Here is a 72,089-nt window from a genome sequence, read left to right as displayed (position 1 = left end):
ATCTGAAGGGGGCCTGCAAAAAGCTGGGGAGGGACTTTTCAGGATATCAGGGAGTGACAGGACTAGGGGGAATGGAGTGAAGATGGAGATGGGTAGGTTCAGACCGGACATGAGGAGGAAGTTGTTGAGCGTGAGAGTGGTGAGAGCCTGGAATGGGTTGCCCAGGAAGATGGTTGAGACCCCATCCCTGGATTTGTTTCAGGCCAGGCTGGATGAGGCTGTGGCCAGCCTGATCTAGGGTAGGGTGTCCCTGGCCATGGCAAGGGGGTTGGAACTAGATGATCCTTGTTGTGGTCCCTTCCAACCCTGACTGATTCTATGATTCAACTTGCCAAACATCCCTCATCAGTACACTTTAACATGTTTTGAATTCCACTTAGGGATTGCTTTTAGTCTTCAACCATGTAAAATTGAATTCAAGCAAAAGCAGAGGTCAGTTCAGAATCTCCAAACAATGAGAAAGAAAAATTAAAGAGAGTGACAGTCTTGGTGACTTGGAGTCTTAAACAGAAGGCTCTGCAGAGTGTATTAAGTGCAGCAGACAAAGTATCTGCCTGTCCCTCACCACTTTATTTCCTATGGTAGTAAAATTTATTTCTTGAAAACAGCTCACTCTTAGCAATGCTAAGGATGGCTCATCCAGAACACATGAACACAAAGGGTAGAAGAGTCTTCACTACTTGAATCACAGTTGTTTACAGAATTCTGTAAACTCTCATATTTAATTGATGACAAAATATGATTTGTGAAGTTAGAATACTATGATACTCCTAAATAATTAAGAAAAAGGTGAAGACAAATAAAGTATGCTCTGATATTAGAAGGCTTTTATCTGAAAATATCAGCATCAAGTGTTCTCACCTGCTCCCAACAAAGTGCTCACTGTTTCTCTTCAAAGTCACTGACTGGCATAAAGGTGCTCCATTCAACAGAAGGAGGGGTTACTGGGGAAATGACTATGGCAAATCTTAATCTTGCATGATCTCAGTTGGGTGGCTTCCTTGTACTTCTTGGCCAATAAGGGATGCCACAATACTATCAAGAATGTATATTTCCTAAAGCAAAAACTTTTCACATAATCTCAGGACTAGTATCATCAAAGTAATTTATACTGACTACAGAAATACAAATAAGGATTTTTGTCTTTGGGGTTATGAAATGCATGAAAGAGTAGAACAACTTCAGATATGATTTAGATCTGAATTTCAGCATAATAGTGCTAAATCTTTTCAATCTCTATATGAATGTTTATAAGAAAATTGAAATAGAATAATTATATAAGAAAGAGTAGTAATACAACATCCAGGAGAATCCACCTTTTGCATTTGGTCTGCTATTGAGACACAGATCAGAGACCCTGAGCTTTTACATCATGTCAGGGAAGCTGCACCTTCCTTCTGAAATTTCACTATGACCATAAGATATACTTATGAAATTGTTCCATATTCACATTAGACAGAAAACTTCCACTCCATTTTCAAAGAACTTTTGTCTGATTTGAGTTATCCTGAAAGAAAAGCTAGATGGAGCTAGAGCATATTAATACACTGCTGCAAATTTACTGCTGCTTGACTACTTGGACTACATCCACTTGGTCAAACCAGTAATCAATAGAATTTCTAAAGCCTGTTTTGGGTTTGATTTTCTAATTTCAATATCCTGTTTTCATTTTGACTAGAGTAAAATTTCCACTTGTATTATGCTCAGTAAACATTTGCACAATGACGAATATAGTTTTAATGGATTCTTACATGTATATGTATACATTTCAATGTATACAAGGAGTAAAGACAGCATTTGATACTCTAATTCAGCATCTTACCAAATTCCTATTACATTATAATCTTATTTTTACTATGCATAATGAAAACTTACAAAATATTACAGTGTTTACTGCAACAGATGTTCTAGTTTTTTTATTTTCTCTGAATATCACAGATTTTTTTACTTCTAGGGCTTGTTTGCTGCAGGATTCAATTCAGGTGTAGTGCTGGTTAGGGAGGAGACACGAACACTGGACAAGCACAGTAGATGGCCTTTCATGTGGCACAGAATACACATCACACAATGTTAATGGAGACAGAGCATGCCATGGTTGAGCCTCTCTCCTCACCTATCAGTAACTGCATCCCTCATTCATGGCATATATTCAGGGCTGTTCAAGGCAAGATTGGATGCAGGACTTGGTGCCATGATCTAGCCTTGAGCTCTGTGGTAAAGGATTAGACTTGATGATCTGTGAGGTCTCTTCCAATCCTAATAATACTGTGAATCACAACTCCTTTTTAAAAAGAAATTTGGCAGTTGTATCCAAGGTATATTGAAATACAGACTGTTGGAGGAGCTTTTAGTAGCCCTGATGCATAGCATATGATAACAAGGAACAGATTCAAAAGAAAAGCCTTGCAATAGCACTTCTGTTAGTAGCACCATCGCAACATTGTGTATCATCATATACTGCTTTCCTACACTCTGATTAAACTTGTGTAAAGCAACTATAAAAATCATGTCACAGTTTCATCAAGGGCATGGAAAAAAAAACATCTGCCCCTTTACAAGACTGTGGCAAACATCTGCACAGATAAAACACCATAGTTTTCCTTGAAATATGGAGTTCTGGCCTTCAAGAGCAGAACAAGATGGCACAGGCTGCTTTTTACAGCCAATTACAATGTTACATCTTAATAGAAATAATTTAGTTATTCAATGCAAGCTGTCCTTGCCTTACTAAAAGGTTAATGCTCAATGTCATTAGCTGACAGATTTCATGAACAAAGATGAATTTTTGTAATAGTTCCAAATACCTTAGCAGAATATATAACATTCAGAGAGACAGACAGTATTAAAAAGTCTAGTAGATTTATAGAAGCACATCTAATTTTTCCTTGGGGGAAAGAATAAAAATACAAATACCACCAATCCAACAACCACCAATCCAACAACCACCAATCCAACAACCACCAATCCAACAACCACCAATCCAACAACCACCAATCCAACAACCACCAATCCAACAACCAGTGTGGTCATTTGAGCTAGATTTCTAGCTCAGACATAGGGGAGAGGTGAACATTGCAGGGATAGGCCATATAATGCCAACAATGAATGAGTTAATATAATTTCATTCAAGAGCTTTATGTCTAGGAGCACAGCTTGTTCTTTCCCCTTTTGCGGGCTTCTGGTGCTTCAGCTGCGCCCGCTGCTATCTTCCCCCGCTGCTGTTTTGGCTGCTGCTGCTTCGCTGCCACCTGACCCCTCCCCTATCTTCGTTAAGGTTATTATATCTCTGTAGTAGTTTATTTCTCCTTATGCTGTTATATTTAAACTATAAGAAATACAATTTCACTTTTCTCTGACTTTCCAAAAAAATCTGTGGTGTGGTGAGTTTATTCTCCGGGGGAGGGATCCATCCTAACCAAGGACAACCAGAAAGATTGTGTCCCCCTACCAAAACTCAACATGAAATATTTATGTTTGTGGCATTAGGTTTAATCCTAGCACATCTTAAATCCATTGATAGCTTCATGTACATTCAGTAAAAGAATGAAACTATGACAGACCTTTCTGTCACACAAAAATAGAAAGGCCATGAGGAAATACAAAGTGAAACTAGAGCACAGTGTTTTTGCAACCTCCTGGGTTCCTTGACTGGTATATCTAATATAAGCACAGCAATAAGAAAGTATGACAGAATTTTGTCAATGAAGGTACACTGCTCCATACAACTCATTAAAGAGAAGAACAGGAATAGTATAAAGTATGGTTGGTAGTCAAGAAAACGTTAGCATGAGAACAGTCATAGCATATGTCCACTTCATTCACTGTCCTCACTTACTAACCAGATATTGCCTATGTCCTTGGTTTTCATCCTAAGGATCATCAGTTTAATGACATCCCAAGATAAAGATAAATTGTTCTTAGTGGTGATTAATGCTTTCTTCTCCAACACCATGTGTTTTGTACTTATTTTTTGAATCCATGTGTGGCTGTTTGAGCTAGATTTCTAGCTCAGACAGAACATTCAGAACAGAGAAACTTAGAAGTAGAAGCTCTGAGGGGAGAGGTGAACATTCTAGGGATAGGCCATATAATGATAACAATGGATAAGTTAATATAATTCCATTGGAGCATCAAGAGCTTTATGTCTAGAAACACAGCTTGGACCTTCCCCTTGCTACTTCTGCTGCTTCAGCTGCACCTGCTGCTATCTTCCCCCTCTGCTGTTTTGGCTGCTGCTGCTTTTGCTACTTCGCTACTGCTTGGCCCCTGTCCCATCTTTGTTAAGGTTATTCTATTTCTCTAGTAGTTTATTTCTCCTTACACTTTTATATTTAAACAATAAGAAATACAATTTCATTTTCCCCTGACTTAAAAAAAAAAAAAAAAAAATCTATGTTGTGGTGAGTTTATTCTACTGGGGGAGAGATCCACCCTAACCCAGAACACCCTATAATCCATATTTTTAACATTGAATTGCATAGCATAATTTTTCTTTGCATTGTTTTATTCAAAATACTGTCCTGTCTTCTTGGAATTCGAGAATTTTTATTTGTGTCTGTGATAGTTTGGGTGTTCCCTGTCCCCACACACTTTAGAACTCACCCAGACTAGACTCAGTCAGCTCTGGAAATATGAATGAAGCTTATATTTACAGCTTGCACAATATACAAGCAGATATTTACAGCATATACAGTTATAGACAGAAATATACAAGGTAAAAGGTAATACAGAAACACAACTCCCCTCCCAGAAACCTGAGTCCCCAGAAGGGGCTTCCAATCACCCCTTCACCTTCCCCCTGCCCCTCTCAACCTTACCCCAGTCCCAAGGAAGAATAGAGGTTTGGCCAGGAGGTTAGAAAGCAAAGTGGATTAGTCCAAAATGGAGAGTAAGGTTAGAGAGGTGCAGCTCAGCCAGCAGCCCAAGTGACAGTGGTTATCTAATGTTTTTATTTCTTGTTCTTATACATCTCAGCAAGCCTGTGAGTGAAGTAGACATCACCATTGTTTTCTTTCCACAGCCTGTAATCTAGTTCTTCTCACCAAAACATTCTAGCCTGCTTCAAACTAGCATAATGTCTTCTTTTTTTTCCTCTTATAAAAAAAGCCACTAATAACAGCATGGACTCAAAAATAAACTTCTCACCTCCCTCCCTTTCTTCCTCCCTTCCTTTTCCCCTGGTTGACAGGTCATCTCCTTAATTATTCCTACAGTCTAATTTGTTTTATTCTTTTCAATAGCAAATTTGTCAGTAATTTCTTTAATTCCCTTAGTTCTTTCTGGAAGTGATACCTAAAACTGATTACAGACTCCTCTGTGTGGGTTAATTACATTTTAATCAGTCTTTATTTCCTTATTTATCTGTGAATAATTTTATCATCAATCCACTATCAAAGCTGGCTATCAGTTACTATAGTTGACTGTTATTTACTATTTAATTATTTGTTGTGGTAGGCCTGGTAGGCACAAAATAGGCTTAATACATGTCCTGGCTTTTTACTTCATGAGAGTAAAAAAAGAACCTGGAGCCACTAAGTGTAAGGACTCTGGCCTGCCCACAGTCCTGTGGTAAACAAGGTACACACACTTATCTTGTGCCTGCCTTGTGCAAGACCTGTGCTTTTCCCCAATTTGAGCAAAGCAAGCCTATGGCTTTACCTTATATGATCAGGTTTGGCTAACTGCCATTCTGATTGGCTATTGTGTCCAAAGGCCTGTTAATCTCAGCCCACATTGATAAAGAGATATATTCAGGTAAACAATGTGCTCTGCTGTTGTATTTGTGCCTGCTGTTGCCTGTTGCTATTGTTTACTGCCTTATTGTTTGCCTGGAAACTCCACTGCCATGACCTTACCAGGAACAGGCTCTAAATGCCTGCATGCGATTGGCCTGCATAGCCAGCATGACATCATGCTGAGACTGCACATTATAGGACACCCTGCCTACAGCTGAAAGTCTCCTGCTAAGAATAGAAGTCCTGAAGATATACAGATCATCCAGAGAAGCCAGGAGACAAGGGCAAAGACTGTTTGCCTCCTTTCCCCAGAATCCTGGGAAGAATCAAGTCTCAGCGGCCAACAAGACAGAGTTCCCTGAAAGCATCTGGGCACTGTCAGGGACTGTGGCTACCCTCACGAGTAGGGTAATAATAATTTTGTAAATGCTTAAAAGCCTCTTTGTAGTTCTCCACTGCCTTTCTGCCATAAGCAGAAAGAGCTCCTTGAGTCCATCTCGTGAGCAAGTGATATATTGACCACAAGTGGCATTTGGCTGCAGAAATCTCCTCTTCCAGTTCAATTAATGTTTATATATTTTGCTGGTTATTACTAGATCTAGTTGTTATCTGTAAGATATTTCCATGACAGTATGAAGGACATGAATATTATTAAAATTAGGAGTCAGGGGTGGTGAGAGTTCTGAATAGCAAAATTAATAAACTATATTAATTTTGGAAAAAAGGTATCACAGTATTATCAGGATTGGAAGAGACCTCACAGATCATCAAGTCCAACCCTTTACCACAGAGCTCAAGGCTAGACCATGGCACCAAGTGCCACATCCAATCTTGCCTTGAACAGCCCCAGGGACAGCGACTCCACCACCTCCCCGGGCAGCCTATTCCAGTGTCCAAATCTTGCATTAATTAGCTTTCCCCTTTGTAACATTATTTATGAAAAAAAAAATCAGATATTTCAGTATGTTATCCTGCAAAGACAATGGATAGCTAAACATGAGATGAAATATCTGAAGAAATCACTAAAAGCTTGCGACAAGCTTGTACCTCAGATGTCAGTGTGGGAAGTGTAGAAGTGGCTGTGCATGTGTTTGGTGTTTCGGCAAAGGCAGCTTGCCATAAAGGTAGTCATTCTGGCAGCAAACACCTGTCCTGGAGTCCTGTACCCCTAAATTCCTCTCCTGCCCGGACTTCGGGGGGAAAGGGGAAAAGCCGCCTGGTTTCCCCCCCCCTCGCCTGCCCTGCAGCCGAGAAGGGGGCGGGGACTGCCCCGTGAGTTCCCGCGCTGGAGCCAGGCTGGGATTGGCCGTGCGCTTTCGCGCCTAAAGTGTGGTAACTCTGCCCTTTGTCTAGCGAAGGGTATAAATATTGGGGGTCTTCCCGCCTTTGGGGTTCCCGCTTTGGATTTTGCGTGTGCCTGGACGAGTTCGCTCACTCTCCTGTGCCTGGACTGCAGAGAGATAAAGGACTTGCTTTGGTGTTAGGCACACCTTTGTCTGCCTAACGACCCTTAACGACCCTTAACGACTCCTGTAGCCGCTGGAGGAGGAAGACCGACCGCACGAGCCAGCCTGAGTGAGTTATTTGGCTTAGCTTAATTTAGTAAGAAACTGCTATTAATTAATAGCTAAAGCCTTTTCCAAAAACTGACTTCCAAATATATATAGTCAGGTTATTAATGGTATCCTCGTAGAATTCTCATGCAACTTAACCTGTTTATCAAACGAAATTAATCTTTGTATATATAGTTGTGGGGGCGGGTTTTGTAAAAATAAAAAATATCTATTTTTGATAAATTCTCGACTCGGCCACGAATTTCTGCCCTCCGCAACATTATGGCGCAGTGTATGCTGGGTAGTTCAATCATAGAATTTCTACAAGAAAAGGGATGCCTAATCACAGGTCTTGATTTAATTTGGGCTCAGCAAAATTGTAAAAATCCGGAAAAAATCCTGGGAAAATTAGCTGAGCGCTCAGACCCTGTGATTACAGAGTCTCCAACGGAGCATTTCTCTGTTGTTCTGGGGTCAGTCGTGACCCAGACTCTGGCCGAATTTGAAAATTATGAAAAAAGAATTCAGGCCTTGGAAAAGGATTTATTAGCCGAAAAAGCTAAATGCCAAAGTATCTGGGAAAGCATGCTGGCGCAGACAAAGAGCCTGACCGCGGCACTGACTGCCCAGATGAAAGAAAGGCTTGTAACGCCTGCAGACACCACCTCTTCGGTCTCCGTGTCTGAATTTGAATGGAGCGATTCGCGGGAATCGGGGAGAAAGGCAGAGAATGCCCCGAGGGGCTCTTCGGGGGAGAGGAGTTCCCCGAAACCAGGCACAAAAGACTCTGCCAGAGACTCAGAGAATTCCTCTGCACATGCCTCTGCGCGGCAGAAAGCCTCAAAGCCACGCAAAAAGCGCAGGTCCCGACCGGACTCTCCCGTAGCTAGCGGTGAAGAGAGCTCCGGTGAGGAGGGCGCCGCGGTGCAGAGGCACGTGTTGCCTGTGATTAGGATTGAGTCCGTGAAGGGCAGGAAAGGAGCTGCAGGGACCACCATTATCAAAAAACAGTTTACAGATGCACAGCTCAGTGACTTACAAGTCAAATACGCGAGAGATCCTGGGGACTCAGTCGCTGACTATGTGTATCGAGTGTCCCGAGCCGGTGGGGACCGGGTCCTTCTAGACTCGCAGGAAGCTGCTGGAGACTGGGGGGACGATGTGTTCCTGACACGTGAACCCGAGGGGACACACAGCCTCACCGCCCGGATAGCTTACTGGGCAAGCAGCGTCCGCCCAGCCTACCGGGGGGAGCCGACGGAACTAAAGGTCACCAGCTCCTCTGAGCTCATCACTGCTCTCCGCAGACTTGCCTGTGTCCAGGCTATCTATGATAAGGGACATTACGATTGCCCGTTTTATGCCCCTGTGGACCCGGAGAGACTGCACCCTATTATGAAGGGTTTGCCAGCAACTCTGCAAATCCAAGTAATGAAGAACGTTGAGAAAATTGAACGTGTGCTTGGAGAAAATGCAGAGAACGATGGTGCTAAAGAGCACGTAATGATTTGGGCTGAACTGTTAACTGACTTGAATGCCCACGGGCTGCAGTTTGGGTTTGGGTCTCCTGAAGGAAAAGGGGCTGGGGAGAGACAGTCTCGCGCTTCTCCCCCAGAAAATCCCAGGACTCTGCGCAGGCAGGTCCGGCCAGTGCAGGACTGCCCCCCCAGGGGGACGGGTCTTGCAGGCTTCTCCCCGAGGAAAAGGGGCAGAGACCCACAGAGTGACTGGAGACCCAGAGAAAAGAACAGTTGGTATAGACAAGCCCTGACTTTAGGGGTACCAAAAACTGTTTTAAGGCAGCTGGCAGACTGGCAGCTGAAGGATCTAGTGCGGTGCCTTCAGAAATCGGCTGCAAAATCCAGAGGCAGCCGCGCCAGGGCCAGCGGCAGCGGCTCGCCCAGAAGCGGCAGCCCCCCCGCTGGGAACTGCAGCTCGTCCCCAGACAGAAAGGTTAACCCTTTCTCGTCTCCCACACGGGAGGCAAAACACTGAATTACCGTAATAGTGGCTCGGCAGCTTTTAATGGTCAGCAGTCACGGGGAGAGCTGCAGAAGCCCCCAGAATAAAGACCTGCTGCCTAGGTGAGCCACGTGGTCACTGACCACCTGCCCCAGTACAAAAGGCCAACCTATAGGGGTAGTGCCAATGGCATGGGGTAAACCCAGAGGCTTATATGCCTGGGAAGCCCTAGATGCAAATGGAAAAGGCCACCGGATCAGTACACGGTGGATCGTCCCCAACTATTAATTGCTAAGCCTGGCCTTCATAGGCCGAGGCAGGTTTTGTCTCCTTACAGGTTAAGGTCGAGGCAGAGGACCAGTTCCTGACCACCTGACCAGCACCTGGGAAAGGGAGAACCAGCTACACGAGAGATGGAGTCATATCACCGGGGTGGCCAGTGGATGATGGCATCCGGACCCACGGACTGTGACCTCCAGCCATGGACTCAGAGCATCTAAGGCTCTGCCATGAACTTGGTTGCTCTACCAGGAACAGAGCAATCTTCAAATGGACTGTGTAGCTTTGTTAATACTGTTTGGGCTATTGTTAAGCCTTGTTAAGTATTGTTAAATATTGTTGGGGCGATTAATGTATTGTTAATGTTGGAAAAGGCTAAGCCATATATATATATTAATAGGTTCCTAAATTGAAGGGGGATCACCTCTCACTCAAGTTCTAGACAAAGATGCTCATTACCACCGGGGTGGGATGTCCTGGAGTCCTGTACCCCTAAATTCCTCTCCTGCCCGGACTTCGGGGGGAAAGGGGAAAAGCCGCCTGGTTTCCCCCCCCCTCGCCTGCCCTGCAGCCGAGAAGGGGGCGGGGACTGCCCCGTGAGTTCCCGCGCTGGAGCCAGGCTGGGATTGGCCGTGCGCTTTCGCGCCTAAAGTGTGGTAACTCTGCCCTTTGTCTAGCGAAGGGTATAAATATTGGGGGTCTTCCCGCCTTTGGGGTTCCCGCTTTGGATTTTGCGTGTGCCTGGACGAGTTCGCTCACTCTCCTGTGCCTGGACTGCAGAGAGATAAAGGACTTGCTTTGGTGTTAGGCACACCTTTGTCTGCCTAACGACCCTTAACGACCCTTAACGACTCCTGTAGCCGCTGGAGGAGGAAGACCGACTGCACGAGCCAGCCTGAGTGAGTTATTTGGCTTAGCTTAATTTAGTAAGAAACCGCTATTAATTAATAGCTAAAGCCTTTTCCAAAAACTGACTTCCAAATATATATAGTCAGGTTATTAATGGTATCCTCGTAGAATTCTCATGCAACTTAACCTGTTTATCAAACGAAATTAATCTTTGTATATATAGTTGTGGGGGCGGGTTTTGTAAAAATAAAAAATATCTATTTTTGATAAATTCTCGACTCGGCCACGAATTTCTGCCCTCCGCAACAACACCAAGAAATGTAAACCACGACACAATTTGTGATAGCTCTGTCACTGAACACTGCTTTCCTTTCAAGAGTGAATTGAGGATACCAAGTGCACAAGAACAACAGATAGCTAACTTCTGATTGCTTTGGGAATATTTTTTTGTTCTTCTTACCCAATGAAATATTTGGACACAGTAACAGAAGTATAGACATCCTGATGTGCTAGTTTGAGCCTAGCTAGAATGTTTTGGTGAGAAGAACTAGATTACAGGCTGTGAAAGAAAAAACAAGGCTGATGTCTACCTTGCTCATAGGCTTGCTGAGATGTATAAAAACAAAAATCAAAACATAGATACCTCACTTCTGCTGCTGGGAAGCTCCAGGCTGCATCTCTCTCTGACCTCACCCTCCATTTCTTTGACTAACTCACTTTGCTTCCTAACCCCCTGGCTGAACCTCCATTCTTCCTTGGGACTGGAGCAAGATTGAGAGGGGCAGGGGGAAGGTGAAGGGGTGGTTGGGAGTCCCTTCTGGGGACTCAGGTTTCTGGGAGGGGAGTTGTGTTTCTGTGTTACCTTTTACCTTGTATATTTCTGTCTATAACTGTATATACTGTAAATATCTGCTTGTATATTGTGCTAGCTGTAAATAATAAGCTTCATTCAATTTCCAGAGCCTTCTGAGTCTAGTCTGGGTGATTTCCAAAGCATGTGGGGGCAGGGAACACCCAAACCATCACAGCTGCATACTTATCCTACCAAGGGATATTAAAAATAAATTTAAAACAAAATTAAAATACTCATGTCTCACAGAATACTTGTGGCTGGAAGGGACCTCTGCTGAAATATTTTGATCTATAATAGATTGTCCAGGACTCCATTCATGGAGGTTCTGAGTATCTTCAGAGAAGGAGACTCCACAACTTCTCTGGGCAGCCTGTTCCTGTGCTTTATCACCTACATAGTAAAGAAGTCACAAAATCCATTGTGCATTTTCAGCACCTGCTGTCTGAACCATGCTACCTCTAGGATCTTCCCACAGTTTGTGAAGATACAAAAATAAAAGTTGATTTAGTGTCCTGGCAGGGCATAAATCCTGTCAGGCTGGTTTAACCCTTATCACAGTATCATTAGGATTGGAACAGACCTCACAGATCATCAAGTCCAACCCTTTACCACAGGTCTACAACTACCTGAGGGGTGGTTATGGCCAGGAGGAGGTTGCTCTCTTCTCTCAGGTGGCCAGCACCAGAACAAGAGGACACAGCCTCAAGCTATGCCAGGGGAGATTTAGGCTCGAGGTGAGGAGAAAGTTCTTCACTGAGAGAGTCATTGGACACTGGAATGGGCTGCCCGGGGAGGTGGTGGAGTCGCCGTCCCTGGAGCTGTTCAAGGCAGGATTGGACGTGGCACTTGGTGCCATGGTCTAGCCTTGAGCTCTGTGATAAAGGGTGGGACTTGATGATCTGTGAGGTCTGTTCCAATCCTAATAATAATGTGTGATACTGTATTTAATGGGGCTGACTTAGAAACCATGCCTTTCTGCACTGACCCTCCGCAAGCAGCAGCACCCCATTCACAGCTTGTTACCTAGGAATCACAGCGGCCACATGTTTGCACCTTGCACTAGCTCAGCAGCAGCAATGCAGTTCTTCTTCCCTCTGCCTGGAATATTTCATATTTTACCTCAGGATTATTATTGTGGGTTTTGGAAGCATCTTTGTACAGAAAACTTACTCAGGGACCAAAGCATCATGAGTACATATGCTGGAGTTAATGCTAAGATTTCATAAGTATAGTTAGAATTTTTCCTCTTTTCCTGTTCCTATTATTCCAAGTCCTGATCATAGAATCAACCAGGTTGGAAGAGACCTCCAAGATTATCCAGTCCAAGCTAGCAACCAGCTCTAGCCAGTCAATTAGACCATGTCACTAAGTGCCTCATCCAGGCTTTTCTTGAACACCTCCAGGGATGGTGCCTCCACCACCTCCCTGGGCAGCCCATTCCAATGCCAATCACTCTCTCTGGCAAGAACTTCCTCCTAACATCCAGCCTATACCTTCCTCCGGCACAACTTGAGACTGTGTCCCCTTGTTCTATTGGTGGTTGCCTGGGAGAAGAGACCAATCCCCACTTGGCTCCAACCTCCCTTCAAGTTGTTTAAATGGTTTAATTCGATGTTTATAAATATCCTTTGTGCAAGTACTTCCTGTTGAACAAAAATCCAAAGAATCTCAGGGAACTTCCCTCAAATTTTGAATAGTAATAAAAATAATACTAATATAAAAAATAATAAGGGATTATTAAGTTATATCACATTTAGATATTTGATAAAACAATGGTCAATTGTACTCTAAGTAGAGACCATTTATGAGTTCTTCTGAGGTCTATCTTAGGTCCTACTCTGTTTTCCAGTGACCTGGAGGATGAGGAAGTGGCAAGCTACACAGTAACCAGGTTGTGGACAAATCTAAATGCTGTGGTTTCATAAGTGTATTTTTTTGTGTGTGTGTAGTCAATATGCATGAGGGTACACTTGCCATCCAGAGGGATCTAAAAACAGGTCAGTGAAATGAGACAATAAATACAAAGTCCTGAACCTCCAAATGCAGTCCCATATTGGAACAGGTTAGTGATTACTTCACTGGATTCTACTGGAAAGAGCTTTGAGGTCATTTTGAGTATCATCATGACCTGGTAGCAATGAATCCCAAGAGCTTACTGGCCTGCAACAACATAAATGTAATCAGTAAGTAGAGGGTAGTGATTATTCACCTTTACTCAGGACTCATTAGCCTGAATTAAGACTACTTCACCCTGGGTTAATCACACAGTACAAAATGACATAAACTTGAGCAAGTTCAGCAGAAAGTGATAAACATTAGCAGAATTTATGGTCTTTACTAGATGAATCAGGTTCTGACATTGAACGTGCCAAGCAGAGTGAGAACAGAGGATAGAAATCACCAGATCTGCAGACACAGTAACAGAAGGTGATCCACATCTCACAACTGTATAGGAATGCTGTGAGCACAACTGCTCAGTAAACCTGAAACTCAGTATTGCTGTGCAACATCATCCCAAATTCACAGCCAGCCTTGGCCACACAAGGTGTTCCAATGTACAATAATCTAGCACCACAGCATGCTTTAACGTGTGACTGTGGTGTAATACAGGGATGATAATGAAAATACTTGGCCCAAGCCTGATGATTTCCATTCAAGAAATTCATCTGAGTAATAAACACTACTGTTTGCCTTCTCAGTCGGGGACTAAACTGACTGACTTGCTTCAAGGGCTCGCAAAATATTTTAGGATATTTTGATTTTCACCTACTAGTGAAAGAAAGGATGTTCTTGTTTCTTCAGACTCTTTTAATTCAAGCTTGTATGTTAAAATTACAGATCTATATTAAAGGCAGAAAATGCACAAGAGGACACAGTCTCAAGGTGCGTGGGAGAGGTCTAGGCTGGATGTTAGGAGGAAGTTCTTGACAGAGAGAGTGATTGGCATTGGAATGGGCTGCCCAGGGAGGTGGTGGAGTTGCCCTCCCTGGAGGTGTTGAAGAAAAGCCTGGCTGAGGCACTTAGTGCCATGGTCTAGTTGTTTGGCTAGGGCTGGGTGCTAGGTTGAACTGGACGATCTTGGAGGTCTTTTCCAAACAGTTTATGTTTCTAAATGCTACATTTAGACTGATCAACTGGATATTTCATTTTCAAGACTACAGCTTCATTCAGTCTCACAGACACTCCCTTTAGTATGTCTATCAACATTGTAACTGACAGAACAAACAGACTGGCAGTTCTTTTGTTTGTCTGAAAGAAAGCATTTTTTTTCCCCTTTCACACATAGTAATTAGAGTGAAAGATGTATTTTTAAATGCTTAAATTAAAAATAGACTAGGGTAGGTATTAATACATTCCTTTCAGAAACTCAGATTCTAGTATGTTTTCCCTCAATTGAAGTAGAATGAGAGGCATAGGAAGTTTCATGTAGACATGAGGAGGAACTTTTTCCACTGTGAGAGTGAGAGAACACTGGATCAGGCTGCCCAGGGGGGGCTGTGCAGTCTCCCTTTCCAGAAATATTCAAAACTTTCCTGGATGCATTGCTGCGTGGTCTGGTACAGGTGATCCTGCTCTGGTAGGGGGTTTGGACTAGATGATCCTTCAAGGTTACTTCCAGCCCCTAGCATTCTGTGATTCTTTACTGCAAGAGTGGTCAGGTATTGAAAAAGTCTGCCCAGGGAGGTGGTGGATTCATCATCCTTGGAGGTGTTCAAGCAATGTGTGGCCATGGCATTTTGGGTTATGGTTATGGCCACAGTGGTGCTGAGTTGCAGGTTGGGGTCAATGATTTAGAGGGCTTTTCCAACTGAAACAATTCTATGACAACACAATACTACTACACCATGAGCTTTCAGTTCCACCAAGTACTTAAGCTCATCATGAGTGAGCAGAAAGAAGCAGCTAAACATAGAGGAGCTCAGCCTAACTAAGGAGGCCCAGCCAGCACCCATGGGTGATGTTACAATGATCATCAAGCCTCTATCCTAGCTAACTGGGGGGCCACCAGGCCCCCCAGCCTTTGTGCCACTCCCATTCACCCAGTGTGCACCAGGGGGGACTCACCAGTGATGACAGGAGTGGCTTCTGCCCAGTTGGGCACAGCTTGGGGCTTCTGTTTCCTGGTGCCGATAATAAAGAGGAGTGGGCAGGGAGGGCAAAGTGGTCACATCTGGGGTGGGAGGAGACTCAAACAGGACCCAGGTGCTCTGAGTTTGGGAGACAAAGGGGAAAATGCAGTGTGGAGTGTGAAAGGGGCAGATAGGGTGGAAAAGGGGAGGTGGTGCTGTAAAGAGGGAGCTGGAGAGGAAAAGAGGCAGATGGGGGAAAGAGGAAGATGGAGTGGAAAGGAAAGAGATGGGAAGGAGGGAGAAGAAAAGAAAAGGAGGAAGTTTGAGGAAAATAGGAGATGGAGAGGGAAGGAGGGAGATGAGGGAGAAGTGGGAGAAAGAAAGAAAGAAAGAAAGAAAGAAAGAAAGAAAGAAAGAAAGAAAGAAAGAAAGAAAGAAAGAAAGAAAGAAAGAAAGAAAGAAAGAAAGAAAGAAAGAAAGAAAGAAAGAAAGAAAGAAAGAAAGAAAGAAAGAAAGAAAGAAAGAAAGAAAGAAAGAAAGAAAGAAAGAAAGAAAGAAAGAAAGAAAGAAAGAAAGAAAGAAAGAAAGAAAGAAAGAAAGAAAGAAAGAAAGAAAGAAAGAAAGAAAGAAAGAAAAAAAACTGGACTGTAAAAAGAAAGAAAAAATTTTACAGTGGTTTTGCTCTGGCAGGGTGGTTGGACTAGAAGATCATTTGAGGTCCCTTCCATCCCCTAACATTCTGTAATTTGATGTTCCTGTGATTCTGCGAAATGGCCTCAGTTTTCCCCAGGCAAGGTTTAGATCGGCTATTAGGAAAAAAATTCTTCCCTGAAAGAATTGTCAGACATTGGAATAGGTTCTCAAGGAGGTGGTGGAGTCACCATCCCTGCAGATGTTAAAAAAACACATAGATGATGTCAGTTTGGGTCATGTTTTAACAGCCATGATGATGTTGGCTTGACAATTGGACATGATGGCCTCAGTGGTCTTTTCAAACAAAAACAATTCGATGCTTCTAAGTTTCATGTCACTCAGAAATCTCTGTCACTCAATCATGTTCCTAGAGTAAGCTGCAGAAAATTACCTTTTAAAGAAATTATAAATACTCAAATGATTAAATCTTTTAAACAACAAAAAAAAAAGGACTCATTTTTGTTTGATCACTTGCTGTGCACCGGTTTGTGTGAACAGTCAAGCTGATTTAAACCTGCTGAATAGAAAACCTACATGAGACTTAGAAAGTTTTAAATCAAAGTATTTCCAGTACCTTAAAGAGAAGTATCATCACAGTATGATCCAGACTGATCCCATTCTATGGGAAAAAAAAAAATATTCAGCAGCCAGTGAATTTAAACACTCCCAGCTGCAAGAATTCCCCTAGGAAAAAGATTATTCTTTCCACAGGGGCACAATCCAATTTTACAGTGATTAGAATTTCTATTAAGGATACAGGCTTCTAGAGTATAACTATCTGTCCACTAGATTAACGAGAGCTTTTCTGGGCAGAAGGAATCACTTATGATTACCTAATCTGGCTTTGTCAATGCAAAGGTCATGGTATTCCTTACAATGCTTCCACATTTTACTTCAGCTAAATCTGATTAGATACAAATCTGTCTTCCAGAAGAAGAAAGGTCTTTCTGTAAAGTCACCAAGTGCTGGAGAATTCACTAGATTTTAAAATAATTTCTTTCACTGGATGTTTATTTTTATTAGTTACCCACAATCATTTAGATGTAGGGTTTTTGAGTTGTCATATTTTATCTATGTAATTTCCAGCACAAATTATCGTGCAGTTTCTTTCCTGATCTAGCCTACTGGTGGGTAGTTTTCTTTTCACAGAATATATTTCTTTTTCTTTTTTTTTTTCCCAATTGACCTCTTGCCAAGATGAGGCACTGTAGAATATTCCTTTGCTTAGAAAAACTGTGATCCAGAAGAATCAAATACAGTGATAAGTTTGGCACACAGTGGGAACTAGCAGACTGATTTGGTTGTATTTAAAGTAGGCATCTACTGCCATTGGAGATGCCTTAGAGTATCTATTCTGACCTCCAGCTGTCACTCCAGAAGAGCTCAAGTCATATGTTATATCATATCTGCCAGTTCCACATAGACATGCTGGGACATCTAAAAATGACACTAAGTATCTAACTGTGAGCAACTAAATGCAGACAGAAAACTGTTCAGCTCATCCTAAAATAGACTTCACCATTTGGTCAAATAAGTAGCTTTCCAGACACCACTGGGAGCTATTCAGTTATGTGAACATAGATGTCTAAACCTATTTGAGAATCTCTAGTGTATCTCAGACATCTGTGAGGACTGACAGATAAGGCACTAGACTTGCTAAAGATCTGAACATCTCTAGAGTGTCAGTGGAAGGCCATGCAAGGTACTCTAGGGCCTCTGAAAGAGTGGTAGTAGTAACTTCTAGAAGACGATTTAAGTAGTGAAAAATAATTCAATCTCCCAGTGACAGGACTCTTATTCTCCACTGACTTCAGCAAAAGACAACAGTGACTCAGATATCTGACTTGCAAAGCTCTCTCTGGCTTCAGTAGGGAAGTAATATGCACATATATCTATGTCCCAGTCAACAAAATATCTTTAGCAATATCACAGGATAGGAACCTATAGCCACAAAATAGTTCTACAGATGTCACAAGGTAGACAATTATAAGCTGGAGCAGACACAATAGCCCACCTACAAAGTTTGTGTTGCATTAGTGTGGAAACTGTGGTCCCTCTTCTCAGTGGACCACATAAGAGCCTTAGGATGAGACTTTCAAAGGGCAATTTTTGAACAGCAAATATTTAATAACTAAGCAGGACAGGTATAACACTGAATGGGCAGTGTGCCCAGGTGGCCAAGAGAGCCAATGGCATCCTGGCCTGCATCAGGAATGGTGTGGTCAGCAGGAGCAGGGAGGTCATTCTGCCCCTGTACTCTGCACTGGTTAGACCACACCTTGAGTGCTGTGTTCAGTTCTGGGCCCCCCAGTTTAGGAGGGACATTGAGATGCTTGAGCGTGTCCAGAGAAGGGCGACGAGGCTGGGGAGAGGCCTTGAGCACAGCCCTATGAGGAGAGGCTGAGGGAGCTGGGATTGTTTAGCCTGGAGAAGAGGAGGCTCAGGGGAGACCTTATTGCTGTCTCCAACTACCTGAGGGGTGGTTGTGGCCAGGAGGAGGTTGCTCTCTTCTCTCAGGTGGCCAGCACCAGAACGAGAGGACACAGCCTCAGGCTGCACCAGGGGAGGTTTAGGCTTGAAGTGAGGAGAAAGTTTTTCACTGAGAGAGTCAGATCATACAGTCCAACCCTTTACCACAGAGCTCAAGGCTAGACCATGGCACCAAGTGCCACGTCCAATCCTGCCTTGAACAGCTCCAGGGACGGCGACTCCACCACCTCCCCGGGCAGCCCATTCCAGTGTCCAATGACTCTCTCAGTGAAGAACTTTCTCCTCACCTCAAGCCTAAATTTCCCCTTTGCATGTACACCCGCACCATTAAAGGAGGGTACATGCAGTCCAGAGCTCATCAGCCAGCCTTCCTTTCACCTGTGTTTCTTTTATTTTCCAAAACCATACCAGAATTGTCTAGTAAGTTAAGTGGTGGGTTGAAGTAGCCAAGATCACACTTAACTGCATGGTGCTATTTGCTGCGTGACAAAGGTAACAGCATAGTCACCGAAAGCAACAGCGGAGAGCAATTTTACTGTTTTGCTTTTTTGTGGATGCAGTCCTTGCATGGCTTGATAAATTTGATAAATTACACAGGCAATTTACAAAACATTTGCAATGAGTATTTTACAGGCAGTCCAGGTATGCCATGTTTTCAACAATACTGTATGCTGAATAAATACTGTGCTCAAACACACAGTCTGCACACAAATAAATCCATTATGCAGTGCACAGGAATTACCAATCACTTCTCTTTGTTCAAGGCACTACATATCTTTTCCATTTGAAAATATTTTTACTACAAAGATAAATATTAATAATGAAAAGAACACAGCTGAAGTAAATGTTGTATTAGTCTAGAATTGCACGTCTGGCACATACCCAACTTTATCCTCTACTTCAGAGAGAAGTGCAATTTTTTTAATGAAGTTCTGCAGTAGTAAGCTTCAGCTTCATTAGTAGATTGCTGTTTTGTGTTCCAAATTGTTTACTTTACTGATAAACTTATTCTTAGGCACTTAAATATAATTTGAACCTTTGCTTTAAATTGTGATCTTGAGTACAACAAAGCAATTAAACTTTCTCAAATAAATATGATGCTAGTAATTAAATGAATGAAGGTGAACATATCACACTTCCTTTCATGACTCTGCTGCAAATTGTTGGTTTTAGATTATTACCTCTTTCTATAATTAAAAACAAAACAAAACAAAACAAAACAAGTGCCTGGAAAACATGTCCAGTAACCTTCAAATTGCTTGCCATTTAAATGTTTTCTATTTTGGCTGCTAATAAAAGCTGTTATGCATTGCAGTTGCACCATGGAACTCAGAGAACATTGTGAAGGCCAAAGAAGTAACAAAGTCTGTTTTAAAAATAAAGAAATGTAGACACAGAACAGTGAAGTAATTTAATTCAGATTGTCCTGGTAGGGCATAAATCCTGCCAGACCAGTTTAACCCTAGCTGTTCTCCTCCTGTTGTGGGTCCAGGAGTCAGTCAGATGAGCAAATTTGGCCCCAGCAAAGCCTTAAGGGCTAGGGGGCTTAGCACCACATGTCAGGTGTCTTGTGCTGCCCTCACCATGCCTGCATGCTCAAAGGAGGCACAAAGCTTTGAATGCACTGGCCACAGCAATGGTGCTAGTGCCTATTGGCCAGTTTGATTTTCAAACTGAAGTATATAAAGGGGGGTGATTTAGAAATTGTGCCTTTCTATATTAGCCTTTCTGCACCTGTCTTCAGCATGGAGCATTTCTGCCTCTCCTCATTTGTGGCTCATTAAAGGCTGCCACGTGTATGCAGCTCACACCTACCAGCTTAGCAGCGTTTCTCCCCCTTGCCTGGAATATTTGTCTTTTACCCTGGGATCATCATGGTGAGTTTGAAAGCATCTTTGATACAGGAGACTTACTCAGGGACCAAAGAGTCATGAGCACATATGCTGGAGTGAATGCTAAGGCTCCAAAAGAATAGTTAGAATTTTTCCTGGTTTTGCATCATGATTTCCCAAGTTCTGATTGTTTAAACTGTTTAATTCTGTGCAATTGCTTCCTATAGATGGAAAATCCAAAGACCCTCAGGGAATTTTCTCATTTTTTTAATATCAATAATACAAATAATGTTTGTACAGAAATTAATATTCATAATTCATAACAAGTATTAATTTCCAATACACAGATCCCTCATAACACTGCTGACAGAGCTCCATGTTATCATTAGGTGTGTCCCTGAATGTCTCTAAAATGAGGAGTTAAATACCTAACTTATTTGGAATTTGTTCCATAGCTGGTTACAGACAAGGTTAAAGGTTTAAAACTGAGGTGTGCAGAGACCTGTTATTAAGGCAAAGTTAAGTATCTCCTTCAGTATTTTTAACTAGCACACAAATATGTATATGCACACATTCATAGACACTCCAGTGCTGCACTCAGCACTGGTCAGGCCACACCTTGAATATTGTGTCCAGTTCTGGGTTCCTCAATTCGAGAGAGATGTTGACATATGGCAGAGTGTCCAGAGAAGGGCCACAAAGCTGGTGAGGGGCCTGGAACACAGCCCTGTGAGGAGAGGCTGATGGAGCTGGGGGTGTGCAGCCTGGAGAAGAGGAGGCTGAGGGGTGACCTCACTGATGTCTATAACTACCTGAAGGGAGGCTGTAGCCAGGTGGGGGTTGGTCTCTCCTGCCAGGCAATGAGCAACAGAACAAGGGGACACAGTCTCAAGTTGTGCTGGGGGAGGTCTAGGCTGGATGTTAGGAGGAAGTTCTTGCCAGAGAGAGTGATTGGCATTGGAATGGGTTGCTCAAGGAAGTGGTGGAGTCACCATCCCTGGAGGTGTTCAAGAAAAGCCTGGCTCAGGCACTTAGTGCCATGGTCTGGTTGATTGGCCAGGGCTGGGTGCTAGGTTGGACTGGATGATCTTGGAGGTCTCTTCCAACCTGGTTGATTCTATGATTCTATACTTCTAAAATATTTCAGCAAAAAAGATTCTTCCTGACATTCATATTTGATATAATCATACTATAGTTACTATGTGGTTCATGAGGGATCTTCAGATGATAATATCTCTAGGTATTTTCAACTCTATGGAAAAAATTCTCACAGTTTAAATTCTTGCAGACAGAACAGGTTATCAGCTTAAAAAAAACCCAACAAACAAACAAAACAAAACTCCAAGCCCATCAACAAGAAAAAAAACTAACCATCCACCAGAAACAGGTGAAATTTTACAAGTTTGACTCTATGCTAGTTTGAGCCTAGTTAGAATATTTTGGTGAGGAGAATTAGAGTATAGGCTGTGAAAAGAAAACAAGGTTGATGTCTACTTCATTCATAGGCTTGCTGAGAAGTATAAGAATAAGAACACAGGCATAGATAACGAAGAGTCTCTCTGGATTTTGGAGCTGCATGAACTTCTCTCTCCCTAACTTGCTGCCTGACTAATCCTTCTGTTTCCTAACCCCCCTGGATGACCCTCCAAACTTAGCTTGAACATAAGGCAAAGTCTGGGGTAAGTAGAGGGGTGGGGAGAAGGCAGAAGGGTGGTTGGAAGCCCCTCCTGGGGACCCTGATCTCTGGGAGAGGTGCTGTGTTTCTGTATTACCTTTTTAACTTGTATATTACTGTATATAGCTGTATATATCTGCTTGTATATTGTGCTAAGCTGTACATATAGCTTCATTCTCCAACTTTCAGATCGACTGAGTATAATGATTTTCTTAAGTGGGGGGGGGGTTGGGTAACACCCATACCATCACAGAGTCAAAGACAAAGAGAAAAGAGAGTAAGGAGAACCATCATGAAAAAGTTATTATCAACCCTTTGAAAGCTGTTGCAACTGAAACCTGAAGAATTCCAAAAGGAATGGAGTTATAAGCAATACTATGTCTCTCCACAAAAAGAGCTATGTTTTCAGCCTCTGAGGAAAATTATGATACTATCCCACACAATGCTATGACAAACCTTACCTGGGAAAATAATTAAAATTAATCATGTTAAATATTCTGCATTTTATAAACCTGATTTGATTTTTGAGAAGGCAGTGTATAAAATGGCATATTCATCCTGTCACCATTGTTTTGATGTTTTATTCAACTCCTGCATTTTTATCTCGCTTCAATATTTCTATAGCACAGTGTCTGCAGAATCTATCATTAAAGCATGATTTATACCACACTTTTTCAAGCAGCATACTCATTATACATTCTGTGGTGTATTTTTTTCCTATTTATGAAACCAAAGGTAATATTTAATATTTGTATATTTTTTTATTCCAAGATGTATAATTAGAACATACTTGGATGTCGCCCAGTTGGACTACAGACCCAAGAATTAATCTTTGTGTATATAAACACCTGTGGTTTCCTGCTTGGTTGGACAAGAAAAAATACTAAGCATCAAGCTGCACCGTTATGGTGTCCCCAGCACATGACCTGGAGTGAAACAAAGGAGTGAGTTGGCTGAGGAGAGCTGAAAAAAAATTAAAGCTAAGGTATAGCTTTCTAGTGCTAGAGAGTGGAGGTCGCAGTAAAGTCGATGTTGGTCTCTTCTCCCTAGTATCAAGTACTAGAACAAAAGGAAATGAGCTTAAATTGTGCCAGAGGATGTTTAGATTGGATATTAGGGAAAAACAAATATTTTCTGAAGGAGCGGTCAGGCACTGGAATAGACTATCCAGAGAGGTGGTGGAGTCACCATCCTAAAGGCATTAAAATAATGTGTAGACATGGCACTTTGGGAAATGGTTTAATGGCCATGGTGGCGTTAAGTTGATGGCTGGACTCAATGATCTTACACATTTTTTTCCAACAGAAATGAATCATATAATCATAGAATATCTCAAGTTGGAGAAGACTTGGTAAGATCATAAAATTCATCTCTCTGTTCCTTGCATGATTACCTAAAACTAATCAATATGACTAAGAACATCATCTTTGAACTGACAGGCCTGTTCCAGTAACAAAACACTCTTTGAGCTAAGAACCTATTCTTAATGCCCAGTATGAACTTCGCTTGAATCATCTTCATTCCATTTTTAATGTCCTATTACTGGTCATTAGAGTGAGGTCACCATCTTCCCTTCTGCTGCCCCTTCTGAAAGGGGCATAGACTGAAATGGGGTCAACTCGCAGCCTTTTTTTCTCCAAGCTGAATAAAGCAATAGACCTCACTCACTCCTCATGCCTTGTAAGTCTTGCCTTGAAGGCCTTTCACCATCTTGATTGTCATACTCTGGACATACTCTAAGAGTTTGATGTCTTTATATTGAGGTCCCGAAACTTCATTCAGTACTTGAGGTGGGGCAACATCAATGCAATGCAGAGTGGAACAATCACCTCCCTCAACAGTCTGGCTGAGATATATGCTTGATGCACCCTGAGAACGCAGATGACATTTTTGATGCTGGATCACAATATCAACTTATATTCCACTTGTCACCAACTCAGATCCCCATATCTCTTTCTGTGGGGCATCTTACAGTCTTGTGTCCCCACTTCGTATGTGCTAACAGGATTACCCAGTCTCAGATGCAGAACCTGGCACTTGCTATTGTTAAATTTCACATGGTTGGTGACTGCCCAGATTTTTAGGTCTATCCAGACCTCTCAGTCCTCAAGGGAGTCCACAGTGCCACCTAGGTTCATTTCATCAGCAAACTTACTTATTGTCCATTCCACTACTACATCTAGATAATTTATACAAATATGGAAGAATCTCAAATTACCATAGAAACAATTAACTGCTTAGTTTTATTTCCACAACATATTCTTGCTTTGGTGGTTTTTTTTTCCTCCTCATTTTTATAGAATGCTTCGTGGTCTGCATAAAACACCTCAATATTTCCTATTATTTTCACATTATTTGTCAGATACAGAAATCATAAAATCATAGAATCAGTCAGGGTTGGAAGGGACCACAAGGATCATCTAGTTCAAATCCCCTTGCCATGGGAAAGAACACCCTACCCTAGATCAGGCTGCCCACAGCCCCATCCAGCCTGGCCTTAAACACCTCCAGGGATGAGGCCTCAACCACCTCCCTGGGCAACCCATTCCAGGCTCTCACCACTCTCATGCTGAACAACTTCCTCCTCACCTCCAGCCTGAACTTACCCATCTTCAGCTTCGCTCCATTCCCCCTGTCCTATCACTCCCTGATATCCTGAAAAGTCCCTCTCCATCTTTTTTCTAAGCCCCCTTCAGATTACTGAAAGGCAATTTCAGGGAAGTGCACTGCTAATAAGATGCAGTTAAAATTCATCCATTTCATGATGATGGAGCTAAATCATAATGACTTTATTTTCAATTAATTTATTGAAAAATAAGTATTTTTTCCCCCCTTTTATTACAGGGGTTTGGAAGCGGAGAGCCACATGAAAGTCTGTTCAGCTTTTTACACTAGCTGACAGGATGCAGATGGCCTGAGACAACCATAAAAATTGAGCTTGGTACCTAATTGTCAAAATCAGCAATGTTGCTGATAATCACCATAATATGTAAGTTCTAATCTCCATTTACATGAAGTTTTGTACAAGCATCATGTTACATTTTAAAGTGAACAATCCTGTTTCATTAGATTTCCCCTGCACTGAGAGAAACATTCCAAAGTCCACGGAAACGAAATCATATTTTAAGATGCAATATGAAATTAACTTGAAGAGTGATACTTGCTGCAAAGATTTTTAATTAAAAAGTGAAAAATATTCTTAAAACCCACTTTCAGTCCTTTGGCACTCACTTTGTTAACATTGTCAACAGTTAAATTTTGTCTTAGTTTTATTTGTGAAATAGTAGTAACAGACCTGCAGACATGGAAGGATAACAATCCAGTTGGCAGCTGTCACTAGTGGTGTTCCCCAAGGATCAGTGCTAGGCCCAGTCCTGTTCAACATCTTTATTGATGACCTGGACGAGGGGATTGAGTCCAGCATCAGTAAGTTTGCAGATGACATCAAGCTAGGAGCAGGTGTGGATCTGTTGGAAGGTAGGAGAGCCCTGCAGAGGGACCTGGACAGGCTGGATGGGTGGGCAGAGGCCAATGGGATGAGATTTAACAAGGCCAAGTGCAGGGTTCTGCACTTTGGCCACAAAAATCACTTGGTCACTTTTGCCAGGCAACCAATGACAGAACAAGAGGAGACAGTCTCAAACTGCACCAGGGCAGGTTTAGGCTGGATGTCAGGAAGAAGTTCTTCAAAGAAAGAGTGATTTACCATTGGAATAGGCTGCCCAGGGAGGTGGTGGAGTCACCATCTGTTGTGGAAGGCCAAAATAGGCCAAATTAGGACTAAACGTGCCCTGCCTTAAGCAGTCACGTTTTCTGCTCTCCCTCCTCCTGCTGATGGGGAAGCAACCATGGAAAAGTAGGACAAAAGGCCTGGTGCCTCCATATCTGTCCAAGATTGTAAACACATGAGGGTACTGTGTTTATGCACTTGTTTGTGTTTTGCCCTAAAAGGTGAAAGTAAGCCCTGGTTTCACCTAATGTGGTTAAGCTTGGAAAACTTCCATTCTGATTGGATAGTCTGTGGCTAAACAACCATTGGACTGGGGCTGTTTTGATAAAAAGAGATGAGCAGATAAAGACAATGTACCTCTGCCTTATCATGCTCTCAGCTTCCAGCAGTGATTCTGCCATTGCTTTTGCCTAACGTGCTCTCTGCTTCTCACAGTGCTACTGCCACTGCCCTGCCTCGCTGCCGTTGCATTCTGTCATGCTCTGCAGCATTATGTCTGCTAAGCTATAAGCTACCCCTGCTGCATAATAACAAGCCCTGATACTTTGGGCTTGTTATCTGGAAACTTGCTATGTCTCAAGTTTGCCAGGGAATAGGCCTTAAAGCCTTCATGCTTTAGCCTGCATATCATTGTGCCAAGTCTGCACATCCGCAAGACATCCTACCTACACCTGCAAGCCTCCATGCCAAGTCTGGAGCCAAGAGGAACCAGGAACAGGTCAGAAATGGTCTGTCTTTCTCTCAGCGCCTTCCTTAGAGCCTGGGAAGAATCAGAAGCCTCTCATCAGCTGAAAAGACACTGATAGAACTCCCTGCAAGTTTGAATACTGTCTGGGAACTGTAGTTGGTCCTAGGAATCTGGAGATTAATATTTGTGAGTAAATACTTGAAAGTCTCTTTAGCAAAGCTCTGTAAATTCTCTAATTGAATCCAAGCCTCTGCCTTAAGCAGTAAGGAGTTTCTCGAGTCCCTCTAGTGGGCAAGCAGTACAATTGACTGCAAGAACCTCTTTCTAGTTCTACTGAGTTTAAAGTTTGTTGTGTTGTTACTGGTTATTTCTCAAGAGTTCTAGATTCTGTTATTCCTTTATATAATGCAAAGAACCTATTATTATTAAAAATTACTGGGTGGGTGGTGAAAGTCATGAATATCAAAATTCATAAACAATATTAACTTTGAAAAAATCCTATCTTGCATCTTTAATACCCTCCATAACACCATCCCTGGAAGTGTTTAAAAGGAGGATGGATGAGGCACTTAGTGTCGTGGTTTAGTTAATTAGAAGGGTTAGGTGATAGGTTGGACTTGATCTCAGCGGTCTTTTCCAACCTGGTTAATTCTCTGATTCTGTGAACCCACCTGGATGCATTCCTGTGTGAACTACCCTAGCTGACCCTGCCTTGTCAGGGCAGTTGGACTTGATGATCTCTGGACGTCCCTTCCTACCTCTAAAGTTCTACAATTCTGTGATTTCTGACTTTTAATTCACTGTTCCTCCCCTTATGACAATTTTGGGAGAAGAAACTGCACTACATGTACTTTTTATTATGTCAGTGCTGGACTATGATATATTTGCCATGACAATTAAGGGAAGCAGTGTCATTGATTTCACCTCAAACACTAAAGCTATTGAAAATCACTTTTAGGCTAACTAATTTACCGTGTACACTGGCAACGCAGAAATACTCAGTAAGACTGCAACTTGGTTTGCATGTCTTCTCTGAGTTAAAAATATGGGAATTGAATATAAATTGCAAAACATGCTTTCTTCAGAGTTTGTCAGCTCCTCTGGTCCCTTTAAGTTTGACATGCTAAATGGCATATGCTCCTTACTTTTGTTCCTCACTTCACTCCCACAGGATGCAAACAATCTGACATAACTTGTACAATGCAAAAGTAACTGTGAGAAAATATACAAGTAAAGACCATTTGCAAACCAAGAGATTAAAAAAATAAAATAAACTAGACATTTGTACCAAATATTGACAATAAACACCTCATTGTCAAAGTGGGCTTTATATTAGGAAGAAAAAAAGAGGCTTGTTTCTCAAGCACATACAAAGAACAGAAGGCTGCACTTCCTTTCAAGAGTGATGTTACAAGATGCAGCCCTAAAACTAGACACACAAGTCTGCAGTTAAGAAAAAATAGATATTACAGTGACAACTAAATATGATAAAAGAGCTATTACAGTCAAAACATTTCAGTAAATATACTTCCAAACAGTGAAATAAAATATTCTAATAGCAAACTGAGGTAATTAAAAATAAACTAAAACTGAAAACAACAACAAATTGAGAAAACATCCAGTTTGAGAAAAAAGCAGGTGTACTACTGTAAGGAACATGAAGTTAGATATAGAAGAATGAATATTTAAGTGACAATATCTGACATGGATTGACTGGAAAGACTTGGCTTTAGTATATTGGATGAACAGTGCTTTCACTATTTCATAACCAAGTAAGAACTGAATATTTGATGTATTTCTCTTGTTCTGAAACAAGAAGTAATGGACAGCTTTATCTAGAGTATGGGAAAAATATGTGTCTCAGTTCTAGTTTAAATTTCCCAGAGACTCAAATATAGGTAATAGAACCAAGAACAATTTATAGAATGCATTTCCCTCTTCCCCCCTTTTTTCAAAGAAAGGGAATTACATGCAGAGAGGAAAAGGTGTAGCACACCCACATAAATAGTCTCACTTTAAATTGGAAGTTAAAAGAGAAAACTTTAACAATAAATAAAAGGTATTTGAGGTAGGGGAGTTACAAAAAGGTATAGAGAAGGGAAAACAAGATACAGTATACACATATATACAACCAGATTGATGGCAATGGGTTTTCCACACCCTGTGCACTGATGGCCATGTGGTAAAACAAAGCAGGAACAGGAGGGTGGCTCTGGGAGGCAGGGCAAGAAGAGGGAACACATCAGGAAGTTCCTCTGTTTTTATAGGGGGCTAGACAAGAAGTGGGAGTGGGCTAAACACCACCCTTGGAGTAAGGGTTGGATTCACCCCCAGGGAGGAGTCAGGAGGACCTGGGGTCAGGATCAAGACCACTTCCAGGGAGGTCAACCCTTTACAATATGAAAAATGAACTATCTTCATAGAAAGATGCGCACTAGAACAGCTCTTTTTTTAAGTAGACAGAAAAAAGAATCTTAGATGTTGACTTACAAAACTTACTGGAATGGCCTTAAAACAAACAAGGTAAAAAGTCTTGAAAATTCTAGGCAGAAAGAACAAAGAATTAATAGTTATAGTAGTTCCTTGATGCATTGCATTTTTGAAGAGCAGACTAGCACAAATCCTCCCTATTAATCCTGCTGTTAGTAATGGAGAAATAGGGCTGTAGAGACAATGTATTGCTTTCCTAAATTAGCAGAGCAACTTGGAAACAGATCTGCAATCATATTTTCCAGTTTCAGCAGATAGTGCTTTTCTTCAGTCCCTTTCATAAAACGGACTTGGCACCTAACTTTAAGGTACAAAATCTGGCAGACTGTTTTTCTCCCAGTACGTTACGTACTCAGGCTTTGATCTCACCAGATCTAACATGCTCAGTACAGTCAGCATTTTTAAGTTATTAAGTGGGAGAAAAAAACCCAACATTCCCCTAAATATTTATGTCAGTCCTTTCACAGACTCAGAGAAACTTAGAGGTTGAAATGGACCTCCAGAGATCATCAGATCCAATCACCCTGCCAAGGCAGGATCACCTAGGGTAGTTCACACAGCAATGCATCCAGGTGGGTTTAAAAGTCCGCAGAGAAGGAGACTCCACAACCTATCTGGTCAGCCTGTTCCGTTTCACATGAGATGTCAGCACGCTGAATCAGTTTTGGCGAGGCTAGCTGCACCAGAACACGCTTCTCTTTGGAGCTTGTTTGAAGTTTTCTTTCTTCACTTTGGGGCTCTTCCAGTGGAGAATCCCAGAAGAGCACAGGGAAGCAACAGACCCGGCAAGATACGTGGTGATCATGCACACTCAAAAGAGTGATGCAGCAGGGGTAGTGATGGGTGTGCAGGTGATTTCAATGAGAAGCAGCAGTGGTGTGAGACCCAGTTCTGCGAAGAGAGCAGCTTCTTTGCTGAACTCAGCCAGCAGCACATGCCAGGGAGGGGAAAAAAAACCCCAACAACAAAAAAGGGGTCAGTGCCTCGAAAGAATTGAGCCATGGTTAAAACTCAGAGGCTGTAAAACTGTGGGTACTCAAACAGAGCCCACATGTAAGCATCCAGGCAACTAGCTGCAATGTGTGTTGGAGTGTGGCACTCGAAGTTGTGAGTGGCAGAGACAATGCCTGCATTAGGTGTGCGCAGATCAGTGGTCTGCTTAGTGTCTGAACTGAAAGACAAAGTAGAAAGACTAAGGACTATAAGGGAATGTGAAAGGAAGTTAGATTTGTGGCACCAGGGTCTGCAGACCCCCTCAGCAAAGACCCAAGAAACAGGGAGAAATGAATACAGGTGCCTGTCAGAAGGGGCAAGGGAAACCCATTTCATCCCCCCTCACCTCCTCAGCTCCCCTTGCACAATAGATGTACGGCACTAGAGGTTGAGGTGATTTTGGAGGCAGAAGTAACACCATCTGGGGGGCTGACTAAGGCAAATCAGTCTCCCCCCCCACAAACCAGAATTTGAACACTCCCCCCCCAAAAAAAAAAAAAGAAGGATAATTGTTAATGGTGACTATGGCTGCATGCAGTGTGAACAGGCTGATGACCTGCTTAGCCAGGTGGCACAGCTTCAAGATGAAGTGATGCAGCTCAAGGAAGAGGTGAGTAGGTTAACAAACATGAGAGAGAGTGAGAGGGGAATTATTATCCACAAACTCTTTTTTCTACAAAACAGAGCAGGAGGTAATTCTTAGTGGAGCAGAGGATTCCATATCCTCTCATCAGTAAGCCCCCCTGCCTTCCTGTAGTAACCCACAGGAGCAGAGTCAATGGGAAGAGGTCTCTGCCTGACAAAAGAAATGGAGCAACTCTGTTTCTCTTCAAGAAGTGCAGTGGCTGAAGTGGCCTTGCAGAGCACTTATGAGACTCTGCAGGAGGGACTGGTTGTGAGCAAAGAAGAGGGAAGGCCACAAGTGCCACAAAGGCCAACTTGCCACAGGCTGGCCATCAAAATTGACCCCGAAAAGAAAAATTGACGAGTCGTTGTAGTAGGAGACTCCCTGCTGAGGGGAATGGAAGGCCCAATATGCAGACCAAATCCATTCCATAGAGATGTCCACTGTCTTCCTGGTGCCCAGGTAAAGGATGTCACAGGAAAACTTCCCAACCTTGTGAGGCCTTCTGGTCTTTCAGGTGGCTAGTGATGATGTAGCAACAAGAGGCTCATAATCAATTAAAAGAGATTTCAGGGCTTTAGAGCACCTGGTTGAGGGATCAGGACCTCAAGTTTTGTTCTCCTCCATTGAAAAGGGGGAAACATAATGTCCCTCTTCAAGAAAGCAAAAAAACTCTTTGTCCCACATGAGATCCTGGTCATCAAACTGCAAAAACATGGACTGGATGGCTGGACCACTCACTGGATAAGGAATTGGCTGGATGGTTGCATGCAGAGAATTGTGGTTAATGGCACAATGTCCACCTGGAGACCACTGCCAAGTGGTGTTCCTCACGGGTCAGTGCTAGGACCAGTGCTGTTTAACATCTTTGTCACCTGTGTGGCACAGTCGACTTGCTAGAGGGCAGGGATGCCATCCAAAGGCACCTGGATGGGCTGGAGAGGAGGGCCCAGGCCAGCTTCATGACATTCAACAAGGCTAAGTGTAAGGTCCTGCACCTGGGTCAGCACAATTCCAAGCACAAATCCAGGCTGGGTGGTGAATGGCTGGAGAGTAGCCCTGAGGAAAAGGACCTGGGGGGTCTGGGTTGATGAAAAGCTCAATGTGAGCCAGCAATGTGCATGTGCAGCCCAAACAGCAACCGTGTGCTGGGCTGCATCAAGAGAAGCGTGGCCAGCAGGCAACTCTGCTCTCATGAGACCTCACCTGGAGTACTGTGTAGTTCTGGAGCCCTCAACACAGGAAGAACATTGAATTGTTGGCATGAGTCCAGATGAGGGCCACAATGACAATCAGAGGGCTGAAGCACCTCTCCTATGAGGACAGGCTACCAGAGAAGAAGAGATGGCTTTGAAGAGACCTTGTAGTAGCCACCCAGTATCTGAACGGAGCCTACAGGAGGACAGGGGAGAAACTATTTACAAGGTCTTGTAATGACAGGATGAGGAGGAGATTTAAACTAGATGTTAGGAGGAAGTTCTTTACAGTGAGAGTGGTGAAACACTCAAACAGGTTGCCCAGAGAGGTGTTCAAAGATAGTTTAGATGAGGCCTTGAGCAACCTGTTCTAGTGGGAAATGTCCCTGTCTATGGTGGCAGGCTGGAACTAGATCATCTTTGAGGTCCCTTCCAACATAAACTATTCTATGATTCTATGATTAGAGGGCTGGAGCATCTCTCTTATGAGGACAGGCTGAAAAGAGTAAGATTCTTGAGTCTGGAGAAGAGAAGGCTCTGAGGAGACCTTATTATGCCCCTTCAGTATGTTAAAGGGGCCTACAAGAAAGCTGGTAAGGGATTTTTTAGTATGTTTTTAGGGTAGTGATAGGACTAGGGGGTATGAATCCAAGCTAGAGGAAGGTAGATTTAGATTACACCTTAGGAAGAAGTTCTTCACCATAAGGGTGATGAGACATTGGAACATGTTGACCAAAGAGGTGGTGGAAGCCCATCCCTGGATTTTTTTAAGGCCAGGCTGGACGTAGCTCTGGGCAACCTGATCTAGAGGAAAGAGTTTGTGCCCTCTGGCAGGAGGGTTGAAATCAGATGACCTTGAGGTCCCTTCCAACCCTAATAATTTTATGATTCTGTGATTTATTGTGATGGTTTGGGTGTTACCTGCTCCCCCCTACACTTTGTAAAATCACTCAGACTAGACTCAGATGAATCTGGGAATTGAATGAAGCTTAGCACAATACACAAGCAGATATTTACAGTAGATACAATTAAATACAGAAATATAGAATTTAAAAGGTAATACAGAAACACAACAGCCCTCCCAGAAACCTGAGTCCCCAGGAGGGGCTCCCAACTGCCCTTCCACCTTCTCCCACCCCTCTCTACCTTACCCCTGACGTTGCCTTGTGCCCAAGGAAGATTGGAGGGTCGGCTAGGGGGGTTAGGAAGCAGGTGGATTACCCACAAAGATGGCAGGTTAGGTCAGAGAGAGAAATGCAGCCCACAAAGCCCAGAGAGCGTCTCTGTTGTCTTTGTGTTCTTGGTCTTATACATCTCAGCAAGCCTGAGTGAAGTAGCCTTCACCACTGTTTCCCTTTCACAGCCTGTAATCCAATTCTTCTCACCAAAACATTCTAGCTACCTTTAAACTAGCACATTTGTCTTGAATCATGATTTTTTGTTTGCTTGTTTAACTGACATAGCAATGCTCTAGTAACAGGAAAGCATTATTTAAATTAGGTTAATTAAACCTTAATTAAGATGGTAGGAAGCAGCTATATTAAGTTAACTGAATTACCTGTGACTTCAAAATAAACTGTAGATCAGAATAATGTACATGTAAAATTATTTCAGATATTCCAGATTGTAAATGTGGTGGTCAGTCATCCATAACGGAGTGGAACTTTATATTGTTCAGTAGGAGCAGTTGCAAAGGTAACAAAGAGAATGATAAAACTGAGTAACAGGAAATGGAGCTCCACGTGAGCAAATTCCATTAACAAAACATATACAAATGAACCTAAGCAGGCTCAAGACTGAGGAGAAAGTATTAATACCAGCATTTTGAGTCTCTCAGCAAAGTTGGAAATTAATAAGCAGATTAGGGCACACCTGTCTTTGAAGAATGAACATTTCCAAGTAGAGAAAAGTTACAAAGAGTTGTTATGAAATGGCTTGCACAATGCATAGTTTTTATCAGCTCTTTCAGCTAATGATTAGATTATGCACTGAAATGACGTTTTCCCTACTCTAATGTGGCTGTAGAGAGTTTTCATTATCTACATAAGTGTCTAATCTTTTTATCAGTCCAACTAAGATCTTGTCTCAGGGATCTCTCACGGCAATGAAAGCTACAAGTTAATTATATATCGTGTAAAGATGTATGCTCGTTCATCAACCTCAAATTTGTTGCTTTTCAATTTCATTCAGTGTCTCTTCGCTTCTGTATTACAAATTTCTGTACATGCCATTTCAATAACATTAAGCACAAGATATTTCATTATTCTATGTTTAAAATGTATTATCATCTTAGTAACCAGATTTTTCACAGTACATCTGAAGAAATATTATTCTTACTTGTTCCTTAAGAGGACTAAACCCTTTTGTGCTTTGAATATGTGGCATTTTTCCCTTCTAAGATGTCAGTTCAGTTCTTTCTGGTGCAAAATTTGGTTTCTGTTCAGCTCTTTCTGGTGCAAAATTCAGTTTCTGTTTCAAAATTATGGTGTTTTTAGTACTCTTTGCTGTTTAGGAATATATTGAGCCATTAGTTTCATAACAGTAAAATATTTACGTATGCAATTATAAATTGATTTTAATTACCCTAGTGCTCAAGACAATGTATTTGCTTGATGACATGAACAAAATATATATTTTTATACTACTAATATGCCATTAATAACACTCAATAATAACCTTATAAGCCCAGTTGTGCATTTTAAAGTACAAATCATCAATAAGCTAAGTGTCTTAAATGCAACTTTTAACATTAAAAAATATCAATAAAATAATTATTTGCAATGGAACTTGCTACTTAAAGGCAATTATTGTAATTGTTATACTGTGTCTGCCTCAGTTATGAGATTCAGTCTCCTGAGAAAAATAAAGGGCAAATCTAATTTGGCATACATGTAATTTTTTCTCAAGCCAGCAGATGCATCATTCAACTCAACATCTGCTTGGCTTTTACTTCTAGTGCTAGCTTATGTATGCGACTTTATAATTCATGTGAAATGATCAAAGAGCAGGTGGATTTTTTTTTTTCCAAAACATAAATATTTTCCTCTAGGAGATATTATTAAACCTGCTCGATTTTACTAAACAAAAGTTGTTATTATTGGAGGTGGAAAAAAAAAAAGCTTGCATTTGGGCATTGGATATGAAAGAAGCAAAATGTTTAAGACAGTTCTGCTAATAAAGATGCACTCAGCAGGGAGCTGAAAGTTGGCTTTAAATGTCAACTGTAATATCTAGGTCTGTCATGATAAAGACACAACTTAAACATCAAACATATAAAACACACATAATTAAAAAGGAAGCTGTAAGTTCAGGACAACTGTAACTAAAATAATGTATGAGTGCACTCACATAAATTCAAGTACATTTATGTTGGCTGTTTCTAAAATACACTTTGTTATTTTCAGGTATTTCAAGTATTTTCAAGAAAATATGCTCTGCATGGAAGAAAGTTACCCAGTTGCCTAACACTGGTTACTCAGATTTGGCAATGATAAACATTTCTGTCTTTTTTACACTCATCACAAAACTTCAGATACTAAGAATCTAAGTAGCATAGATAATATTTTAACTGCATGGTGTCATTGTCCTTAGTAGGCTATGCTACCCAGGTTAAGTTAGTCAATTAGTTTCTTTCAGTTCACAGAATCATAGAATGGTTTAGGTTGGGAGGGACCTCAAGGATCATCCAGTTCGAACCCCCTGCCCTAGGCGGGAACACCTTCCACTAGAACTGGTTGCTCAAGGCCTCATCCAACCTGGCCTTGAACATGCCCAGGGAGGGAGCAGCCACAACCTCCCTGAGAAACCTGTTTCAATGTCTCACCACTCTCACTGTAAAGAGCTTCTTCCTAACACCTAGTTTAAATCCCCTCTCTGCCAGTCTAAACTCTTTACCCCTTGTCCTGTCATTACAAGACCTTGGAAATAGTCCCTCCCCAGTCTTCCTGTAGGCCTCCTTCAGATATCACAGTATCACAGTATCATCAGGGTTGGAAGAGACCTCACAGATCATCAAGTCCAACCCTTTACCACAGAGCTCAAGGCTAGACCATGGCACCAAGTGCCACGTCCAATCCTGCCTTGAACAGCTCCAGGGACGGCGACTCCACCACCTCCCCGGGCAGCCCATTCCAGTGTCCAATGACTCTCTCAGTGAAGAACTTTCTCCTCACCTCAAGCCTAAATCTCCCCTGGTGCAGCCTGAGGCTGTGTCCTCTCATTCTGGTGCTGGCCACCTGAGAGAAGAGAGCAACCTCCTCCTGGCCACAACCACCCCTCAGGTAGTTGTAGACATCAATAAGGTCTCCCCTGAGCCTCCTCTTCTCCAGGCTAAACAATCCCAGCTCCCTCAGCCTCTCCTCGTAGGGCTGTGCTCAAGGCCTCTCACCAGCCTCGTCGCCCTTCTCTGGACACGCTCAAGCATCTCAATGTCCCTCCTAAACTGGGGGGCCCAGAACTGAACACAGTACTCAAGGTGTGGTCTAACCAGTGCAGAGTACAGGGGCAGAATGACCTCCCTGCTCCTGCTGACCACACCATTCCTGATGCAGGCCAGGATGCCATTGGCTCACTTGGCCACCTGGGCACACTGCTGGCTCATGTTCAGGTGGGTATCAATCAGCACCCCCAGATCCCTCTCTGTCTGGCTGCTCTCCAGCCACTCTGACCCCAGCCTGTATCTCTGCATGGGGTTGTTGTGGCCAAAGTGCAGCACCAGCACTTGGAGCTATTGAACCCCATCCCATTGGACTCTGCCCATCTGTGCAGGCAGTCAAGGTCCCGCTGCAGAGCCCTTCTGCCTTCCAACCCAGCCACATCTGCCCCCAGCTTAGTGTCATCTGCAAACTTGCTGATGACTGACTCCATGCCCTCATCCAGATCATCTATGAAGATGTTAAAGAGGATGGGGCCCAGCACTGATCCCTGAAGGACACCACTCGTGACCAGCTGCCAGCTGGATGTGGCACCATTCACCACCACTCTCTGGGTCTGGCCCTCCAGGCAGTTCCTAACCCAGCACAGAGTGTTGCCATCCAAGCCATGGGCTGACAGCTTAGCCAGCAGTTTGCTGTGGGGGACAGTGTCAAAGGCCTTGCTGAAGTCCAGATAGACCACATCCACAGGCCTCCCCCCATCCACCAAGCGGGTCACCTGATCATAGAAGGAGATCAGGTTAGAAAGGCAGGATCTGCCCTTCCTAAACCCATGCTGGCTGGACCTGAGCCCTTTGCCATCCCTTAGGTGCGCTCTTATCACCCCCAAGATAACCTGCTCCATCAGTTTCCCTGGCACTGAGGTCAGGCTGACAGGTCTGTAGTTCCCAGGTTCCTCCATCCGACCCTTCTTGTGGATGGGGACCACGTTGGCCACTTTCCAGTCTCCTGGGACCTCTCCAGTGAGCCAGGACTGCTGGAAAATGATGGAGAGCGGCTTGGCCAGCTCAGCTGCCAGCTCCCTCAGCACCCTGGGATGGATCCCATCTGGTCCCATGGATTTGTGGGTGTCCAGATGGCTCAGCAGGTCCTGAACTAATTCTTCATGAATTTCCAGGGGAACACACTGCTCCCCGACCCCATCCCCCAGTTCAAGAGGCCACTTGCCCTGAACTCCTCCCTCCTTACTGTTGAAAACTGAGGCGAAGAAGGCATTCAGGACCTCCGCCTTTTCTACATCATCAGTTATAGTGTTCCCCTCCTGGTCCAGTAAGCAGTGGAGGCTCTTCTTGCCCTTCCTTTTAGCGTTGATAAATTTATAAAAGTGTTTTTTGTTATCCTTCTCAGAGGTGGCAGCCTAAGTTCTAACTGGGCCTTAGCCTCTCTAATTTTTCTCCTGCATAATCTGGCTACCTCCTTAAACACGTCAGGAGAAGCCTTCCCCTCCTTCCAGAGGTGATACACCCTCTTTTTTCCCCCCAATTCCTTCAGGAGCTGTTTGTTCATCCAGGCTGGTTGCCTTCCCCGCCGGCTCATCTTTTCACAGCCTATAATCTAATTCTTCTCACCAAAATATCCCAGCTAGGCTCAAACTAGCACAAAATGCTGAAACACACAAGAGCATTCTCACTGAGATGACGTCCAGGACATTGATAGCCTAAACCATTGAACCAAAAAATGTTACTTCAGCTGGCATTAGCATTCTGTAAGTTGACATGCACCACTGAAGCAATACAGTTATCTATCTTGTTGCAATTTTATTATGCTATTATACAAAGTAACATATTCACATAAATAATGTCTTAATTTAACAATATGATAATAAAGCATGTCCTTTGTGCAAACAATTATTTTACAAGTCATCATAATACACTTCCAGTACTGCTTAGCATTTTTCTTCTCTCTTGTAGTGTCTGTCATTTTATTAGTCTTAGGACTCATTCTTGTGAACTGATTCTGAAAGATGAAAAATTGCTATGGAATGCTGACACTTTTGCTTCAACTGTGAAAGCTGCCTTGATTTAAAATGAATGTAAAGTTATTTGAAATAGGTTAGAAATAGTAGTATGGAATTAAAATTTGTACTACAGGAACTTTTGTCAGGATGTGGTTGGTTTACCGGGGGTCCCCAGGGAGGTGGAGTCGTCGTCATCCATGGAGGTGTTTAAAAGGAGAATGGATGTGCTGCTTGAGGCTATGGTGTAGTGATTAAGGATGCTGGGATGAAGGTTGGACTGGCTGATCCTAGTGGTCCTTTCCAACCACAGTGAATCATAGTGATTAGATATTGTGCTGTGGGATTTGGTTTAGTCAAGGACTGGTCAGCGTGAAACTACTGATTGGACTCTATGATCTTGAAGGTCTTTTCCAATCTAAGAAATTCTGTGACTGTACAAAACAATTTTCCTGGGCATCTACAAAAACATGAAAGCAAGAAAAAGCAACTAAAATTATAATTCTTTTTAGGAGTTGTAGCACTGCTGCTTTCTAAAATTAATTTGCATTTTATCCAAACAGAAAGCACCTTTGTGTCAAGAAACAGTCTATGCATTTTCATTCTTCTCCTCTTTGCTTTCTTCACACACTTATTTCCTCTTTTATTCTAATTAGGCATGCAGGTTGGTGTGGCATAAATATCTGCTGAATAGTCATACTGTCATGAAAGTCATGTAATTATTAATTTGTCTACAGAGATGAAAAGAATGTATAAGTAGCATACATTGAAATCTAAATAACTTGTCCTATACACAGATATAAATATTTTTTATCATTCATTTTAAATCCTTTAAACCTTCAAAACTTTGTAATATATTTGGATTACTCCTTCCATTCATTTTGGCCAGATGGCAAAAAGGCAGCTACAAATCTGAAATATTCAATGATGTTTGAAATTATTTCATTGAAACAAAAGCAAAATGCCTGAATTAAGGACAGGCAGTAAATTTTATCATGGTTTTCACAATGTTTGACTTACAGAATACTACAGATTGAAACCATTGAGAATTTATTCTTTTAATGGGCTTCAGTGCTCAGTAAAAAATATATAAGAGAAGATAAATTCTTGAAGAGATCTATTTTTAAAAACTAGGTGTAAAATTACATGTTGTTGGGGTTGTTTAGCCTGGAGAAGAGGAAGCTCAGGGGTGACCTCATTACTGTCTACAACTACCTGAAGGGAGGTTGTAGCCAGGTGGGGTTGGTCTCTTCTGCCAGGCAACCAGCAACAGAACAAGGGGACACAGTCTCAAGTTGTGCTGGGGGAAGCATAGGCTGGATGTTAGGAGGAATTTCCTCTCAGAGAGTGATTTGTCACTGGAATTGGCTGCCCAGGGAGGTGGTAGAGTCACCGTCCCTGGAGGTGTTCAAAAAAAGCCTGGCTGAGGCACTTAGTGCCATGGTCTAGTTGATTGGCTAGGGCTGGGTGATAGGTTGGACTGGCTTTTCTTGAACACCTCCAGGGTTAGCAACTCCACCACCTTCCTGGGCAGCTCTATACCTCCCCTGCCACTTTAAACTATGTCCCTTTGTTCTCTTCTCCCAGGCAACCAGCAAGAGACTGACCCCCACCTGGCTACAGCCTCCTTTTAGGTAGCTGTAGACAGCAATGAGGTCACCCCGAGCCTCCTTTTCTCCAGGCTAAACATACCCATCTCCCTCAGCCTCTCCTTACAGGACTGTGTTCCAGGCCCCTCACCAGCTTTGTCACTCTTCTCTGGACACATTCCAGTATCTCAACATCTCTCTTGAATTGAGAAGCCCAGAATACTGCACTTCTAACAGCAGTTAAAGTTTGGGAAGGTAATGCTTTAATGGAAGAACTCAAAATAACAAAGCAATTTTCCAAGCATTTTAAGATGTGGATAACAGAACTTTAAATAACATTATTTGTTATAGCTTTTTGTTTCTTTTTGTTTCCTTTTTTTTTTATTTTAGAAGCTTTTATTCTTTTGATACTTGTTTGGTTTCTTGTAAATTGTATTTCTCTATCTTTTGAAAGCATTTTAAACTCATTATTTTGAAACTCCAAACTTTGAACATAGAAGAAGACAGAAGGAATTTGTTATGTTGTAGAAAGGAAAAATAAAAGATGGAAGCACACGGAAAGCTTCACTAAAGCCAGGTCAGCTAAATCACAGGCTCAAAGGATGTTAGGGGTGGAAGGGATCCAAGGAGATCGTTGAGTCCAACTCCTCTGCTGAAGCAGGACAATACTGTTATAAATTGAGAATGACTCAAAATCAAAGTGTCCAGATTACAAATTTATTCAATTAGGCAAGTAGAATATGAGCAAAGTTACAGCGCTGGACGACAGGGGAGTCACCGCTCCACCAACTGCCGTGCCAAGTCTCTTAATTAGCCTATATTTATACTATGTTGTCTGCGTTGTTCCGCCCTGCAAATTACATAAATCCATCCTTTCTGCGCATGTTCCTTCTTTTGGGTTAGGGTCTTCCTTCCCTTCTGGTGGTCGTTGAGGATGAAGTAAGCAGTCCTCCTCAGGTGTCCTCTGGTTCACCCGTCTCCATATATGGACTTCCTTTGGCTGGTTAATGTCCCGAATCCCACTTCTCAAAATTAAAGCTTAGTCCTTGGAACATGACTGATTAATGTCCGAGTCCCACATGTGGCATGTTCTCTTCTTATCTCAAAATTAAGGATGCACCTAAAGCTTAGTCCTTGGAATATGACTGATTAATGTCCCGAGTCCCACATGTATCACAGTATCACCAACATGTGGCATGTTTTCTCAAAATTAAGGGTGTACCTAAAGTTTTAGTCTTTGAAATACTCAGCAATTAGCTAGCTTATTCTTTGCACATTACCATCTATAGCATGACCTCTAGGTTAGGCATATCTCCTGATTTGCAACAGCTGTATATACGCTGCCTTTTGCAGCTAAGCATGCTTAACATTCTATTAAAATACTTATTTATTGGATAATTACAATCACCTATTACAATTCTATTAATATGTTTCCTTATTAAACAATTACAATCACCTATTACAATTCTATTAAAATGTTTCCTTATTAAACAATTACAATCACCTATTACAATTCTATTAAAATGTTTCCTTATTAACAATTACAATCACCTATTACAATTCTATTAAAATATTTCTTTATTAAACAATTACAATCACCTATTACAATCCCCCCTTTTTCTTTTTCTCATTTGTTTATTAAAGAAACCTATTTACTCCCCTGTTTCTGATTCATTGTAAGACTCTTCTGATGTGGGTACAACGTTATAACCTGTGTCTCTGTTCAGAGCTAAGATAAACAGTTTAGCAGTATCAAAGCGATTTTTAACTAATCTTGTAATATAGTTCAGGATACATGGCCCAAATACCAACACCATTATTATAACAATAATTGGTCCTGCCAGTGTGGATAGGATGTTTGTGATCCATGGAGATGTGTTAAACCAATTTTCATACCATACTTTTCCATCACCCCTTTCCTTTTTACGTTGCTCTAATCGTTTCTGTAACTCATTCATTGAATCTATCACCACTCCAGTATGATCTACATAAGAACAACATTCCTCCTTTAAGGCTACACACAGGCCACCTTCTTTTAATAGCACTAAATCCAGTCCTCGTCGATTCTGCAATGCCACTTCGGATAGTGATTTTACTGAGGTAGCTAGCTTCTTTATGTCTTCTTCTAATCGGTTAAGATCCTCATCCACTGCCAATTGTAATGATTTTATTTCCTGACTTTTCACTAGTGAAGCAATTCCAGTTCCTGCTCCTACACCTCCTGTTATTAACAGAGCAGCTATGGTTATAGCAGTGAGGGGTTCCCTTGGACTTATGGGTAATCCCCGTTCAAAATAATGGTACACCTCTTCAGGAGTATGGTACATGATTCTAGGAACTATAGAGACCTGTATGCAGAATTGAGATACTTCAAAAATCTGGAGGGATAAACAAGGAGTGATTCCTGTATCAGAACATATCCACTTGGCTCCTTCTGCTGGAATTATCCACTTATATGCTCTATTCCTAGCGCTTTCCAAGGCGTCTTTTCCAATAGTGTAATTACATAACAGTTTGTATCTATCAGGAACTTCTCCTACACATTTCCCTTGTCCTCTTATCATTTGCAAAGTTATTCCCTGGGTCTGGTTCCTCTGCTCATCCCAGTCGCATTCAGCTGGGTTAGTACCTTTTGACCAGTGTATCCCTTCCGCTCTTCCTACTGCTTCGTAAAAAGGTGGTCTCATACTATAACATAACCAACAACTTTCAGTTAAGTTTGGTTCACTTCGATTAAGTACCTGATATGAAGTTTTCATCAAATTCCATAATGGATCACTCTGTATGGGAATCATATCTTTAGATAATGTTCCTGATGTTACTGATGGTGTTTGAGTTGTGTTAGAAGGTTTAGATCTATAGGTGGTGTTCTTCGTACCATTAATATTTTGAGGGTCTGTTACCGGAGATGTTACTCTGGTGGAACCTGGATTTAGGTATGTATTTGGGCCTATGGCTATTGGGTCATGTAAGAGCCGTTGTTTAATTATTTTTATGAATCCTCCTCTATCTTCTCCTGGCTCTCTTACTCTAACTCCCCAAAGTTTCCCAACTTCCCATTCTCTTTTTAGAGGGGTTTTGACAGTTAATCTTAAACTAGTGCAACTTGCTGGATAGGCTTTTCCCATAATATCTCCATCATGGGAATAAGTAGGTGGTTTACAATTTTTGGGAAGCCATTCCAGCCGGAGATCAGGATCTCGTTGAACTCCCCACTCAAGTGCTATGGTTTCGCAACCCCAATATCCACAGTAATACTGCCCTGGATAATTACAATAGCTTTTTCCAGGGTTTGAAGCAGGACAGAAATATAAAGATAATTCATTTCCCCTGGCTCTCGCCAGTCGATTAACTGATTCAAGTTTTTCACACAAAGATATTATCATTTGACATGACGTGATGTTAAACGTCGGAGTCCCCGCTCCCTGATAGGTTGCAATTATTTTCCCAAGTTCCAACTGATACATTATCCACCTCCAGGGTTCATGGGGATTCCCTGCTTCAACTATTGGAGCCATCCAGATGAGTGAGTAAATGCAAAAAATGGTCAAGCATTTTTGAAGTTTTGTATTATTTAGCTCACCAGTCCTTAGGAAGTTCTGCCAATGCTTTCTTTTTATTCCATGCTCCTTCCTGGATCCTCCTCTGCCTCGCTCGTCGACTTGGTTGCAGCAAGCCACGAGGTGTTCCATCTTCTTGGCAGCAAGAGTCATCCGTCCGGAGTAACTTACCCTTTTTTATTTAATCTTCTGAGATATGCTGGTCAGGCCTTCACCTTAACCATATACTCAGAACATCCAGCGGTTAGAGCTTCCGTTCGGCACTGGACCTGAACTAATTCAATCACAAATGGTATAGATTCTCGTGGGCTAAAACAATAGGAGTTTGGGTTTACTCCAAAGGTTTCGTAAACCCAATGTAGCGGGTCCCACAATGAAGTGGGATCTCTAGATTCTAGGTATTGCAGAGTTTGATATGTGATTTCTCTTTTTCCTTATAACTAACATCACATACTCCCCTAGGGGGAAATCCGTCTCTACAATGAGCCCACCATTTTTTCTCGACACTTTTTGCATTTAAAACAAACAAATGGATAGCATATGCACCCTGGTTTTCCACAAAAGATCAATACATCTATATTACATATAACTGTAGTGGGGTCCTTGGTGAATCTAACACATCTGCCATATAATGCCCAATCCCTTTCACTGTTATCTTGGTTCATGAACACACACCGTATCCACACTTTGCAATTCTCCACAAATAAAATATTAACAAAGAAATTAAAACAGCTATTGAAAATGCTATTATAAACTGTACTCCTAAAGGCAAAGAACGAAATTTGTCAAAAGTGTATTCAAATATATCTAAAATCATGATTCATCTTTTCAAGATTATTCTAGTATCTCCAGGAACACTGGTTATCTTCCACTGGGGTGGCACTGGTCCCTTAATTCGGCTGGCATGCGTCCATCCACGTTCAGCAGTTCGGATCGCTGTTTCTGTAGTGAGCAACACAAGATAAGGTCCTTCCCATTTAGGTTTCAAAGTTTCTTCTTTCCAGGTTCTAATCATCACCCATTCACCTGGTGTAATATTATGTATTTTCAAATTCAATGGTGGTCTCTGGACAATCAATCCCTTTTTCCACAACATTTCCCTATGTTCAGCCAATTTTGATATATATTCTTGTAATTCTTGATCTCTTATTAATACATTATCTTGAGGATTCTCAATCCTATAAGGCATCCCATATAACATTTCGAATGATGATACCCCCAGATCCGTCCTTGGTCTTGTTCTCAAAATCAACAATGCCACTGGTAAACACTTTACCCATGATAACTTTGTTTCTACCATCAATTTAGTCAAAGTACTTTTGATTTCTGCATTTATTCTTTCTACTTTTCCTGAGCTTTGTGGATGCCATGGAGTATGGTAGTCCCATTTAATCCCTAATGCTTCGACCAATTCTCGAACAATTTTTGAAATAAAATGAGGTCCCCTATCTGAGTCAATAATTAGAGGTACCCCATATCTTGGTATGATGTTTTCAAGTAAAATTTTAATTACCTGATTTGCAGTAGCTCTAGCAGTTGGAAATGCTTCTACATAATTTGTCAAATGGTCCACTATTACCAATAAATATTTATATCTTCCAACTTTAGGTAATTCAGTAAAATCAATTTGTATATTCGAGAAGGGTCGGTAGGCAGGGGGTCTCCCACCAAGGGGCTTCTGTTGTTTACGGCTATGATTTACTTTGAGACAGGTTTCACAGGAAAGTATCACACCTTTTGCCAAGTTGTGGACTCCTACACATGTATATTGTTGCTCAAAATGGTCCACCAAAGCTTGGGCTCCCCAATGAGTCTTCTCATGTACTTTTGTAAGTATATCTACAGCTAGTCCCTTGGGTAAAACTTCCCGCCCGTCTGGCAGTACAAATTTGCCGTCTTTTTCTACAACCCCCATTTGTTTTAATTTTTCCTTTTCATTTAGATCAAAACTCTTTCCATAGTCCTTATTTTGTACAGCCATTGTTAATATAACGTGTATGTTCCCAGCTGCTTTCTTTGCTTCTGTATCAGCCATGTTATTTCCTCTAATCTGATAATTAGTTCCCCTTTGGTGACCTTTTATATGTACAATTGCTATTTTCTGTGGTCCTTTTAATGCTCCCAAAACTCTCTTAACTAATTCCTGATGAATCAATCCTTTTCCTTGTGAGTTTATAAAACCTCTTTCTTCCCAGATTTTTCCAAACGTGTGTACTACTCCAAAGGCATACTTAGAATCAGTATATATGGTTCCCTCTTTCCCTTTTAAGTGTTCTAAGGCTTTCCATAGGGCATATAGTTCACAGGCTTGCGCCGACCAACTAGCACTTAAGGGTCCCGATTCCTTAAGTTTGAATTCTCCTTTAAGCAACTGGACAATGGCATATCCTGATATTCTTTTCCCTTCTACAATCCGGGATGATCCATCCACAAAAAGAATTTCTCCCTTGTCAAGTTCTTCTTCTTCTAAGTCAGGTCTTATCCTGGTTTGTTGCTCGATAGTTTGTAAACAATCATGGACCAGTGTTTCTTCTTTTCCTGGATACAAGAATTCGGCAGGGTTAACAGCAGCAGTTAATTTTAGATCTAACCTGGGGGATTCTATTAAGATTCCTTCATATTTCAGAAGCCTGCTATCTGTCAACCACTTTTCAGCTTTCTGTTGTAATATTCCCCTGATGTTATGGGGGGCATATAAAATGACTTCTCCCCCAAAGGTAATCTTGTTAGTCTCTTCAAGTAGAATAGCAGCAGCAACTACAATTTGTAAACAACTGGGCCAGCCCCGACTCACAGGGTCTAACACTTTTGAGAGATATGCTACTGGTTTCTTTTGTCCAGCCCACTCCTGAGTCAATACCCCTAGAGCCGTTCCTTCACTTACATTCACAAACAGATGAAACGGCCGCTTTAAGTCTGGTAATTGTAAGACTGGAGCCTGACTCAATTCTATTTTTAACTGCCTTATCTTATCTTCCTCTTCTGTGTTCCAGCGAGGTAATTTATCCTCACTTAATTTTTCATACAAAAATTTAACTTTACCACTATAATTTTCTATCCACTGTCTGCAGTATCCTAATAATCCTAAGAGTTGTCGAATCTGCCTTCTAGTCTTTGGTATTGTAAGCTCGGAGATCCCTTTAACTCGCTCCGGGTCTAAAATCTTTTTTCCTTGGAATATGTAATGCCCTAAGTACTTTACTTTCTCTTCTACAAACTGCACCTTGTCCCTTGAGACCTTTAGTCCCTTTTCTGCCAAAAAGTTTAATAACTTTATGGTATCTTGACTTACTCTCTCCTCCTCTTTTCCTGCAATGAGGAGATCGTCCACATATTGTAAAAGGACATTTTCTTCATGTGTCTGAAATTCCCGCAGAAGTTCCTCTAACACTTGGCCGAATAGGTTTGGTGACTCTGTGAATCCCTGAGGCAGCACCGTCCATCTTAATTGTTGTTTTCTATTTGTTTCTGGGTCTTCCCATTCAAAGGCAAAGTAGTCTCTACTTTCCTTAGAAATCGGGCATGCCCAAAAGGCGCCTTTTAAATCAATTACACTATACCAGGAATTATCTGGCCCTAATTTACTCAATAGTGTATATGGATTTGCTACCACAGGGAACCTAGTAATTGTCCTCTTATTGATTTCTCTTAAATCATGCACCAACCTATATTTCCCATTTGATTTCTTTACTGGTAAAATGGGTGTATTAAAAGGAGACATACAAGGTTCCAAAATTCCTTGTTTCAAAAGTCTGTCTACCTCTGGTTTTAATCCTTTCCTTCCTTCTAATGGGATGGGATATTGTTTGATTCTGACAGGTATTTGTGGGTTAGAAATTTGTATGTCCAGTGGAGGTATGTTCAGTCTACTTATGGTTTCTGGATCATACCATACTTCGGAATTTATTTGCTCTTCATCTTTAATTGTTAACGGATAATTTAATACCGTAACCTCCTGTTTCTCTACTTTAATTTCTAGTTTCAATTCTACAATCATGTCGCGTCCCAGTAGATTATACTCTGCTTCAGGGACCAAAAGCAAATCTCCAAGCCCAAATTTATTTTCTGTTTCAAATATCACATTTTTTATTTTATTAACCCGAAAGGGTTCTCCTTTTGCTCCAATCACCCTTGTGGTTTCATTAGAAATTTCACATCCCCGGGGGAGGGTTTGAATTGTTGATTTTTCAGCTCCAGTGTCTACTAAGAATGTAAATTCTTGCTTTTGGGGACCTATTTTGATCTTTATCAAGGGCTCCCGATGACTTCGGTCCCCTAAGAGATAGAGCCCCTGACTCCCCTATTCTATTTTCTGTATCTCCTCATCTTTAATCCTTTCTCTGCAGTTTTTCTTAATGTGCCCTTTCTTGTTACAGTAGTGACAAGTTATTGCTTCTCTTTTCTTCACTTCCTCATCCGAATTTCCCATCCTGGCTCCTACTGTTTTTCGCTCAGGGGTTTTATTGCCCCTATTTCCTTCTCTGACTGCAGCTGCCATCAACTTAACCTGTCTTTTCTCACTTACTTCTTCTCTCCTAACGTACACTTTCTGTGCTTCCCTCAAAAGTTCATCTAAACCTTTATCCTGCCACTCTTCTAACTTCTCAATTTTCTTCCTAATATCCTCCCATGATTTAGCTACAAACTGAGTTTTCAGCAGGGCTTGTCCAATTGGATGATCAGGATCCACTCCTGAATACAACTGCAATGCTTTTCTTAATCTTTCCAACCATTCGGTTGGACTTTCATCTTTCTTCTGTCTTTCACTGAATGCTTTATTAATATTTTGGCCCCGCGGCACAGCTTCCCTAATTCCCTGGATTATAATAGTTCTTAAATCTTGCATGTGGGTCCTATGTAATGGATCCTGGTTATTCCAATTCGGCCGTTGTAGTGGCCACTTAATGTCTGCTTGAGGTCCCTGGGCATGTTGGGCATCCCAAATCCTCATACCAGTTCTTCTGATCATGTCTCTTTCTTCTGTTGTAAATAACTGACTAATTATAGACTGCATCTCATCCCAAGTATAAAGGTTAGGACCTAAGAATTGATCCAATCTCTCTGCTACTCCTAATGGGTCTTCAATTAATTTACCCATCTCATTTCTCTTAAACTCTCTCAGATCTCCTGAATTCAGAGGTACAGAAATGTACCCTATTGTTGGTTGTGGTCCTCCCATAGGCATTTCCCTTAAAGGGTATTGCAAGACATCTTTCTGGCTCCTAGTTTGTCGTCTGGGAGGAGTAGGAGTTTTAGTTAATTTAATTGTTGATGTGGAGCCAGAGCTTTCTTGTCCCGTCTGCTGTAAATTGGGTACAGGCACGGGATCTGGTGAGGTTCTTACTACTGGGGGTGCTGTGGGTGGAGTGGGTGGTTCAGGAGGGACATAGGGTGGTGGTATTAATAAAATGTCTTCCTCCGTTTTTCTTTTCTCTTTCTTTTCCTCCTCTTTATTGCCTGTTTCCTTTAAGGGGAATAAGGCAGTTGGTCCTGATGTTTTTATCCAAACTTCTGCATACTGACCTTCTTCTGGATTAAAGGGTCGTTTATTATTGACCCAAACATTCAATTTTTGTCTGACCCAATCCTCTGAGGACCCAAAAGTCGGCCAGAACACATTCTTACTAATCTCCTTCCCCCCCCATATCCTTGTACAATAAAATATCATTTGATATTTAGTCTTACCCCTCGTCCCAGGGTAATTATTCCAGTTATCTAACATTACCGATAAGGGGGTTTCCTTAGGTATAACGGGCAGCAAGCCCATGGGATCAGAGGACTTGCTCCCCCCTGCCCCCATCTTCCTCGCTCCCCTTATTCCCGGCCCCCCTTTCTCTCAGTTGCCGTACTCCGGGAAAACACTATCCCACCCGAACGGTAACCCCTGCAACCCTTGTGCAGTATATTCACGCGCCCCGCGTCTTCCTCCGGGCTCCGGGAACACACTATCCTATCTGAACGTTAACCTAACCCCTGCAACCCTTGTGCAGTATATTTACACGTCCCGCGTCTTCATCCGGGCTCTGGGAACACACTATCCCACCCGAACGGTAACCCCTGCAACCCTTGTGCAGTATATTCACGCGTCCTGTGTCTTCATCCGGGCTCTGGGAACACACTATCCTATCCCACCCGAACGGTAACCCCTGCAACCCTTGTGCAGTATATTTACACGTCCCGCGTCTTCATCCGGGCTCTGGGAACACACTATCCTATCCCACCCGAACGGTAACCCCTGCAACCCTTGTGCAGTATATTCACGCGTCCCGTGTCTTCATCCGGGCTCTGGGAACACACTATCCCACCCGAACGGTAACCCCTGCAACCCTTGTGCAGTATATTTTTGGGCAGCAAGCCCATGGGATCAGAGGACTTGCCCCCCCCTTGCTCCCATCTTCCGGAGTACCAATCAGTCACACACACACTCGCTCCCCTTATTCCTGGCCCAGTCCCTCGCGGGATATGGGAACCGCAGTACTAAAGGGTCCGCACTTCGCTTGGGTTGGTGCCGAGCTGCCGGCCCCCCTCTCAGTTGCTGTACTCCGGGAACACCCAATCCCGCCCGAACGGTACCCCCTGCAACCCTTGTGCAGTAAACTTACGCGTCCTGCGTCTTCGTCCGGACTTCTGTGCACAAAAATTTATGGGATTGACCGGTTTACCACTTTGCTCAGTATTCTGTTTTAGGTTCGTCGGTCAGGTTGAAGCAAATTCTCTTCCTTCTAGCAGGACCTCGGGTCAAGCCCGAGAGGCGCCTTCCCACAGAGTCAGAGACTGCTTTCCCTGATCCGAGTCACGGCACCAATTGTTATAAATTGAGAATGACTCAAAATCAAAGTGTCCAGATTACAAATTTATTCAATTAGGCAAGTAGAATATGAGCAAAGTTACAGCGCTGGACGACAGGGGAGTCACCGCTCCACCAACTGCCGTGCCAAGTCTCTTAATTAGCCTATATTTATACTATGTTGTCTGTGTTGTTCCGCCCTGCAAATTACATAAATCCATCCTTTCTGCGCATGTTCCTTCTTTTGGGTTAGGGTCTTCCTTCCCTTCTGGTGGTCGTTGAGGATGAAGTAAGCAGTCCTCCTCAGGTGTCCTCTGGTTCACCCGTCTCCATATATGGACTTCCTTTGGCTGGTTAATGTCCCGAATCCCACTTCTCAAAATTAAAGCTTAGTCCTTGGAACATGACTGATTAATGTCCGAGTCCCACATGTGGCATGTTCTCTTCTTATCTCAAAATTAAGGATGCACCTAAAGCTTAGTCCTTGGAATATGACTGATTAATGTCCCGAGTCCCACATGTGGCATGTTTTCTCAAAATTAAGGGTGTACCTAAAGTTTTAGTCTTTGAAATACTCAGCAATTAGCTAGCTTATTCTTTGCACATTACCATCTATAGCATGACCTCTAGGTTAGGCATATCTCCTGATTTGCAACAGCTGTATATACGCTGCCTTTTGCAGCTAAGCATGCTTAACATTCTATTAAAATACTTATTTATTGGATAATTACAATCACCTATTACAATTCTATTAATATGTTTCCTTATTAAACAATTACAATCACCTATTACAATTCTATTAAAATGTTTCCTTATTAAACAATTACAATCACCTATTACAATTCTATTAAAATGTTTCCTTATTAACAATTACAATCACCTATTACAATTCTATTAAAATATTTCTTTATTAAACAATTACAATCACCTATTACAATACTATCTAACACAGATCACAGAGGAACACATCCAGACAGGCTTTGAAAGCCTCCAGAGAAGGAGACTCCACAACCTCTCTGGGGAGCCTGTTCCAGTGCTCTGTGACCCTTACAGTAAAGAAGTTCCCTCTTGTGTTGAGGCGGAACCTCTTGTGCTGCAACTTACACCCATTGCTCCTTGTCCTATCACAGGGAATAAGTGATACTTGCTTGTGAAGCTTGTCTTCTAAGAAGACTGAAGAGACTATATTAAAAAATATATTTGAACACAATAAAGAAATTATATATATTTAGCACTCCTTCTTGATAAAAATCACAAAAGCATTTCCACAAAGCAAAATCTATACTTACTTGTTCTCATATTGATAGTTTTCTTGGTTGGCTGGAAAGATTAATTGCAGATATTAAATGCTTCCTGTTGTGAAAACATAGAACTTATATCTCCCAAAATTACATATATTCTATATTAAGTGCAAACTGTGACCATTTACCCAGCAATACATGACTTCACTCATGCAATATTATCTTAAGAGCACCAAACTTAAAAATACATTACTAAGATTTTGTCTTGCAAGGATCTTAAACTCTCTGGGGTCATCACTGCCTTTAGAACAAATAAAAGCCTATTACCCCCAAATTGCATTTTGACATAGAGGTCAGAATGATACCTAAATTAATGTTATGAACAAAATGTTGCACATTGACATAAAATGCTTAGAAATGCTGAGACCATTTAGTGATGAAACTGTTCCCATGGTGAGTATAGATGAGCAGCAAAATTTCTCAAAGAGACAAGCTGCATAGAAAAATGAAGCCAAAAATGAAATAAAATCAGGTTGATATATATTAAAAAAAAAAAAAGAGATAGAAATAAAATTTCCAAGGAAACAGACATGTATCACAGAAGAATTTTTCTGTTATCTCTATCTCCCAGAACACATTGTAAATGAAAATTCGAGTTAAAAGAAAGCTTAAAAACACTGGAAAATCAATTCAAATCTCTGGCACCAAGACACATATGAAAGCACCCTTTGAAACTGAATTTTTCATCTGCTAAATGTTTGAAAAAGAGATTAAAACTCAGATTTCTCAAATATACATCTAATGCTCCTAAACAAACAAATACCAGAGAAGTAAAATAAACAGGTGATACAATATGAACTTATAAATACTACATGAAGTTGAAATAGCAACAGTGCAATGAAAGAAGGTGATAAAAAAGAAAGACATTGGTGCCATTGGACAGCTTATTCTTGAGCATAAAATGTCTTAGGACAGTGTTTACTATTACCATGACTCCTAAAAACCCTCAGACTTATGGGAAAGGAGAGGTAACACCTTCAGCTTAAGGCATCTCAAAGGTGCCATGGACCTTGTTGTCATACTTTGCATCTGTCATGTCTACAACAAGTATTGTACAGCACAGAGTCATTCTGTACATTAACAGCAAGTCTGACACTTTGAATTTGTGGTATGTGTGCAGCTTGTCTAATCTATCTGGCTTCAAGTTACTACAGACTGGCAGCGAGACTTGAGTCCAATGCCTTTGTGCTTTCAGATCCTTTTGATTTTTTTCAGGAAAGGGCTGAAAAAGATGGATTCTCAGCCTCAAATTTCAAAGCAGCTTGTATCACACAGGCGCCAGAAGGCCAGATAGAATCTAAAGAAAGGAGCAGAGCAGAAACTAACTGAGAAATGTGTACTAAAACCTCATGAGGCTGTCCTGAGAACTCAGAAGAAAAACAAAAGAACATCAATTCAATACTGAATTTAGAAGTGAGGATGTATATATTGCATTAATGACTATGTTTTTTCCCCCTTTAAAGAATGAGTTAGTGATCCTCTAACTGCTTCAGGTCGAAAAATTATTGAAACTTTTGTCAGTTCTAGTGGAGACTGCTTTTTTCTCACTGCTGCTTAGAAACAATCAGTTTCATTGAGGGAAGTACAGATCTCTGTTTTTCTTAACAAGCTACTTACCACAATGATTGACACATTGAGAAGTTAATGTGTTTTCTTTTTCTTATTAAAGTCTCACAATTGCTTGCAGTTCAAAGAGCTCTCAGTATTTGTCCTTTAAGAAAAACATACCTTTAGTTCTCCAAGTAAGTTACTCAAGCTTATTGATCCACTGATTTTCCCTTTTAGCCTCTGAGGACTAGAAATATATGTTCTAGTAGGAGACTTTGTTTTCAGCTCTTCTCACTCTCATGGGAAAATATGAAACCTAACAGGATTTGTAAAACCAATTGCTTTTCCCCCTTAAATCTCTTGTTTAGTAGCACATCTGCAGTGCTGTCAAGAGAACACTAAGTGCCACAATTTTTTAATGATATATATACACACCTGCACATGTGCTCCTTTGTGTTCATGCTACATTTCCCTTGTGTTTTCAGTGGTCTCAGCAGAAGAAACAACCACCACTTTCCCCTGAAAGGAATCAAGTGAGGCTACTGAAAATAAAGTAACACTTTTTGACAGTATTTTTTCTTCTCAACAATGCTCAGGCAATGCACTCTTGGAACTATCGTACCAACGACAAACACCAACCAAGCAACACAACAAGCAAGCAAAAACCACAAAGCAAAACATACAGAGAACCTCATATAGCTTCAGCTGAGGAAAAACTTGCTTTAATTCAGTTAAGTTGTACAACATTGAATTGGTCAAAAATATTCATTACCATTTTGATAGGGCTTTTCTCCTATTTTGAGAAATTTCATATGTATTAACTTGATGTACAAAGCATCCCTTTGGACTTCACTCAAAAAAACACAACCAAGTTTCAGAAACTTACTGAGTTAAAATAGATTGCTAAGAATAATAGAAATAGTATTACAGAATGTGGCAACAGCACTAAACCAGTACAGGTCATACATTAGATGTTGAAGTTAAATTACTGTGAATTCTCATGCAGTGAAAACATGAGCTTGAAGAAACAAAGTGGCAGAGTTAACATAGTAAACTGTTAAGACTTGGGTTGTTTACCTTGGAGAAAAAGAGGCTGAGGGGTGATCTGATTGCTGTTTACAATTACCTGAAGGGAGGCCGACGGGGGTTGGTTTCTTCTGCTAGGCAGCCAGCAAGAGAGGAAGGGGACACAGTCTCAAGTTGTGCTGAGGGAGATATAGGCTAGATGTTAGGAGGAAGTTCTTCACAAAGAGAGTGATTTGCTATTGGAATGGGCTGCCCAGGGAGGTGGTTCAAGAAAAGCCTGGCTGAGGCACTTAGTGCCATGGTCTAGTTGACTGGATAGGGCTGGGTGATAGAATCAAGCAAGTTGGAAGAGACCCCCAAGATCATCCAGTTGTGCTAGTTTGAAGCAAGCTAGAATGTTTTGGTGAAAAGAACTAGATAATGGGCTGTGAAAAGGAAAACAATGGTGATGTCAACTTCTCTCATAGTCCTGCTGAGAAGTATGGGAACAAGAAGTAAACATTAGATAACATTCTCCATTTTGTTCTCACTCTGCTTTTGCCTTCAGACTGAGCCACATCTCCTCAACCTCACTGCCACTAACCTTCCTTCTTAACCTCTTGGCTGCACCTCTATTCTTTTCTCAGGATTGGGGTAAGGTTGAGAGGGGCCAGGGGAGGTGCTGGGGTGGTTGAGAGCCCCTCCTGGGGACTCAGGTTTCTGGGAGGGGAGTTGTGCTTCTGTATTACTTTTTCTTTGTATATAACTGTATATATTGTAAATAGCTGCTTGTATATTGTGCTGCTGTAAAACAAATAGCTTCATTTATATTCCTGGAGCCCTTCTGAGTTAGCTGGGGCAAATACAAAGTGTGGGGGGGTGGGTTAATGCCCAAACCATCACACCAGTCCAACCTATAATTCTACCTGTATTAGGAATTCATTCCACTAGTTACAAACATTCTACAATAACAATATTTTATTCTTTCTCAGTAGAATCCTAAGGTATTCCAAAGTACAAGTGTGTCACACTGTGAAGAACCCCATAGAACCTGGTTGCTTCACTTACATATATCTTCCTAGAAAATACACAAATACCACTTCAAGAAACTTTGTAATTATACAATTTGCAACTAAAACACTTTATGACAGCTTTTCTAACAAAATCAAATAAGAAAATTATAGAAGATGAATATGAGAATCACTACCTCTTGTTCTTGTGGAGACTTCAACTTTCCACATGTCTGCAGCAAATACAGTACAGCAGCCCTGGATTTTCCTGGAGCGTGCAGAGAATAACCATCGCTGCTTCATTCTCTCGTTGCTCACATTCTCCACCACTTTTTGCTGCCATGAATCTGACAAATGCAATGACACACTTTGGATGGAAACAAGAGCTCTTTATTCCAGGTCCGTGCAATTGTAAGACCTGTGCAGGAGAAAGGACCAAGAGCAAAAGACCAAAAAGCCCCCTGTCATCCTTGTGTGACTGTTTCGGTGTTCTCCACCCCCCACACTTTAGAAATCACCCAGACTAGACTCAGTCAACTTTGGAAATACGAATGAAGCTATTTATTTACAGCTAGCACAATATACAAGCAGATATTTACAGTATATACAGTTATAGACAGAAATATACAAGGTAAAAGGTAATACAGAAACACAACTCCCCTCCCAGAAACCTGAGTGCCCAGGAGGGGCTCCCAACCACCCCTGCACCTTCCCCCTAACCCTCTCAACCTTACCCCAGTCCCAAGGAAGAATTGAGGCTTGGCCAGAGGTTAAGAAGCAAAGTGGGTTAGGCCAAATAGAAGGTGAAGTTAGGGAGTAAGATGTTGCTCAGCCAGCAGCCCAAGCAAGAGCGAGAGAAAATGGTGAGTGTTACCTAATGTTTTCATTTCTTCTTCTCAAACTCCTTAGAGAGACTCTGAGGGAAATAGACATCACCATTGTTTTCCTTTCACAGCCTGTGATCTAGTTCTTCTCACCAAAACATTCCAGCTAGCTTCAAACAAGTACACCTCGTGGTGACTCCTTTTATCCCATCATAGAAGCAATGGATTAACATAATTTAGGCGAGTACAGCTCAGTCTTTAACATACATCAACTCTTGTTTATCCCTTGGACCTGGTGTCCCACTACGTTTCCTTCCCCATGGGAGGCATCCTGAAGCTGGAGGAATGAAGGTCAAGTGGTTATACACTACTCTTTTCATTTCAGTAGATTCCCACAGATAACTTCCTGATACAACTGGTGAGGGAGCCAATCAGGGAAGGTGCCATCCTGGTCTCTCTAAGGAAGAACTTGTAAGGGAAGAAAAGGCTGGAGACCACTGAGGGCTCACCAATCACAAGACAATTGAGTTCTCTGTCCTTGGGGAAAGAAGCAGAGGGGTTTGTAAAACTGGCACTTTGAACTTTTGGAGGGCAAATTTCAGCCTGTTCAGAAGACTGATTGACAAAGTCTTTTAGGAGGCCATCTTGAAGGATACAGGAGTCCAAGAAGTCTGGACATACTTCAAGAGAGAAGTCTTAAAGGCATAGGTGTAGGCTCTCTCTGTGTGCCAAAAAACTGGTCTTCAGGAAAGGCGTTTAATATGAGTGAACAGGGACCTTTGGCTGGACCTCAAGAACAAAAGGAGAGTCTATGGCCTTTGGAAGAGGGGGTTGACCTCTCATGTGAACTATAAAGATGTAGTGAAGCTATGCAGGGAGAAAATGAGGAGAGCAAAAACACAACTAGAGTTCAACCTAGCTGCAGCTGTGAAGGATATAAAAATGTTTCTATAAATTCATTAACCAAAAGAGAACTATGGGAAATCTCCATCCTTTATTGGATGCACAGGGAAACACTGTTACTAAGGATGAGGAGAAGGCTGAGATGCGCACTGCCTACTTTGCCTCAGCCTTTAGCACTGGATCCAGCAGTTCCTAGATAGCCTCATGAACTAGAAGCCAGGGAGGGGAAATCAAAACGAGGTTATCACAACAAATGAGGAAGTGGTCAGTGATCTGCTATGCCACTCAGCCACACGAGTCTTTGACACTGTTCACCACAGAGTACTCATGGATAAACTGGATGTTCGTGGCTTGGATGAGCACAGGCTCTGTTGAATAAAGCACTGGCTGGACAAAAGGGCCCAAAGGGTGGTGGCCAATGGAGTCAAATCCAGCTGGTGGCTTCTCATAAGTAGTGACCCCCAGGGATCAGTGCTGGGACCACTTCTTGAAAAGGACATAGAGTGTATCATCAGTAAGTTTGCAGATGACAGCAAGTTAGGTGGGATTATAGATCTGCATGAGATCAGGGAGGCTCTACAGAGGGACTTGGATAGATTGGATTGATGAGCCAATGTCAATGGCATGCGCTTCAGTAACACCAAATGCCAGGTCCTGCACTTGGGCCACAACAACCTCAAGCAACACTACAGGCTTGGGAAAGCATGGCTGGAAAGCTACCTAGCAGAAAGGGATCTGAGGGTTCTGACAAGCAACTGAGTATGAGTAAGCAGTGTGCCCAGGTGGCCAGGAATGCCAGTGGTATCCTGGCTCTAATCAGAAATTCTGAGTCCAGCAGGAGTAGGGAATGTGATTGCCCCCTTGTATTTGGCTCCAGTGAGGCCACATCTTGAGTGCTATGTTCAGTTTTGGGCACCTCAATACAAGAGGGATGTTGAGGTGCTGGAGTGAGTGCAGAGGGGGGCAACAAAGTTGGTGAAGGGCCTGGAGAATAAATCTTACGAAGAGCAACTGAGTGACCTGGAGCTGTTTAGTTTGAAAAAGCGGAGACTGAAGGGAAACCTAATCACTGGCTATAGCTACCCAAAAGGATGTTGTGGAGAAACTGGTGCTGGTCCCATCTCACAGGTGATTAGTGATAAGACAAGGGTGAATGGCCTCAAGCTGTGACTGGGTAGGTTTAGATTGGACATAAGGAATTTTTTTTCCATGGAAAGAATGATTAGGCACTGGAATGGGCTGCCCAGGCAGGTGGCTGGGTCACCAACCCTGGATGTGTTTAAAGGTCATTTGGATGTGGTGCTTGGGAACATGGTTTAAGGGTGGACCTTATACAGTGAGGATATCAGTTGGACTTGGTGATCCTGAGGGTCTTTTCCAATGGGAATGTTTCTGTGATTCTGTTTCTTACAAAAAAAAGGAAGATTGTATTTTGAATGTTTTTGGTATTTTTTCATCTGAGAGAGTGAAACAGAGTAGGACACAGAAAACTCTCTGTATGATTTACACCAATGCAGGCTGGTTAAACAATTTAATTTCCTCTGCTAGAAGAAAACAAAACCAAAACAACAGTGAAGACTATTTGTCCTTATTGTAATTAATACCTTTTACTGGCATAAATACCTCTACACAAATATTGTGACTTAAGCCCAGCCAGCAGCTGAGCCCATGATGCCACTTAACACAACTGCCCACTGGTATAGGAAGGAGAAACTGGAAGCAACACACAAGACCCCACAGGCTGAGATAAGGAGAATTTAACAGAACACTACACAGAATGAAGGAATAATAGTAACAATAATAACCCCACTGTAATTGCCTTCCACAGCTCTCCTCTTATATATAGCGGGGGAGACTGCTGTAAGGCATTGAATAGACAGTAGCATTACCTACCCTGGGTGTGGCCTTACCCAACTTCTTGTAAAGAAAGTTGACCATGGCCTAGGCTAGCCTAAGACAATAAACTTGACAAATACAGATGTACAAATTCTTGCACAAGAGTCAAATATCTCTACAACAAATGAAGTTGTGCTAGTTTGAAGCAAGCTAGAATGTTTTGGTAAAAGAGCTAGATAATGGGCAGTGAAATGAAAAACAATTGTGTCTCCTTCTCTCACAGTCAGGCTGAGAACTCTGGGAAGAAGAAGTAAAACATTCTCCATTTTGTCTTTCATTCTGCCTTTGCCTTCAGACCTAGTCACATCTCATTAACCTTGCTCCCACTAACCTCGCTCCCTAACCTCTTGGCTGCAACTCACTTCTTCCTTGGGACTGGGGTAAGGTTGAGAGGGCAAGGGGAGGTGTTGGGGTGGTTTGAGAGCCCCTCCTGGGGACTCAGGTTTCTGGGAAGGGAGTTGTGCTTCTGTATTGTTTATCCTTTGTATATTTCTGTTTATAATTGTATATATTGTAAATAGCTGCTTGTATATTTGCTGTTGTAAAATAAATAGCTTCATTTATATTCCCAGAGGCCATCTGAGTTAGCTGGGGCAAATTCAAAAGTGTGGGGGGGGCGGGTTAATGCCCAAACCATCACAGAAGTAATTTTGCTTCTCTACTACAAAGAAAGGATATCCAAGCATACAGGAAAAACTACAAAATTCCTTTAGGTCATATAAGGAACCTGGATCTTTTTCCTTGATCATGCCTTCTCTTTTTTAGAGCAAATCAGGTGTCCAAGCATTGGCTCCTCTACCTACATGGACATAAAGGGTATGATAAATCATCGCAGTTCTAGCATGTCGTGGTTTCAGACAGTGTGCTTTCATGAACAAACTCCCACCCACTGATGGGAGGGAAAGGAACACAAAAAGCCTTAGGTTAAGTAGATTAATAAAATTATACAATGTATGACCAACTTAGCCTGTTTACAGAAAGGCACAGCAAAAGCAGAAGCAGGGCAGAAGCCAGCATAAACAAATGCCCACCCCAAACACCCCAAGAGAGCAGCAAGATCTTAGAGGGCTTTTCCAACTGAAACAATTCTATGACAACACAATACTACTACACCATGAGCTTCCAGTTCCACCAAGTACTTAAGCTCATCAAGAGTGAGCAGAAAGAAGCAGCTAAACATAGAGGAGCTCAGCCTAACTAAGGAGGCCCAGCCAGCACCCATGGGTGATGTTACGATCATCAAGCCTCTATCCTAGCTAACTGGGGGGCCACCAGGCCCCCCAGCCTTTGTGCCACTCCCATTCACCCAGTGTGCACCAGGGGGGACTCACCAGTGATGACAGGAGTGGCTTCTGCCCAGTTGGGCACAGCTTGGGGCTTCTGTTTCCTGGGGCCAATAATAAAGAGGAGTGGGCAGGGAGGGCAAAGTGGTCACACCTGGGGTGGGAGGAGACTCAAACAGGACCCAGGTGCTCTGGGTTTGGGGGAATAAAGGGAAAATGAAAGCTGCACTGTTAAAAAAGAAAGAAAAAAAAAAAAAGTGATCCTGCTCTGGCAGGGGGGCTGGACAGGATCATCTTTCAAGGTCCTTTCCGGACCATAGTATCCTGTGATTCTGTGAAAATATGGCAACCTGAATATTCATTTTTTACTGTTTTCTTTCTCTCTGAAGTGAGAAATATTTTTGAAATTACATGCAATACCTTTATCTCTCATTGTCATTGCTACGGAAGGTAGGCAAAGGTATTAATGCACAATGTTAAGTTGTTCATTCTTTATTCCAGTGCTATCAATGAGAAAGTAGATTCTATTTGAATCTGTTGTTCATTGTACTAATATTTCTGTCTCCAGGAAATGCTCCTGGAGTAATCTGGTTGAATTATGTTAAGGTTCAAAGTATTGTCAAGTTTTATTTTATTCAGCTGGATCTCAGAATATTGCAGAACTATTCTTAATAGTGCTAATCAAATAACTTCTCTATTACTATTTGAAAAATGATAAAACAAAACAAACTAAACCAAACAAACTAAAAAAAATCTCCACAGGTTGTACTTGTTTCTCGTTGACAGTCACAGCTGCAGCGGGACCTTGACTGCCTGGACAGATGGGCAGAGTCCAATGGGATGGGGTTCAATAGCTCCAAGTGCAGGGTGCTGCACTTTGGCCACAATAACCCCATGCAGAGATACAGGCTGGGGTCAGAGTGGCTGGAGAGCAGCCAGACAGAGAGGGATCTGGGGGTGCTGATTGATACCCACCTGAACATGAGCCAGCAGTGTGCCCAGGTGGCCAAGAGAGCCAATGGCATCCTGGCCTGCATCAGGAATGGTGTGGTCAGCAGGAGCAGGGAGGTCATTCTGTCCCTGTACTCTGCACTGGTTAGACCACACCTTGAGTACTGTGTTCAGTTCTGGGCCCCCCAGTTTAGGAGGGACATTGAGATGCTTGAGCGTGTCCAGAGAAGGGCGACGAGGCTGGTGAGAGGCCTTGAGCACAGCCCTATGAGGAGAGGCTGAGGGAGCTGGGGTTGTTTAGCCTGGAGAAGAGGAGGCTCAGGGGTGACCTTATTGTTGTCTCCAACTACCTGAGGGGTGGTTGTGGCCAGGAGGAGGTTGCTCTCTTCTCTCAGGTGGCCAGCGCCAGAACAAGAGGACACAGTCTCAGGCTGCGCCAGGGGAGATTTAGGCTTGAGGTGAGGAGAAAGTTCTTCACTGAGAGAGTCATTGGACACTGGAATGGGCTGCCCGGGGAGGTGGTGGAGTCGCCGTCCCTGGAGCTGTTCAAGGCAAGATTGGACGTGGCACTTGGTGCCATGGTCTAGCCTTGAGCTCTGTGGTAAAGGATTGGACTTGATGATCTGTGAGGTCTCTTCCAATCCTAATAATACTGTGATACTGTGATTTATGACTTTTCTTTGCAGAATCATGAGTATACTATTTGGAGGAATGGAGCAAAGCTGGAGGTGGGAAAATTCAGAGTGGATGTGAGGAGGAAGTTCTTGAGCATGAGAGTGGTGAGAGCCTGGAATGAGCTGCCCAGGGAGGTGGTTGAGGTCTCATCCCTGGAGGTGTTTAAGGCCAGGCTGGATGAGGATCTGGGCAGCCTGATCTAGAGTAGAGTGTCCTTGTGTGTGGCAGGGGGGTTGGAACTAGATGATGCTTGTGGTCTCTTCCAACCCTGTCTGATTCTATGATTCTATGAAAAAAGAAAGTGTCGTCACTTGCAAATACACATTTATTAGAACTAGTGAACAATAAATCTGCTTTTAAATATAACTAGTCCATTTCATTTTCCAAGTCAACTAAGTGTGGATGCATTTTTTGACATTGACAAAACAGATATCTAGTAAGAATGCACATCTGTAATTTCACTAAGTACAGCTGAAATAATTTAGGAATGAAAAATGCTTTAACTTGAAATGTGTAGACTTCTAGACAGATTTTCAGTGAGAAATAATGGCAAAAAATGGTCCTTTCTTTGTCTACAGAAATTGCCTCTTGATAAGAGAAATATCTGTGCACATGACAGGAGAGGGGAGATGAAGGTCAAGAGGTTAATTCTACTTACTGCAACATGAGTTTGGCGACTGATTTGTAGCTATGTTATCTGCACAGCCCTCACTCAATAGGCAAGGCTTACAGAGAAAGAAAAACAAATTCTTCCTAATGGTAGTTCAAACCACTACGATTTACAAAAGGAAAGGAAGGTTTGCTCCCATTGAGCAAAGGGAGTTGCCGTATTTTCATCTTATTCTTTGCTGTCTTTACGTTCAGAGGACAGGAGAGTGTTTGAAATCAGTTTTCCAGAGGAATGAAAGGAGAAATAATGTTGGGGATGGTGAGCTTTTATCCTTTAATACGCAAAACTTCCACAGAAAACTAGCACCCAAAGCCATGAACACACAAAATGAAAAGCAGCACAAACCACTTACAAAGTGTAGAAATAACAAGTGTCTAACTATAAGCACCATTAACCTAAAAAAAAAAAGACAAAAGAGTGTGCATGGCCCATTAAATGTACTGTAATCTATTCGGTGGGTTTAATGTAAGGGTCATTATGAATTTAGTGCTTATTAATGATTTATAATACAATGGCATCTAGAAGTCATTCCTAGGGTAGACACACCGATGTGGTATGTCGCTTCTGCATACTGATTAAGTGAAAGGCTCAACTGAGGGAATAGTTTGCTAACTAACCTAAAGAATCTAGAATGCTCTCTTGGTAATTTTGCAACAGATAGCTGTCAGACGGCTCTTTTCCAGTTACAAATCAAGTGGGTGTATAAAAACCCCATGCGGATTTCTTTAATTCTTCATCATCTTCCTATGACTTGGGAAATGCCCAAGATAATATTCAAATATTCCACATAATGGGTTGAATGTAAGATTCAGCTCATATGCCTATTACTGTAGTATATGGAACATTACTTTTCTCATACTTTACACAAATTTTAGATTAACAAAGTGTAGCAGCACTACTGCTGAGATGTTCAGAAGATCCAGAAAGGTTATCTGTGCATGTACATGTTTCACACTGCACTTGGAAAACATTTAAAGAGAGAAGGTTGGGTAGACCTCCCACCATCAGAATTGATAGCCTCATTTCAATATGACTGGGACAAATGCATCCCCAGTGCTACAGACTGGGGACAGAGTGGCTGGAGAGCAGCAAGGAAGAAAGGGACCTGGGGGTACTGATATGTAGTAGACTGAAGATGAGCCAGCAGTGTGCCCAGGCGGCCAAGAGATCAAATGGCATCTTGGCCTGTATCAGGAACAGTGTGGCCAGTAGGACAAGGGAGGTTATTTTTCCTCTGTACTCAGCACTGGTCAGGCCACACCTTGAGTACTGTGTTCAGTTCTGGGCTCCTCAATTCAAGAGACATGTTGAGGTGCTGGAATGTATCCAGAGAAGGGTGACAAAGCTGGTGAGGGGCCTGGAACACAAACCCTATGAGGAGAGGCTGAGGGAGCTGGGGGTGTTCAGCTTGGAGGAGGCTCAGGGGTAACCTCATTGCTGTCTACAACTACCTGAAGGGACATTGTAGCCAGATTGAGGGTGGCCTCTTCTCCTAGGCAACCAGCAATAGAACAAGGGGACACAGTCTCAAGTTCTGCTGGGGAAATTTAGGCTGGATGTTAGGAGGAAGTTCTTCACAGAGAGAGTGATTTGCCATTGGAATGGGCTGCCCAGGGAGGTGGTGGAATCGCTGTCCCTGGAGGTGTTCAAGCAAAGCCTGGCTGAGGCTCTTAGTGCCATGGTCTAGTTGATTAGCTAGGGCTGGGTGCTAGTTTGGACTGGATGATCTTGAAGGTCTCTTCCAACCTGGCTAATTCCATGATTCTGCAATTCTATAATTTTGTTTTATCCATCTCCCTGATATATTTAGTGCCATACCAGCCTACACAGCACTGAATTCTGTAACAAAAGGTCAGCTGAAAACTAAATTACAAAATACATTTCACCTAGTATTTTGCTAATCAAATGCCACCTGGCCAGCGTCAATGTAATTTAAAGGACAATGCAGAACACCTTTTCACTCTGCTCCTGAGAATATTCACATCGGATTTAATTGGAAAGAAGGATACATCACAAAATTTTCTGCAGAAAGAGTTAAAGGCTCCCAGCAGGTCAGTAAAAACGTCATTGGTATTAGTGACAACGACAGATGAAAGGCCTTTGGGCACATGCTCATGTGTGATCAAACACCATTTTTGTCTGACTGGTACTAGATCAACAAAATGTCTGCCAACTGTGGAATATTTCTTTTTGTTTTCACTGTGTATTTTTCAGTGTGATACATCTTGAGAAATGGCAAGGATGCCCCTCTAATATTTTTGTGTGTGTGTAATTAGCCAGATCTCTGCTGCAAAGTGGATAATAGCAGCTACTGGTTGTTGTTTAACTTCTGCTTAGTTTTGCTGTGAAAAGATAACTGTATCCCCACCTCCATCTCAGATATTTTCAAGTGGTAAAGAGTTTGCAGTAAGTTTATTTATAAAAAGGAATGCTTTTCTTTAAAAACAACAATAAAAGTGTTTAGTGAATATTATGACATTTTCTTCTCATTCAGTACTCTGAAAACAAGTATTCCAGAAACACAGCCATGGGTTTCTTCTTTATTATTTGACTTGAAATTGGAATAACTATTTTTTTAGCTTATCAGTAAGCTTATCTTATCCATATTCAAATGTGTTTCTGACCAGTCACTAAATATATGGCCATTTGTTTCATTGCACCAGAATAAGGAGCACAGTGCGGGGATTTTTTTTGACTGACAAAACCTCAAGCTGGCTTGAAGATGCACATAAAATATCACAATACAAACTTACCAATTAGAAGTACTCCTTTTTTTTTGTAGGTGGCTACCAGTTTAGGTAACTGTGATGGTTTGGGTGTTCCCTGCCCCTCCACACTTTAGAAATCACCCAGACTAGACACAGCTGGCTCTGGAAATATGAATGAAGCTATTATTTACAGCTAGCACAATCTACAAGCAGCTATTTACAGTATATACAGTTATAGACAGAAATATGCAAGGTAAAAGTAATACAGAAACACAACTCCCCTCCCAGAAACCTGAGTCCGCAGGAGAGGCTCTCAACCACCCCTGCACCTTCCCCCTACCTCTCTCAGCCTTACCCCAGTCCCAAGGAAGAATGGAAATTTGGCCAGGGGGTTAGGAAGCAAAGTGGATTAGTCCAAAATGGAGGGTGAGGTTAGAGAGATGCAGCTCAGCCAGCAGCCCCAGTGAGAGTGATGCTGAGTGTCTTATCTATGTTCTGACTTATATTTTTATACATCTCAGTAAGCCTATGAGGAAAGTAGACATCACTCTTGTTTTCGTTTCACAGCCTATGATCTAATCCTTCTGACCAAAACATTCTAGCCTGCTTCAAACTAGCACAGTAACTAATTTTGACTCGTAAGGACTTTCTTGTTTAAAAGTAACTTGCAACAATCTAACTCATAAAGCTTCACAATTCCAGATCCCTTTAGTGTTTTCGTGTTTCCTTACCAATCTATTTAAGATGGGTACGGCAGGAGCATGAGGTAGCTACAGCTTTTGGCTAATTTCTTTCTCTCTTTTTCTTTCAGGTGGAAGTAATAAAAAACTTATTTCCTTTCCATTAGAACAGAAACTTAGGTCATTTTAATCCAGAGAAGACTGAGATTTACCAGCACAGCTTCTATGTAATTCAGTAAAATATGAGAATATTCAGTTCTTCCTATAGGGTCCTTACAAGGCTGTAGGGTTTGGTGGTTTGTTTTTTTTGTTTGTTTGTTTGTGGGTTGTTTTTTCATTTTGGGAGTTTTGCTTTGTTTCAGGTTTTGTTGCTGGTTTTTTGTTTAACTTGCTTAAGAGCTTTCAATGGTTTCATGGATTGAAATGAACATTGTAAAGTCTCTTTCAGGTACTTAAGAAGTCTCCTTAGTTTTTTTATCTCTGAAGTTTAGACCTCATTCTGATTGTCCATATCTTGTAAGTGATCTATCCAGATGCCACTCTTTTACAGAACATAACCCTCCACAGTTATGTACTTCACCACATGATTAGTCCACAAGGAGTTTAGTCATCAGTGTCCCAGAAAAACAACTTGTGCATTGTTTTAGTGACCTCAGTGATGAGTTATATCCTGTGAAAGAAATTTGCAGATCAAAGTCATATAATAAAGGCAATCACTAGATGAATCATAGAATCATAGAATCAACCAGGTTGGAAGACACCTCCAAGATCATCCAGTCCAACCTAGCACCCAGCCCTAGCCAGTCAACTACACCATGGCACTAAGTGCCTCAGCCAGGCTTTTCTTCAACACCTCCAGGGATGGTGCCTCCACCACCTCCCTGGGCAGCCCATTCCAATGGCAAATCACTCTCTCTGTGAAGAACTTCCTCCTAAAATATGTTTAAGAACAGGAAAGTAGGAAGGAATACAGAACTCTGCATATCACACTTCTCTTAAGTACTCAAGCTGATCATCAGATTTGTATTTCTTGGGTCATGGGGCATTTCTGAGGAAAAATGAGGAAGATTTATCAAAGCAGGAGTAAATACAAGTGTGTGCTAGTTTGAAGTAGGCTACAATATTTTGGTGAGAGAAAGCAGATAATTGGCTATGAAAGGAAAACATTGGTGATGTCTCCTTCCCTCACAGTCTCGCTGAGAGGTATGGGAACAAGAAAGTAAACATTAGATAACACTTTTCGCCATCTTCTCACTCTGCTTCTGGATTCAGACTGAGCTGCATCTCCCTAACCTCACTGCCACTAACCCTGCTCCTTAACCTCTTGGCTGAACCTCCATTCTTCCTAGGACTGGGGTAAGGTTGAGAGGGGCAGGGGGAAGGTGCAGGGGTGGTTGAGAGCCCCTCCTGGGGACTCAGGTTTGTGGGAGGGCAGTTGTATTTCTGTGTTACTTTTACCTTGTATATTTCTGTATATAACTGTATATACTGTAAATATCTGCTTGTATATTGTGCTAGCTGTAAATAATAAGCTTCATTTATATTCCCAGAGTCCGTCTGAGTTAGCTGGGGTACCTTCTAAAGTGTGGAGGGGCGGTTGATAGCCAAATGACCACAAAGTGAAATAAAGTAAAATAATCAAGGTACACAGAAATACTAAGTGACCATACAATCATAGAACCATATAACAGTTTGGGTTGGAAGGTCAGCTAATCTAAATCTCCTTCAATGAGCACAGGCATCTTCAACCAGATCAGGTTGCTCAGAACCCTATCCAACCAGACCTTAAATGTTCCAGGGATGTGACTTCTACCACCTCTATGAGCAACCTGTTCCATTGTTTCACCTCCCTTTTCATGTTTTCCTTATACATAGTCTGAGACAGTTCTATGGTGCCTATGGAAAGAGTTCTGAATCTTCAGTAACAAAACCTGAAGTCCTGGTTTTGAAATACCATGAGTTTTTGATGCATTTCTGTTAGATCAAACAGCTGTAACAGAGGGCAAATATTGAAGTCTGTAACAAAACCTTACTATATTTCATCTTAAAAAATTGAAGCCCTATGGAAAAGGATTTTTTAAGCTTAAGGTTCTTACAGATATGAAAAATAAACATGGTGTTCGACTCACATAGGACAGAGATGAGCCCTGAATTTGTAATGCTTTGGGGTTTTTTGTGGTTGGTTTTTTTTGTGTGTTTGGGTTTTTTTGTTTGTTTGGGCAGTTTTGTTTGATTTGGGTTTTTTTTTGGGTTTTGTTGTTGTTGTTGTTGTTTGAGGGTTTTTTGGGTCTTTTTGAGTATGATTTTACCTGACTTGAAGGTAGATATTTGGTCATGCTTTGTAAATCATATAAGGATAAGATCAATGTGATGTTTCTAATAAAGACAATAAAGAATACTGAGTTATCCAAGGCATGTTACAAATGACAATATTATTGTGTCTTCCATAGTCTAGAAATTTGCCATCATTGTCGGATTTTGTACGGCTGTTCTAAGACTTAACATGACCTTGATACTGAGAAGATTCAAGAAGGATTACAGAATCCTGGAGGCAGCAGTAAGAGCCTCTGGAGCACAGGTAATTTTATATCAGATGCCCTGGTCAAAGGGAAGGGGTTTGAAAGGTCCAGTCGAATCTGGTGAATACATGACTGATTGTGAGACTGGTGCTATTTAGTGACTGAGATAATTCATGCTCCCTTTGAGAAATCATAGAATCAAGCAGGTTGGAAGAGACCTCCAAGATCAGCCAGTCCAACCTAGCACCCAGCCCTCTCCAATCAACTAGACCATGGCACTAAGTGCCTCAGCCAAGCTTTTGTTGAACACCTCCAGGACAGTGACTCCACCACCTCCCTGGGTAGCCCATTCCAATGCCAATCACTCTCTCTGCCAACAACTTCCTCCTAACATCCAGCCTAGACCTTCCCTGGCACAACTTGAGACTGTGTCACCTTGTTCTGTTGCTGGTTGCCTGGCAGAAGAGACCAACTCCCACCTGGCTACAATGCCCCTTCAGGTAGTTGTAGACAGCAATGAGGTCACCCCTCAGCCTCCTCTTCTCCAGGATAAACAACTCCAACTCCCTCAGCCTCTCCTCATAGGGTTTGTGTTCCAGGCCCCTCACCAGCTTCATTGCCCTTCTCTGGACACATCCCAGCACCTCAACATCTCTCTTGAAATGAGGGGCCCAGAATTCGACACAGTACTCCAGGTGTAGCCTGACCAGTGTTGAGTACAGGGGAAGAATAATCTCCCTTGTCCTACTGGCCACATGCAGGCCAGGATGCCATTGGCAGGGTCCACCTGTCAGAGAAGGTGAAGAGAATCAAGTCACAGGTTTGCCAGGCTAGTGATTCAAAGTAGAGTTTCTGGGGGAATGGAACCTCAATCCTTTTTACTGCTATCACTTTGATGCCCATGGCATCTAGAGCCCGAAGATGGATCACAGGTCAGCAGAAGAGCATGTGATGAGAAACACAAAGGAATTCCAGCCCCTCCACCCAGTAAGTCAGTTTCTTAGGGGACCCAACTTATTTGTATGCAAATACATGTGGCATGGTGAATGAAGAAGAGGAGTTAGAGAAGTACACATGCCAGCAGGGCTATGGTCTCATTGTCATGGGGTGGAATATGCCCTGTGACTGGAGCATTGGAGGCTCTTTAGGAACGACAGGTACAGGGGAAGAATAACCTCCCTTGTCCTACTTCACTTTCCTCCTGCTATAATTTTCACAGAAAATAGCATAACACAACCTACACGTACTCTGGTAAACATATAACTTGAATGCTGGAACTTGGAACACCAGAGCATGCACACCATTATGAACCTTGCTTTCCTACTGAAGAAAAAAAACATTTCCTACAGTTGTCATTAGTCAACCCAGTAACTGGAGTTGTGCTATGAAGAGTGTACACATGTTAATGTTTTTTAAAGTCACTGCATCCCACTGTCTTGTTCCTCTTTCCAGAGAGGTATGCAAACAAGATATTCTGGAGGTGAGTGCATCTCAGTATGAAGCTTACTCAAAAATACTACTCAGGTAAGTGAGACCTTTACTACTGTCCCAGGTGGAGGCTACAGGGTTAAAAAATTTCTGGGGACTAGAAGATTGTTATTCAATCCCATGTATAGGGTTAACCCTCCAGGGGGAGTAACCCTGAACCTGAGCCTAGGTGGTCTTGACCACTCCCCAGGAGTGGGTCTGAACACCACCAGGTGTTCCATAAAAGCAGGGGGACTTCCTGTTTCACTCTCCCTGCATCTCTCTGCACTCCCTGCACACTCTGCACACTCTGCTCCCTGCATACCAGCATTACATCTGTTCCTGGTTTCTCTTTTGTTTCACCACGTGGCCATCACCGAGGTGGACAAAGCCATCACCATCACAATCGGGTTGTACTTACACATTTTGTATTTGCTATTTTCCCTTCCCTATACCTTTTGTAACTTCCCTACCTCAGACACCTTTTTAAGTTATTGTTAAACTTTTTTTAACTTCCAAATCGAGTGAGATTGATTTATTTGGGTGTGCTTACTTCTCTCTCTCTCCCCCCATCTAATCCCTTTCTTTTGGGAAAGAAAGGGAACAGGGAAGGGCACTTTATAAAATTGTTATTGGTTCTATCAAATTTATCTGAGTCTCTGGAAATTTAAATTAGAACCTAGACATCCCATAATTCTGCTATCTGTAGACTCACAACAAGGTCAGCTCGTTCTCCTTTCCTCCTCCTCCTGCCCTTTCTGTGGTGGGAGCCACTTTATTGGGAAGAACATGTAAGCAGTAGACCTCCAGAGGCTTGTTTAAGACTCTTTGGATGGTAGAGGTGTTGGCCAGGGGGGAGGATTGGAGCACTGGGGAGTGTAGATTTAGTTTTTGGTATGGGGAAAAAGTCAATGGGGTTTGCCATGGATGGGATAATTGTTTTGTAATGTCTATTGCTGTATTATCTCTCTCTAAATATAATTCTGTATTTTCTCTCCAATTTGATTTGAGAGTTTAATTTCTGTTGGCTCTCTTTAAAAACCACAACAACTACATCGTCCTGTTTGGAAAATAAAGCTACACATGAAATTTGTTGTATAATTCTTTCTAAACCATTATCACATACTTGGGAGATGAAACAGAGCATATTGGAATAACATTTAGTAATCAGTGGTTGGCCAAAGCAATAGACCCAAAGCTACATGTTTAGTAAGACCTTTAAGATTTAAACTTCTTCAGACTTTAAGGTTTAATTTTTCTTATTTAAAAAGCAATGAATAACAAACAACAGCTACTTTATCAAGTCAATACACTGAGATGAGGTGAAACTGGTACATTTGGAAACTAGGATGCCACTCAGGATGAGGACACATCCATCAGATAAAGTGAGTATCCTACTAGGTTGACTAAATGCTGATGGTCTAAAGTGGATTGGAGGGGCGGCGGCATTGATTGCTGTGTGATGTGTGGACTCTGTGTGTGTTGCAGCAAGATTGCCAAACTTTTGCCAGTCAATGTTTATATCTCATTTAAAGGAAAAACTACTTTTTCTCTTGATAAGAGAGTAAAGGACACTATTTCCCCACTATTAATCTTTCTTCCTAGGGATATAGTATGGTGAAAATTTCATGAGCCTTTGGTATGAGAAGATCTTTTTTGCCCATGTTAACTTCAATATAGTTCTTATCTCTCAGCTTGACACACAGATATTCCTTCTTTGCAGGAATGAAATCTGTAGGTACAGTGATATCCAGTGCCTTTGAGAAGAAACTATTTGTAATATCTGACTCTTTCTGACATCAACTTATTTTTAACCATAAAGACAGAAACAAAGCTTTCTTTGTGATGCTTCTTACACCATTTCATCATACACTAGTTAATGTTCACCTGATGTTTATTCTGCTTGTGGAAATACAATTACACATGAAAGATTATTAGAGAAGATATGATTCTCTACAACAGAATTCTGTGAAATTCTGCTGTGTGTGCCCAGGAAACAACCAACTATTAAACGTCTGAAGTTTGTTCTGATGTTGGTACAGCTCACCAGTACCTTCTTAGTCACCAAAATATTTAGACATCTGCTTAATTAGCTTAACTGGGCTTTGATAAGATTTAAGCAGAAGGTTTCAATACCTTTCCTTTTTTAATTTAAAACTTCAGAATGATTTCTATAGAAATAGAGGGCAATGAAACTGAATACATTTTGGGTTTAATTGTATGCCAGATGTAATGCATCTTGCAGCAACCAATTAGGCAAATTGTATTGCACGGTGATCTTAATCTTATTATGTTGCCTTATGATCTATATGCAGGAGGATAATGATAAAGATGTAATGTAGTGCTGTGTGCATACTGGCATAATTTGAAAAACTTAAATTGTTCTTTAAAATGCATCTAAATGCAAAAGAGAAAATTTCTTTACTTCTTCAAAATCCCATCTTAAATCCTGCCAGTGTAAGTAATAACATTAATCCTGTTAAATAATGTTTAATTAATAAAATATAAGGAAATAGGGAAATTGCATTAAGCTACTTGCCAGCAGATTTTTTATGTGTAATTTGTTGAGCTCATATAGCAGTTGTTGCTCACAGCCTGAATATCGTGTAATCT

At 41.9% G+C, this 72,089-nt stretch overlaps 1 protein-coding gene and 1 long non-coding RNA gene across 2 annotated transcripts; both read right to left on the bottom strand.

Moving 5' to 3' along the window:
• Positions 1–37,895: 37,895 nt before the first annotated feature.
• Positions 37,896–53,406, bottom strand: LOC135173903 (uncharacterized). The gene is made up of 4 exons (XR_010301551.1): positions 53,321–53,406; positions 52,955–53,048; positions 51,326–51,356; positions 37,896–38,560 (listed from the first exon to the last, which is right to left on the bottom strand). It is a non-coding gene; the product is annotated as an uncharacterized LOC135173903 (long non-coding RNA).
• Positions 43,613–51,146, bottom strand: LOC135173192 (protein NYNRIN-like). Its single transcript, XM_064139919.1, has 3 exons — positions 51,141–51,146; positions 49,852–49,876; positions 43,613–45,787 (listed from the first exon to the last, which is right to left on the bottom strand). The coding sequence occupies exons 1-3, from the start codon at positions 51,144–51,146 to the stop codon at positions 44,070–44,072; spliced, it is 1,749 nt and encodes a 582-aa protein (XP_063995989.1). The 3' UTR covers positions 43,613–44,069.
• Positions 53,407–72,089: the final 18,683 nt, after the last annotated feature.

Source organism: Pogoniulus pusillus, chromosome 3 (genome assembly GCF_015220805.1).
Source record: "Pogoniulus pusillus isolate bPogPus1 chromosome 3, bPogPus1.pri, whole genome shotgun sequence".
Taxonomy (NCBI): domain Eukaryota; kingdom Metazoa; phylum Chordata; class Aves; order Piciformes; family Lybiidae; genus Pogoniulus; species Pogoniulus pusillus.
The sequence above is the reverse complement of the archived record's forward strand: the minus strand, read 5'-3'. Positions and strand labels throughout refer to the sequence as shown.

Coding starts and splice junctions, on each gene's coding strand:
- LOC135173192 (XM_064139919.1), bottom strand. Junction 45,788..49,851: donor CGGACGAAGACGCAGGACGC/GTAAGTTTACTG, acceptor TCTTGTATCCAG/GAAAAGAAGAAACACTGGTC.